Raw genomic sequence first — 70199 nt, forward strand, 5'->3', positions numbered from 1 at the left:
GACAATCAGTCATCACTACACACACTCATGTAGGGTAAGAGGTCCACACAAAGGTGAAAGCACAGTATGAAAAGCCCTGTGTGCCCATCACCAGCCCAAGAAACACAGCCTTGGCACAGCTTGTGCTAGATAGAGCCCGCTCAAACCAGCTAGCACCAGCTCACAAGGGGCCGTTGTTAAAGTTTTCTTAACCAGCTGGCATCGCAATGCTGTTTTAAAGTGAGCCACAGCAGTATTTATACAAACCGGCCGGTGCCGTTAAGTTGGGCTTCACCTTTAGCACCAACTGCCGGTGAGTTTCGCCCGTGTTCGTTTCCACGCCATCTGTCTGCTCACGCTAGGTGTGGTTGAACCAGAGTGAGGAAGCGGGGAGCACCCGGCTGGCTTGTTCAGTTAAGTGTCCTACTCTTGATTTCAGCTCAGGTCATGATCGCACGGTTCATGGGTTCAAGCCCCGCATGGATCTCTGCACTGACAGTGAGGAGCCTGCTTGGGATTCTCTGTCTCTCTGTCTCTCCACCACTCATGCTTTCTCTCTCAAAATAATAAACTTAAAGAAAGAGAGAGAGAGAGATCAGAAAGGCAAAGGGTTGGGTGGGGAAGGACACCAGAAAGTCTTTCCTCTCTTGAGGGTTGAGGGGTTGGGAAGCCAGGGTAGAGATTCAAGCAGGAGAATGACATTTTTTTTGACTTAAGTTGAAGGATCATTCTAGTTGTCACTGAGGACTTGAGTTTCAGGGTTGTTGGGGCAGAAACAGGGAGACCAGTGAGAGACTGACTGTAAAAATCCAGGCAGGACAGAGGATGGTGGCCTGGCCTAGGGAACAGGGCTGGGACCCTGCACAACCCTAGAGGCACCGTTGTGCAATATGGCAGCCCAGAGGGGTAATGATGAAGGAGGGCCCGAGGTGGCAGGCTGCTGGGAGTCTGTGTAAGCTAGAGCACACTGGATATGCTAATGAATGGATCTGGGGTGTAGGAGAGAGGAAGTAAGGTTCATTTCAAGGTTTTTGATCTGAAAATCTGGGAGGATGGAATTACTATTTCTCAAGAGAGAAGGTTCCAGAAAGACTGGGTTAAAGAAATCTTACCCCATGTGAGTCTTAAAGAAAATCTTTCACATAGTCTTCTAAAATACTTAATTTTGCTTTTCACATTGAAGTCTTTTAATCCACCTGGAATTGATTTCGGTTGTCAGTGAGAAGTAGGGATTTCTGTTTAATTCCTTCTTTATGTGGATTACCGACTCTCCCAATGCCTCTTACTGAGGAGTCCCACCTTCCCCCCAGTGACCCCCCCCAGGGGCACCACAGTGTTCACCAAACTTCCACATGTGCAGGGATCAGTTACCAGGCCCTCCGTTCTGCCCACTGTCTAATGTTATGCTTTCCATGACTAAGTGTCAGAGGGAGTCTGGTATCTGATCTGGACCCTCCAGCACCACCCCCCACATTAATGCCTTGGCTATTCTCGGTCCTTGATTCCTCCCCAGAGATTTCAGAAACAGCTTGTCAATTTCTACCAAAAACAAAACAAAAGCCCTGTTGAGATCTTAGCTGGAAATATGTTGAATCTAATTTGTCCATTAATTTAAATCTTTCAGCGTCTGTAAATAACAGTTTATAATTTTTTTCTATAAGGACTAGGTAGTTTTTTAGTTAGGTTTCTTTAGAATAACTTATTTTTTCTGCTGCTTTGTACATATGGAATCGTTTTTAAAATTACATTTTCTAACTTTGCTGCTGGTATCTACAGATGTGGCTTTTATTTCTGCATATTAGTCCTTTGTCCTGAAGTTTTGCTGAGCTCGCTTATTAATTCCAGTAATTTGTAGGTTCCTTGGGGCTTCTCTTTAATAATAATATCGGCTACATTTATGCACAACATACAACATGTGCCACCAGGGGCAGCTCTAAGTACTGTATATACATTTTTTTTTTTTACTTTTTTAACTTTTTAAAAATATTTATTTTTGAGAGAGAGAGCGTGGGCAGGGGAGGGGCAGAGAGAGAGGGAGACACAGAATCGGAAGCAGGCTCCAGGCTCCGAGCTGTCAGCACAGAGTCCAACGCAGGACCCGAACTCACAAGCCGCAAGATCAGGACCTGAGCTGAAGTCAGACGCTCAACCGAATGGGCCACCCAGGCGGCCCTTTATTAGCCTATATATTTTCTAATATTCAACCAAACGTGTCTTCCTGCATTTAAACAAGTGTAGATCTGCTCTCTTTTTGAATTGTGAAATCTACCATCCATGTAGAAGAGGGTGTGAAACCGAGGAGTGCGGTTTAAAGCGTAGTAATAAAAGCCCCTTCCCCTGACACCTGCCCCGTTCTGGTCGGTGCTTCTCCCCCTGCACTGCCTGCCTTTTGTTACGCGTCCCCCCTGCTTTCCTCTGTAGTGTCAGCCCCTGTGTGTGAAGCCCCCGGCCATGGTAGGTAGACTGGTCTGGGCAGAGCTTGCAGAGAAGGTGACGTTTGAGTGGACGACCTGGAGGAGGGGAGCAGGTCAGCCTGCAGATTCCCGGGGGGAGACCGATCAGGCCAAGGGACCCTGTGGGGACACTGGCCTTGTTACTGGAGCCACTGCAGGGTTTTGTACAGAGGAGTGACTTATGTTTCAAAGGACCCATCTGGCTGTTACGTTGAGTCTGGACAGAACACAGTGGGACGTGAAAAGACGCAGGGAGACCACGGAGGGAGATCAGGTGAGGACTGGATTTAATTTAAGTGGCACCAGTCTCGTTCTAATCCCTGTCCGCCCACCCCTGGGCCACAGAGCACCCTTGCTCTAGGCAGAAGGAAGGCTGGGCTGCACACCTCTCTGGCCTGCCATCTCAGGCCAGTGCCTTTTGCTCCCAGCTCTAGTACCCGCCCCCCGATTCCCCGGGCTACACATCGAGCTCCCAGGTGACCGCACTGCGGAACCTCTCATTAGATTTAACACGAGAGCCGGGCACTACCTTGGCTTTGGAGGTGAGGAGGGGTGACTCAACGCGTAGAAAGCCAAGGAACAAAGCATCCTGGCTAGTTTCCAAATCAGACCATTTCATACCTCGATGCCGGTACGTTCCCCTGACAGATCTTTCTTTTTATTTTTAAAAAAATACTTTATTTTTGAGAGAAAGAGAGAGAGAGAGAGAGAGAACTCATGAACCGTGAGATCATGACCTGAGCTGGTCAGACACTCAACCGACCCAGGCACCCAGGCGCCCCACTCTGGCGACTAGATGCCGACTAGAAAGTTCCATCCAGAGCAGTCTGCTTCCTTCACAGCTTGCTTTGATTTTGGATCTATCTTATCCTTAGATCTTCAGTTCAAATTAATTTTCCTTTCCTTTCCTTTCCTTTCTTTTCCTTTCCTTCCTTCCTTCCTTTCTTTCTTTCTTTCTTTCTTTCTTTCTTTCTTTCTCTCTCTCTCTCTCTCTCTCTCTTTATTTCTTTTTTTCTCTATCTTCCCTTCCTTTCTTCCTTCCTTTTTCTTTTTTCCTTCCTTCCTTTCATTCTTTCTTCCTTCCTTCCCTCCTTCCTTTCTTCTTTCTTCCTTTCTTTCCTTTACTCCCTCCCTTCTTTTTTAAGCTTTTATTTATTTTTTGTTTTTTAAATAGTTTATTGCCAAGTTGGTTTCCATATAACACCCAGTGCTCTTCCCCACGAGTGCTCTCCTCCATGCCTATCACCCCCGCTTCCCCTTTCCCCCTCCCTCTTCAGCCCTCAGTTTGTTTTCAGTATTCAAGAGACTCATGATTTGCCTCCCTCCCTCTCCCTAACTTCCCCCCTTCCCCTTCCCATAGTCCCCTGTAAGCTTTTATTTTTAAGTAATCTCTACACCCAACATGAGGCTCCAACTTGACAGCCCTGACATCAAGATTTGCATGCTCTACCCACTGAGCCAGCCAGGCACCCTTTCAGTCCAAATTTCTAACTTTATAACATTCTGTCATGTGAGCATTTAAAGCCACAAACACCAAAAGATGAAAACCGCTCTAAAACAGTGGCTTTCTGGCTGGATGGCGTTGTCACTAGTGAAGGTGGCCTGGCATGGTTTCTGTCCCTTGAAATTGTCATGACCTGCTTTATAGCCCAGTGGACAGTCAATTTTTGTAGGTGATCAATATGTGTTTGAAATAATCTCCTGGGTTCAGGCTTCTGTGTTTGTCTAATAGAGCAGTTTTGTTAAGTTTTTCCATACAAGTCTTCTGGTTTCTTCTTTATATTCTTGCTTGATCTATTAATTATAAAGATGTATCTTTAGATCTTTCCCTAGGACAGGAGATTTGGCAATTTCTCCCTGTAGCTCTGGCTACTTTGCTTTATCTATTTCGAGATTATTCTAATGCAGCAAGTTTAGAATGACGACATTGTCTGAGTGAATCACAGTGGTTTTTCATTGATCTCACATTTTGGCCTCACAATGCCTTTGCCTTACAGTCTGTCTAATATCACTATCATGCGACCAGATCGCTTTTGGTTAGTGCATGTTTGGTACATTGTTTTCTGTATTTCCATGTTTATCTTTTCTCTGTGCCTCCCCTTTTTTTTTAAAGTATGCTTTACATAATATATGTTTGGAACATATTTTTGTAGTCTGATTGTTTTCTAACCAATGGGACTTAATCTATTTATATTTGAAGCATTTAGGATTTTTCCCATGACCTTATTTTGTGTTTTCTGTTGGTGCTGCTTTTTTTCTCCTTCCTTTCTTGTTTTGCATTTGAGTGAGGTTTCTCTTTTTCCAATTTGTGTCTTTAATCTTCCTATTTTTTGTGGTTACTTTTGACACTTCTACATGTATAGCTAAGATATTAAAGTTAATCCAGGTATTTAGGCTTTCCTGAAAAATAGAAAGACATTAACAGGCTTCCATTTTATTCTGTCTGCCCCCATTTCTGCTTACATGTTGTTAGTTTACAGAATTTTAATTCTTCAGAAGCAAAGTAGTTTAGCTGAGAAATCTGGAGACACGGCATCTGGGTTTGGGCCCTAGGGATTTTACTGACCAGCTGTGTGACATTAGACAAGTGACTTAACCTTTCTGTGTTACTGTGACTTCAACAGTAAGGGGGGTGGGTAATAATGATACCTACTTCTCAGGGCTGCTGAGAAGATTCAGTGAGTAAGTTCTGTAAAGTTCTGAGAATTGTGTGCTTGGCTTGTAGTAAATCTTCAAAGAGGTTAAAGATCATCATCATTATTTTACCCCATAAATTATAACCCATGTATATTATGTGTAATTTAAATATCTGTATATGCATATATACTGATGTAAATATACATAAATTTATGGCTACTTAATATATATATATAAGTTTGTATATATATGTTCTAACATATATAAGTTTATTTATTATGAGAGAGGGCAAGTATGGGGGAGGGGCAGAGAAAGCGGGAACAAGAGAATCCCAAGCAGGCTTTGCACAGTCAGTGCAGAGTTGGATGTGGGGCTCGAACTCATGAACCATGAGATGAACCTCAGCTGAAATCAAGAATCTGTCACCACCCAGGTGCCCCAATTTATGGCTACTGATAAGATTTTTTTGTCTCTGGTATTTTAAGTCTTCTTTGGATGTACATAGCTAAAGAACTTTCTAATGTATGCTGATCAGGCTTGTGTGTGTGTGTGTGTGTGTGTGTGTGTGTGTGTGTGTGAAGTGGCCATAAACTGATGTTTATTTACATCAGTATATATGCATATACACATACATAAATTACACATATTATACGTGGGTTGTAATTTATGGGGTAAGATAATGACTGATTCTTGAATCTAAGGATTCATCTATTTCACCAGTTCTGGAAAACTTCTAGCTCTGATTATCTTTCCACATGTTGCCTCTCCCCATTATCTCCAGTTCTTCCTTCAGAACTCCAGTTAGACATGTATTAGGCTTTCTCGTTAAACCTTCGTCTTCACCGCCTTTTCATATTTCCCTCATCTTTTTCCCTCTCTGTGCTGTATTCTAGTTAATTTCCTTAGTTACATCGTCCCGTTGGCCATTTTTTCTTAGCTGCATCTAATCTACTACTTTCCCTATCCCCTGAATTTGCTTTAAAAAAATTTATTTTTTACCATCTACTTATTTTTTGAGAGCATGAATGGGGAAGGGGCAGAGAGAGAGGGAAAGAGACAGAATCGGAAGCAGGCTCCAGGTTCTGAGCTGTCATCACAGAGCCTGACGCTGGGCTCGAACCCACAAACCCTGAGAGCATGACCTGAGCTGAAGTTGGATGCTTAACGACTGAGCCACCCAGGTGCCCCGCCCTGAATTTGCTTTTAAATATTCTAATGCTAATTTTCAAGCTTAAAAGAAGAGAGAATAATTAAATGACTACATGTTGGTTGCACCCATAACCCAGTTTTGACAATTCTTATGGCCAATCTTGTTCCATCTTTTCTTCCACCCACCCATCTGCCTGCCCTGCATTATTTCAAAGACAATCCCAGACCTCTTTTCATCCATCGAACTTATTTTTCAATTATTAAATGTTTTATTTTCTGAGATCCCATTTGCTTCTTTTACTAATCTGTTCTTTCTGGGTAGTTTCTTTGTCTTTGCTTATACCTTTAGTATCTTGTGACTTGAAACATTAGATACATTTATTTACTATTTTGTAACTGATCATTTGAATCTTTGCTAGCTTTAGGGAGCTGGTCCTCCATTTGGGGTTGCTGCTATCTCTTGATCATGGTAACTTGTTTCTTTGTGTGTGTGTTTTAACTGTACACATAGAAATAAATTTTCTGAAAACAAAGGCATTAATTGCCCCATGCCAGGTACTCCAGTGAATCTCCAGTACTGTAATCTTCCCAGTCTGGCAAGAGAATGTTGTTCCTTTGGATAGATGAAGAGACCAAAGCTCTGAAAGGTTAAATACTTGTCTGAAGCCACACTGTCTATAAACGGCAGAGCTGGTGTTTGAACCCAGGCCCGCCTCCCCACACCCCTGCCCTCCCACAGTCCACCACCCATAGGGAAACTGACACCCAGGTATGGATCCTTGAGTGCCTGACCTCCATTGACTTGGGGCTTCTGGGGATTTCTTCATGGGGTTCCACAGGGGCCCCCAGGGAGACGCAGAGCCTCATGAAGGCCTCCTACACCCCAGAGGTGATTGAGAAATCAGTGAGGGACGTACAGCACTGGCATGGCAGGAAGACAGATGATCTGGGTATGAGCGGCGCTGGGGTGAGGGAGGTGGACGCTGGGGTGAGGGAAGTGGGCGCTGGGGTGAGGGAGGCGGGCGCTGCCCTACCTGGGCAGGGTGTGTTCGCCCCAAGGTTCGGAGAGAAACCACAGCAACAGGTAGAGCTCTGGGGCGGGCTTGGAAGAGGCATGGATCATGCTGGAGTCCCAGACACTCCAGAGATCCTCTGGGTGATCTGACCTGGTCCCTTCCCTGCTCTCTGCAGGACGGTGGCACCAGAAAAATGCTATGAATATGAACTTACAGAAAGCATTGGATGAGAAATACGGAGAGAAGAGCAAAAGCAGGGGCTCCAAATACTAGATACGACCGAGAAGAGGTGCCCTCCACGCCGAGAAATCGTTAACAATAAAGAAAGACACACATCTGAATGTTCTCTTTTTGATGCCTGCCCTTCATATTGGGGGGAGGGGCCAATGTGTGTGGTGCTGGACAGACCAGCTGAGGAAGGAGAGAAGCCCCGAGGGCTCAGAATCACCCCTGACCTTACCCCACTAAACACACCGCCCCTTCCCTCATAATTCCAGGTCAGGATGTGGGCGTGGAGCAGTACCTGGCTCCTCCCCCATACCCCGTGGGAGGGGCCTCACAGTGGACTCTGTGGGAACTTACTGTGCATGCCTTCCCTAGCTGAACCCCAATTATTTCCAGACACCCATCCCCCGCCCCCCCAGGTCATGGACTTAGGGAGAATCAGGCATGTCCTGCCTCTAATGCAGGGGTGGGTTTGATTGGTCTCAAGATACTTTTTACCCCGCCCCCCCAAACTGATTGGTTCAGAAATGGGCGTATGACTCGGTTTGGGCCAATGAGATGCAAGGAGAGATGTGAGTGTGTGGAGGCTTCTGGGAAATTCTTTTCTCAGCTGGGAGAGCTGGGGAGCATCCCTCTCTCTTGCTGTGTTGGGGGAGGAAGACCCAGGGCTGACTAGGCGCAGCTGGCAGACGGTCTGGGAGCGGAGGAATTGAAGACGCTGTGGCACAAGGTGGGTTGTCCGTGACCTCGCTGAGCTGCTCCATCCACCGGGCCGGAGGCCGCCACCTCTGGTCTTCATAACATTGGAGCCTGGGCAACTTTGCATTGTTTAAAGCCAAAGTCATCCTTAACCAGTCACGATCCCCGGAGGTCCTGGGAATTGGGCTCCCAGGGAAGAGCCCCCAGAGATGGGGTTTCAGGTTAGACAGTCATGTCTGCCGGCTTCTTTAAGATAGGATTGGAACAAGATGCAGAACAGGAAGTGAATTTGCCCTGATTTACTATGGACTGGGTACCTAATGATGTGCGACGTGCTGAGTTCAGCTCAATCACTTTCCTAATTTCTACAAGGCACTGCTCTCATGCTGGCAAACCAGACTTCGTTTTTATTGAGTACATACTATGCGCTCCTCCCATGTGATAACTGAAAAAAAAGAACCATCCCGAATGTTACAGCGATAGCAGACCCTCTACTAGTCTGATAAAGAGATTATAATATGCCAGGTGCATAGGATTATAGGTCAAATGCTTTACACACATGATCTTCTTTCATCCTGACACCAGCCCGCAGAGCTGTCATCTTTATGAAGTTGAGAAAAATGAGCCTTGGAGAGGCCACGTGAATTGCCTGAGCTCAAGAGGAAGCTGGGATCGGAAGTCCAGAAAGTTGTGGCCAATGCTGTCTTCTACTCCCCCGGATAATCCTACTGTCAGGCCAGCAAATACATACTGAGCATCACGAACTCTCTACCTCGTTAGACACAGTGAGGGACAGTGACCCAAATCTCTGTGAGGGACAGTGACACAAATCTAGTACAGTCCTTGTCCTCAAGGACCTTATAGTCTGCAGAGGACTGACGTGGAGAAGCTGGTTTGGGGGCTGCATCTGTCCACCTGACCATCATGTGCTGTGCATCTGCCCTCTGCCCAGCTTTGCCCAGTGGGCTGGGAGTTCACAGATGAGTAAGACATGGCACCTCTCCTCAAGGAGTCCAGAGTCTGGTGGAGAGAGAGACACATCGGTATATGGACAGTTTTACATGTGCAACGAGAAGTTCATACAGGGCAGAGGAAGCACAACGGAGAGCTTGGGATGGGATGGGGCTGGTGGTCACGGAGGGCTTCACAGAGGAGGTAGCTCTTGAGTCTTGGCACATGAATAGGTACGTTAAGGTGGACTGGAAGAGCCACAGCGTTCCAGACGGAGGGCATGACGTGACTGAAAACCCAGCATGGTGTAATTTGGTTGCCCACCCACCCCGGGTGTCTTGTTAGCCTTGGACAGTAGGGCTCCTACGGCCGGGCACAGAGGCCAGATGGGAAAGGCAGATGAAGAAATCTGGGCCTGGATGGGGTTGCGCCCTGGGGGAGGGTCTCAGAGGGGAGACCCAGCCCCTTCCTCCAGAAGCACACAGACTAGCCAGAACAGAAGGGTTAATGATGACTGAGGAAGCCAAACAGAAGAGTGGAGGAGATGCTCACTCTCCCCAGTGATCAGAGAGACGGACACTAAAAGTTCTTGGGTTGACAAATGGCAACAAGCAAGTGTAGGGGCGCCTGGGTGTCTCGGTTGGTTGAGTGACTGATGCTTGATTCTGGCTCAGGTCCTGATCTCAGGATTGTGGGCTTGAGCCCTGGATTGGGCTCCAAGCTGAGCATGGAGCCTGCTTAAGATTCTCTCTCTCTCTCTCTCTCTCTAGCTCGCTCTCTCCCTCTACCTCTGCTCTTGTCTCCTGCTTGCATGCTTTCTCTCTCTCTCTCATAAATACATACATACATAAAATAAAAAGTAAATGTAGGTGAGGAGGACCTCTCCTACACTCAATTAACTGAGTGCAGAACAGCAAGGAAGAATCTAGCAAGCCTGAAGTTCTATCTTATAACCTAGAAACTCCGTTTCTGTGCAGCCTGGAGAAACTTACGTGGACACAGGAAGCCCCGTGCAAAGACGCTCATTGCTGCGCTGAGCGCCCATGGACGTCCGTTAGCAGGAGAATGGACGGGAGAAGGGGGAATCTAGCAGAGGAAAGAAATGACCCCGGTCACCGTGCACCAGCGTGGAGAGATCTCTCGGAATGTCCCTGTGGGGTTTGGCAACGACAGTCTGCAGAACGAGCCCTTCAGGATGAAACGCACCATTTGTGCAACCTTCAAAAGGCATGCGCAGAACCGCTCTGTTGCTTATGGACGCAGTGAACAAAGAGCAAGGGAGGTGGGTCAGAAGGATGCTGCTGGTATTTATTCAGCTCTTTTCAGATGCTTCACTTTCTGGATAACTTAAAAACAATTTTTAAAAAAATTTACTTTTTAGTCATCTCGACACCTGAGATGGGGCTCAGACTCACGATCCTGAGATCAAGAGTTGTGTGCTCTTTCAACTGAGGTGGCCAGGCGCTCTGCTTTGCTTTCGGTGATCCCACGAGAGCTGCCAAATGCCCTTCAAGAGAAGCCACATGCTACCAAGCGTGAGTGAGTAACGGAAGGCTGGGAGCTGATTTAAAGGCAAGCTGGCAATTTCAGTTTCGACACAAGCGAGCCATTGTAGCAGATTTCAGGACTTTGCCTCAGTTAAAGAGTTCACCTCAGATCATTAAGACGAGCTCCTTTAAGTTAAACATGGAATATTCTGGAGACAGAGTAGCTGTAATACAGGCAAAATAAAACATGCATAGATTAAAATTTTTTTTTAATTTATTTTTTACTTTAGGCATTTATCCCACTGGTGCTGTTTCCAACACTGTTTTTTGCTCTCCGGGCCCCTGAGGTCCCTGGATGGTGGGATTCACAGTGATTCTTAAGATTCAAGGAGGTACAGGGAGCAGGTCTTAAGTAGCATTAATTCACATGGTGGAAAAGTTATCTATCCTCTAATCCGTGCCGTCTCATTTGCTCAGAGGGATTCAGACCATCTTCATAATTTCTGATCTATCCAAGCACAGCCTGAGGGAGAACCTAAAAAATCAACCTCTGATGCTCTCTACCCTTAGAGCCAGTCCATGACCTCACAGAGCTATTTGTCCAGCTCGCCCCCTGGTGGCAGTTTCTCTAAATTGCAAGCCGAGTACTTGGACTTCATACATCCAGGACCTAGAAATCCTTAAGTTCCATCTTTCTAACCATGCCTCGTGTGCCCCCACAGCTCCATTTACAGATGAGGAAACTGAGGCCCCATTGAGTGAATATATGTCTAATCTGAAAGTGAACCTTCTGTGTGGCCAGCTTTGCAGATCTGAACTGTCAGAGGTGATGCAGAGTGTCAGACAGAGCCTTTTCCCCTTCTCCTTCCGGGATTCACAGGCTTTGTGGTTAGGAGGAGCGAGCAGGGAATGCGGCAGATGCAGAGGAAAATCCAAATGCAGGTTTGTAGTCTGGAGGCGAGAAGAGACTTTGCAGCCGTAGGTGATTCTCACGCTGGGCTTAAGTCCCTGGGAAGAGCTTCCCATTGGCCAGAGCCTGGTATTCATGTGCAGCAGAGGTCCTTGTAAGGGACATGCACGCCCAGGACCTGGCCCAGTGCACAGCCCTCTTCTGGGTGTAATAAATGCTCATCCTTTTCTTTCCATCAGGTCTGGTTTCTGGGAACACAGCAATGCGTCCCTAGGTGTTATGTAAAAAGTCTCCCATTGTGAAATGAATTGGGGTTATGCTGGTTTAAATAACACAAAACAGGTTTCTTTCGTGTGAGACTTCTTAAGACCTGGAATGCACTAGAATTCATCATGTCGCTCCAAATTACTGCACGCAGGGCTCACTGTTCCCTGTTATGCGTGGCACAGACAGAGCAAGCCACAAATACTTGGGACAATAATAATGATTTTATTAAAATTGGAGGTTCTGAAGCCTGGGAAGTCAGCCCAGAAAGAAAAATCCTGTTTTTGGGGGGGTGGAGGTGGCAAATCAACCGATGTGTGAACCAAGATGCTCATTATCAAGGCTACTGGAGAACTATGGCACCAAAAGGCCTGGCCATGGGTTCCCTCTGGCCAACCTTACAGGCCTTTGACCCGGGGAGCAGATAGGCAATCAGAGTGAGCCTGTCCTCAGGACAAGAGCGCTGGGCTTTACAGCCAGTACTGCACAAGGCAGGCTGGGCGGGGGCTATCCCAGCCCCTTGCTCACTGCCCTGCAATGCTACCTTCCTTGCTTTACGAGCCAAAGGGTGCCCCCCCACCTCCCGCCCCAGGCGATGGCGAGGAGGCAGGCCTGGGCCTCTCCTATTCCAAATCTCCTTCCAGTGGGCTGGTATTTACTGAACACCTACTATCGGCTATGTGCTTGGCACCATGGGAGAAACAGGGATGAGTTGTCCTTCTGCTCGGGGGCTCCCAGGCCGAGGTGTGATAATTGGGGACCGAGATGAACCTATTAGCAGGGAAGGAGAGGGTCAGGGCAGGACAAGGGGAGAGGGAGCAGCACAGGCAGCTCCAGGCTGCAGGAGATTTAGGGTCAATGTCGCTGGAGCCCTGGAGGAGGCGCTCAGGGTCCTGGTGGGACAGAACATTCCAGATCTGAGGGAAGGGGATTTGTGACTGCTGGCTTTTTGGAGGTCAGAAGTGAAGAGCTCCATACCTGCTCCCATTAAAAAGAAAACCCCGGGCCCCAAATGGAGTCACTTAGGCCAAGTCACAAAGTCCGGGGTGGGGCGGGGCTTACTACTTCACTGAATGCAGCCTCAGCCTCCCTTGGGAGTTCTTTTGGTCAGCACCAATGAGGTCACCAGTCACAGGGCCTCTCCACCACCGCCCCTCCCCCCTTCCCGCCCAAGGAAGATGACATAATCTGCGCACCTGCTCTGCTCCCTCAGGGAAAGTGACCTTGTCTGAACTTTTCTTTCTTTTACACTAATTGCCTTGCCCTGTTTCTGCCTGTAGAATCCTTTCATTTTGCACAGCTAGTCAAAGGTCCCCTCTGCCAGGGAGGCCGCCTGATCTGTGAATAAAGCCAATGCGATCTTCAGATTTACTCCATTGAAGTTTGTTGTTTATTTATTTTTGAGAAATAGAGAGAGATAGAGAGAATGCAGGGGAAGGGCAGAGATAGAGGGAGACAGAGGATCTGAAGCAGGCTGTCTGCGCAGAGTCCGACATGGGGCTTGAACTCACGAATCATGAGATCGTGACCCCATCGGACGCTTAACTGACTGAGCCATCCAGGTGATCCTAATTCTGTGTTTTCACGGGGCCTCAGCTCATTCCCAGAGCTCCTTCCCTCTTGTTCTCCAGGCTCTCAAGCCCTTGTGATTATCAGTTTCTTCCTTCACTTCCTCTCCACCTCTGGCTCCTAAGGGATTTCCCCTCGGTTCTGTTTTGCCTTTCGGTTAGGTGTGTTTACCCCGGTACCCAGGGTACCTGTCCATTCCCCAGTCCCTTTGCAAACATCTACCACAGAGAAACGGAGTCACTGTGGAGACTGTAATCTCCCCAGACTGGAGACTCGCAGCACAGGGTGGCTCCATTCGAGATAGTAGCCAGCCCTGACGGCTTTCCATATAGTAACTCCGTCACGACACCCCTGCAACGTAGGTGCGTTGACCGTCCCCTTTTACAGATCCAGAAATCGAGGCACAGAGAGGTCCAGTGATTTGCCCAAGCTCACACAGCGAGTAAGTGCTAGAGCTGCGATTTGAATCCAGGTGGTCTAACTCTATAGTCGATGCCCTTAGCCACTAGGCTACAGTGTTCTGAGGAATGGTTAACAGTGGTTTTTCTCAGGAATTAGTATGGGCAGGGATGAGGCTTCCATAACGTTTGTATGAAGAATCCAGATAAGGAAGTTCACACAGCGATTTTCTGTATTTGCTGCTGGTCTCTAATTTCTTCCTGACAATGAAATGCCAGTGATCTCTTAAAGCCGGGGAAGGAGCAGGAAAAACTAAAGACCATTTGGTCTGAGCGAGCGCCAGCTCCCCCGGGGGGTGTTTAGAGGCGACCCAGGCGACCTCACTGTGAACCGGAAGTCTTTAGATCATGTGCTCCCTCTGTAAGGAAGAGCACAAAGCCTGGAGAGTGTTGATGGAGTCCGTACCTTCTTATTTAACACATGGGGAAACTGAGGCACACAGTAGCCAGGGAAGTGGTATCTCAGTGACCTTGTGACTCTTGCCCAGCAGCGCTGGGACCCCGGTCTCAGGAGTCTCCCTCCAGGTGCCGGCTCAGCCACGGACAGCTGTGGCCTGCAGGGCAAGCTACTCAAGCTGCTCCCAGCCGTGGGGGACAGAGAACGTTTCTCATGGGGTGGCAGTAAGGGCAGACGTGTCCCTGAGTGTGGGGCACTGCTCTAGTGCCTGGCACAGAGTAGGCACTTGATAAATGCTGTTGTCTTATGGCTCCCATGCCCTTGCTCCCCAGAAATCATTAAAAAAGAAAGAAGCAAAGAAATGAGAAAAGGAAGAAGCCCTTTTAGTTGGGAAGCAGAAAAGCTGAGAGAGGACACAAAGGATGTCCACAGGGTCAGAAACCGGACCCCCAGGGCCCCTTTTCCTGGAGTCTGAGCGAGGCTTTGCCTGCAGGAGACAAACACATTCCCCACTACCGGGCTGTCCTTGTCCATTGTCAGCTGGCTGAGCAGAGAGAAATTAAAAATAAACAAAAAACAACACAGAACATCTCAAGAACAGTGTCAGGGGGCAGGTCTGAGCCTGGTAGGCAGCCTCAGAGTTTGGAGTGAGGATCCTAGGAAGCCCCTTCCTGGGAGATGCTCGTAGGGAAGTAGGGAAGGGAGAGAGAAGGAAGCCGATGAATGAAATGTATATTACCTGGTAAATTACGGCTCCCACAGCTGGAAGGAACTCCATTCTCCCCAAGGAACCCCTGATGCCGTGTGGACCCTGGCCTTCAGAGTTGTCCCTCCAGAGGACGTGGGATGGGGGCTGCTCCCAGGGCGCCCACTCCCTGGCACATGCAGCTCTTGACAGGCTCTGCCCCAGCAGCCAGAGGGCACCCTCTCCACAGGCCCCTGGGAGGCCATACAGACCTGGGGGTGGAAGGCAGGTCAAGGGCCCCACATGGGAAAGAGGGCAGGGGTGTAAACAAAGCCAGACATCAGTTAAGGAGGAGAAAACATAGACTTTGAAAGGGAGAGTGAGGGGGTAGGGAGGAGGAGAAGCGGGAGCTCAAGTGACAAGTCACAAAGGGTCATTAGCGTGAAGGCCATCAGGCCAGGCTGTCTGCTGACGGGAGGTGATGGTGACAGTGAGTGGTCTCCGGTCCTCCCATAGAGACTGGAGACAGGCTTCTCCAGTCCGATGACTGCATTTCAAAGGAATGGCTTTCAGGTCCCGGAGAAAGTCACTCTTGGGTCATAGGAGATCCAGAGAGGTATGCAAGGGGTCACGGGAAGATCTGCAAGTCCAAGTTCTTTTTAGTGACTGCTCTGAGAAAAGGAGCGGAGGGTCCTATCATCGGGTGGAGACTCGAACACTAAATTCTGACCGCAGTGAGGTCGCTCGGGCTGGCATTTCAGTGGGAGCCTGGGCTCGTCCTGGGGACACAGACTTATGCTGCTGGAAGCCATGGAGAGCGTGGTCAGGTCTCCGGTGCAGGGGTTTGGACGCAGTGGTTATGTGCAGAAAGTTCTTTCAGTTCTAGAACATCTGTTAGAGGTCGTGTCATGGACATGATTTCCCAGCAGCCTCTGCTGGAGACCTGAGGCTCTCGTGACCCGAAAAACAAAATCTTGCTCTCTCTCTCTCTCTCTCTCTCTCTCTCTTGCTTACACACACAAACATGCAAACTCAGACACACCACACTCCAACATCCACAAAATCACCTGAGAAAACGCGCACTCACATCACACACACGCTCGTGCAGACAGGCGCCCATCCACACGACATGCACTGGTCGTGCGCACAGGCAAATGCACGGCATACGCACATGCTGCTAACAACGCACATCCAAATGCAAGCGTGCAAGCAGGGATGGCTTCCTGGGGACACAAGCTAGAATCTGAAGGGCCCCACCCCTGGTGTCGGGCTCCCCTGCTCTGGTTTTGAAACGCTTTTCTAATGCACACACAGGCCTTCCGTCTCGCCCCTCCTCCCATCTGGTCTTTTCACAGGAATTTCCCACAAAGTTCCATCCTCAGCCCTGAAACCTGTTGTCTTAAAATGAAACCTGAACCCTGCCCCACCGCTCTGGGTTGAGGTGATGTCTGCCATCGGCCGCAGGGTGGCAGCACCGAGCTGTCAGGAAGGAAGAGATGGGCGGGGGCGAGGAAGGGCGGCAAGGCAGCGAGCGTCACGGGGGACGCTCCCAGAATCTGGCCCTCTCCACAAAGCTCGGACGGTTCCTGAAGCAACCTGTATTTCCCTCCAATTCGTGTCTCTCTCTTCATTTTAAATATTGTTCTTTTCTTGTCTCTTAAACTTTTCTGATTACAAATGCAACACATTTTATTACAGAAAATAGCACATACACAAAAGTAAAAATCACGCCTACCCTGAGACCCTTTGGTTCTTCATGTTTTCAGTCTGTGAAAAAAAGGGATAGTGTCTCCTCCTGTCCAATAACTTGGCGCAGTGCCCTTCCAGACACTTTTCCTGCCTGAGAACCTGCCCGTGTTTCTTACGTCCATGTACAAACACGCATAGAAGTATTTTATTCTCCCCCTAAATAGACTTATATTCTGCACACATTCTTCAACCTAATTTTCATTTAATATGACGCCGCTGATGCATTGGATCCAATATATTCCTAAGTCTGACTTCAGCATAATGTAGGCGGCCGGTTGATTGAACAGTCTGCTCTCAGTGGGTGCACCCACAAGGCAGTTTTTAGAGTTTATTTATTTATTTTGAGAGAGAGAGAGAGAGAGAGAGAGAGAGAGCAAGCACAGGTGGGGTAGGGAGGCCCCGCACTGTCAGCACAGAGCCCAACGTGGGCTCTGAACTCATCAAGTGTGAGATCATGACCTGAGCCGAAGTCATGAGTCAGACGCTTAACCGACTGAGCCCCGCCAGCACCCCGTGGCGCAGTTTTATTTTCTCCCATTACGGCATCTTCACCATCATGGTGGACTGTCCCCTTCATATCCCTTAATGACACCTTGGGCAAATTCACCAGACCGAAGTCTGTTATTTAAAGGCCCACTTCTGCCCAGTCTCGTTCTTGCTCCCTGAAGGCTTGAGCCCTTGCAGAGAGAACCAGACAAAAAGCCTCTTGGTCCCCTGGCTCCCCTCACCCCTCTCCTCATGCTTCCGGCTTCTCTGACCTCTTAGGGTGCAAGGGGCTGGAGAAGCGTGTACCTCTTTACCGGTGCCTGTGTAGACGGACAGACGGATGGTCTCTGGGACTTGTGGCTGCTTCTCTGGCCGGCTCTGACTGGCTGTCGGGGCCCTCCCTCTTGGGGAGAAGGGGTGCATACTCCGTGGGTATATCTGCACGGAACAGGGTCCTGATGAGGGAGGTGCAAGGGACTCAGTGACTCCCCATCCCACCCTGGTCCTGTCCTTAGAACACCCCACGGCTTCTGCCAGCTGGAGGGGGGGTCCTCATCAGGGTGGGGGTCTGGAGCCTCGATACCTTCCCAGAGTCTGGGTGAACATTATCCATCAGATGAGGGGGGCACACAGCCCTGCTGCACCCACTGACCGCACCCACCACCGCCTTTGGTTTTCTTTCCTCCTTGTTGGCCGTTCAGAAGGCAGACCAGCAAGGGCCCCCCATGTAACTGGGGTGCAGAATGCCAGTCCGCCTTTCCTGCATGTGCCCCAAGCCTCGACTAGTGGCTGTACCGGAAGCATCCTCGCTCGGCTCGCGGTGGTGGGGAGCAAACCCCCTTCCCCACAGGGAGAGACGGGAAGAGCCCCAGCTTTCCCAAGTGGCCATGCACTCCCCCCTGTGACACCTTTCCCCTCTCCACCCAGGCTTCGGGGATGGGCGGCAGGGGTGGGGTGGGGGGAGTGCCAGGGTGTGTCACAGATGATTTGGGGTTGCAGAACCCAGAGAGGACATCCCACCCCCATCGCCTGTGATTCTTTTCAGACATAGGTTCCTTGGCACCTCTCTGTCTAAATTTGGAGGAAAATTGGATCATGGACAATAATCAACTTGAAACAGATTGAAGACTTAAGTGTAAGACCTGAAATTAGAAAACTGGAATAAAACATATGGGAAAAGCTCTTGACGTTGGTTTTGGCAATAATTTGGCAAAAATAACCAGAGACACAGGGAACAGAAGCGAAAACAGACAGATGGCGGCACCTGGGTGGCTCAGTTGGTTGAACACCTGACTCTTGATTTTGGCTTAGGTCATGATCTCATCCTGCTAATAGTGGAGCTTGCTTAAGATTCTCTCTCTCTATGCCTCTCTCCCTCTCTAAGATAAAATTTAAAAAATAAAATAAATAAAAATAAACAGGTGGGAACACCTCAAACTGAAAAGCTTCAGCACAGCAAAGGAAACCATCAACAAAATGAAAAAAAAACAACCTACAAATGGGAGAAAATGTTTGCAAATTTTACATCTGATAAGGGATTAATATCCAACATACATAAAGAACTGTTTCAACTCAGGAGCAAGATCAAACAAACAAACAAAACAAAACAACCCCCTGAAATAACCTACTAGAAATAACAAAAACCAATATATAGATTTTATTCCATATATATTCCAATAATTAATTATATATGTGAGTTTGTGTGTCCATAAATGTGTGTGTGTGTGTATATATGTATATAATGAAATATTATTCAACCATAAAAAGGAAATTCTGCCATTTTTGACAGCAAGGATCAACTAGGAGCACATTATGCTATGCGAAATAAGCCAGACACACAAAGACAAGGATTCTACGATCTAGCTTATGTATGAAATCTGCAAAAGCCCAGCTTATAGAACCAGAGGGTAGAGGGGTGGCCAGGAGCTGGGGGTGGGGAAAACGAGGAGAGGTACAAACTTAGCAAAGAGGCCAGACTTTCAGTTATAAGAAGAATGCGTTCTGGGGACCTAATGAGTAGCACGGTGATTGTAGTTAATAATACTCTCTTGTGGACTTGGAATTTGCCAAGAGAGTAAATCACAGTGTTCTCACCACACACACACACAGTAACTATATGAGGCCATGGACGTATTAACGCACTCGATCGTGGTGATCATTTCATAATTGGCACACATATTAAATCATACTTGCACACCTTAAAAATCACCCTATGCAACCTAATTATGTGCATTTCTTATCTGTCGGTCAGAGGTTGATAGCTGGGGAAGAAGACCTACGTTGGTGTGACAAGACGCGGCGAGGCTCACTGAGGACAGAGGGGCCCGGCTCCCTGCAGTCATCTGGGGGCACGGGCTGTACTGTGGATGTGCAGCTGCACAAGACGAAAATATTATCTAACGAGCACGCAGAGTGTGCTCGGAGTGGATCGTCGTTAGAACGAGTTCCTAACAGGACGTAATTTGTGATGATGTGCAAGGGCTTGGAAACTGACAGCACCAGCTGGATCTTTGGGGGGGGCCCTCCCCACCCCCACCCCTCCCGCAACTTCTGTGGAGACGGTCGGGGCAGGTGCAGGTCACCATTGGAGGACAGAAGCGACTAGACGCTTGGCATTAGCAGCCCCAGAACTCCGTTTTCTCCTTCGTCTGTCTCTGTCCTTTTCCATCAAACACACCACATGCTGCCGAGCCCTCTGGCAATGTCATTCCTGTTTCGGCGGTGACAGGGACCCCAGCCTCCTTGAAAGGCTCCGTAGTGGTTCTTCTTGGCAGACCAGGGGCGACAGGCGACAGTGGGAGATGCCACCTTCGAGATATGCTCCCTGCGTTCATTGGAGGGGGTGGAAGATGGGACTCAGGTGCAGTGGACTCTGAGAGAAAGAACTTGAACGGTGGCTGTGGTCAGCATGATGGGAAACAGAGACAAAGTAAAAACAGCACAGCATGGCCTCAGAGACCTTTAGCAGGAGTTAATGGGCCACAGTGCACTTCGGACTGATACATTTGGACGACTGCCAGAGGGCGGCTCCATCAGCTGAGTGTCTGACTTCAGCTCAGGTCATGATCTCACGGTTCGTGGGTTCGAGCCCCGCATTGGGCTCTGTGCTGCACAAGTGACAAAATTCTTAGTGGACAGAGTGGGGATGTGGGCCACCTCACTGGAGTGTCCTGCCGCCTTGACCAGTTCCTGGAAGCGAGCCAGCTCGCGGACTCAGAGCCCTTGCCTGAAGGGGAGGGCGGTCCTCTGGAGGAAGGACTGTGCTCCCTTGCCAACAACGTGGATGGTAAGTGCTCCTCCCTGCCTTCTCCGAAGACACTGCGAGCTCGGGAGAGGGAGGTTCCCAGACATCCTCAAGGTTCCTGCTCCAGAAACAAGGCTAAAGTTGGGGCTGCTCTTTCTTACTGGCCCCCTAGCAAATATTCTGTTCCTGTCTCTGCAACATCGGGCTTTGCTGGCTTAGAGATCAAAGTTCCCAAGAGAAGAGAGGTTCTAAAAGGAAATCAAATAGGGGTTCTGTCCTTCCAGAAGCTGAGACTGCCACCTGGCCACTCAGGGGTTCTCACACCCCTGAACCAACGGGCAAGAAGGCCAGCGCTGTCCTGTCCGAGTGATCGGTGGCGATGTTAAGGGGAAGAAGATGGTTATCACACAATGCAGTCGGGAAGAGCAGGGACCCAGGGTATTGTCCACCATGCCCCTTAGTATTATCTGTCCAGGGCGCGTGGGCGGCTCAGTCGGTTAAGCGTCCGACTTCGGCTCAGGTCAGGATCTCAGCTTCATAAGTTTGAGCCCCTTGTTGGCTCTGAGCCTGGAGCCCTGCTTCCCATTCTGTGTCTCTTTCTCTCTCTGCACCTCCCCTGTTCACACTCTGTCTCTCAAAAATAAGTAAAATGTAAAAGCAAAATATTACATGTCCAGTGGCAAAGGTTAGTTTAAAAATTACAGCAACTCAACAAAGGCAGAACCACCTTCAAGGCCGGCTTGGGTCACCTTGCTAGCTGAAGGCAAGGGAAACAGAATGAGTGATGGAAACAAACAAACGTTGTTAATTCTCACTGTGTTCACATGGCCGGCTGCAGACGGGGGGACCGTGCAGGCGTTCTTCAGCCCCCTTCCCTTTGTAACAAGAAAACGATACTTCATTTTATTGTTTTTGGAAATACTGAGTATGCTAAAACACTTGCATTCACAAATTCAAGTCAGTTTGATTGACATACATTTCTTTTTAAGGGTTTCCCCCGAGACATCTTCAGCTCGAAACACATTTGTCATTAAGTGCGAAGGGGCTCATAAAACACTGTTTCCTTGCTCTTCGCCGTTTTTTCTCTCTTTAAAAAAATCTTTCCTTTTTCCACTCCTCTCTGACACGAAGTATTATTGATCCTACGTGTATGTGATTGGATATTTAAGGGAGCTGTGACTGAGCTAAGGCAGGATCCGAGATAAATGGAGCATTGAAGAGAGATGCAGGTCTTTTGGGGAGAGAGTGAGCACAGCTCCGATGGGTTAAGGATAGTTGGTTCCTGGTACGCCGAAGCATGATGTCCTCACTGCCTGTTTTTGGGAGTGAAACACGGGGAAAGAAATGTGTGTGGACTCAAGTGGACCGTGCCCGGCTGTCTGACTCACCTTGGCGTGACCTCCAGTGCCACCGAGGTCTCTTGGACAGCATAGAGAAGTCAGGAACTACAACTCCCAGAATCCCTTTCTCTGGGGGGAGGGGTCCAGGATTAACATTTGCTAGTGAGGCATCTCATGAAATGGGGAGGGGCGATTGAAGACAAGCCCTTGTTCTTTGGAAGCAGGTGTGAGTCACAGTTTCTTGAAGAACTCTCTGGGGCCATCCCCTTGGTGTTTGAGGCTGGGATCTTTGGTTGTAGCCTCTCTGATCTTTGCTGTCTCTGTTCTTCCATAAAGTATAAAGGCCTCCAATTCTTGCATTTAATCCTTCATGCGCAAAACGCATTTCCCTTTTCCTGACTGAACCCCAAAAAGCTTGCTCACACTGAACACCTTCTGTAGCATAACTTCCGTGTGCATTTATGCTAAAGATAATCTTTAAAAACTTTTTTTTAACGTTTATTTATTTTTGAGACAGAGATAGAGCATGAGTGGGGGAGGGGCAGAGAGAGGGGGAGACACAGAATCCGAAGACAGGTTCCAGGCTCTGAGCTGTCAGCACAGAACTCGGCACGGGGCTCAAACTCAGGAACCTGAGATCATGACCTGAGCAGAAGTCAGAGGTTTATCCGACAGAGCCCCCCAGGCGCCCCCCAAAACTAAAGATATTCTCTGATTGGCTGCAAATCTTCTCCTCCCAAGCAGTGAGGTGGTCAAGGAAACAGGTGAGGCAGGGAAAAAAAAAACCTCTCAATCTGCTACGTCTTTACCAGCCATTTATATTTTCTTCTATAAGTTGTCTGCTTATCTATGGTCTTCTGGATTTTTGTCTTTTAAGAAGAAAAAAATTTATTTTTAAGTTTACAACCTTGAGATCAGGAGTCATTTGCTCCACTGACTGAGCCAGCGAGGCGTTCCTAGATTTTGTCCCTTTTATTTTTTATTTTTAGTGTATTAAATGTATTTTTATTCTTTTATTAAAACTTTTTTTAACCTTATTTATTTATTTTGAGAGAGACAGAGACAGAGAGACAGAGTCGCAAGCAGGCTCCACACTGTCCGTGAAGAGCCCAGTTGTGGGGCTCGAACTCGGAAACCGTGAGAAGAGTCAGAAGCTTAACCAGCGGAGCCACTCAGGCTCCCTGATTTTTTCCTTTTTAATTTTATATTCCTTCTTTATTTTCTTGAGGGAGTCTTTTGTATAACATAATTGTGATCGTTTGTGGGGCACATTTGTTGTGAGAAGAAGGAACCCTCACCTTCCCCCAGACACCTGCTCACACACACTCACAACTCTTCCATGTGCAGACACTCACACTCATTCATTCTCACATGCTCATTTGTACACACTCTCTCACACACTCACTCATACACACTTGCTCATGTTAACACACAGACTTGCACACTTGTGCACACTGACACCCTAACACCCACACTCATGCGCTCACATATGCACACTCTCAATCACACACACACTGACACTAATGCACAGACACACTCATAAGCATTTGTTCACACTCACTTGCACTTCACTTTCCCACACACGCTCATGCACACTTACACTTTGTCACACATACATCCATGCTCAAAACTGTTTAATACATTCACTCTCACAGACTCACAACCCCTCTCACACCCCTTGCACAATCTGTTTCACACACTCTCACATGCACTGACACATACCCACACACTCTCACACACTCACACTCACAGTCATATGCCCTCCCACTCCCACCCCTCACACTCACACACTCACTCTTACATTCACCCTCACACACTGTCAGTCTCACACACTCACACTCACACATACACGCTCCCTGATATCCATGGAGGAGAGGAATCCCAATCCCTCCCCCCATCTTCTCTCTCCATTCTCGCTCTCTTTTTCCCTGGGAAAGAAATGACACTGGGTTCAGGGGGCCCCACAGTGGCATCCAGTTCCCTGGGGACACCTGGAACCCCAGCTCCCCCGGGGGTCTGTTCGGATGGTACAGGTTCAGGTTCAGAAAAAGAGACAAATAGATCTTTTTTTATCAGAAGTTTTTCAGTTGGAGTTATTGACTAGTTTCCAGCCTTCACGAGGCTGACACTGTGCCCTCCGCTTATCTGGATTCTTCGTGCTTCCTTTGCTTTTTGGTTTTATTTTAACTTTCTTCTCAGTGTCCTCTGCCACATACAGTCGTATTTGGTCAAAACTGGCAGGTGTTTTCTATTAGGGTTTGGGGGTTTTAGTCCTTCAGCCATTTTTCAACAAGCATTATTTAAGCATTTGCAACATGTCAGACAGAATTTCTAGTCCTGGGATACAATCCTATAACAAAACCACACAGACTCCCTTCCCTTGTGAACTGGACACACCAGTCATGTTTAGAAGGATGTTTCCATCTGAGGTTATAAAAACAGTTGCCCAGGGGGTGCCTGGGTGGCTCAGTCGGTTAAGCATCTGACTTTAGCTCAGGTTATGATCTTGCAATTTGTGACTTCCAACCCTGCATCGGGCTCTGTGCTGACAGCTCATGCCTGGAGCCTGTTTTGGATTCTGTGTCTTCCTTTCTCCCTGCCCCTCCCCTGCTTGTGCTGTCTCTCTCTTTCTCTCTCAAAAAGATAAATAAATATTTAAAATTTTTAAATAAAAACAGTTGCCTGTATTTTCTTCCACTGTTTTCATGGTGTTCTATATTTAGATTTTTAGCCAGTTTGAAGATTATTTTTGTGAATGGTGAGTCAGAGAACCTAACTTCCAAATGCGAGTTGATGATCTCAACAGTATGTGTGTGTGTGTGTGTGTGTGTGTGTGTGTGTGTATAATCCATCTTTCCCTCTGATTTGAAATGACATCCATGGTCTTCCAGTCAATCCCCACACACACCTGGTTTTATTCCAGACTCTTGGGGGAGGCAGCTTTCTAAAATGGTGCCCAGAGATGTCTGCCCTTGTGTAACCCCCTGCCCTGGAGTGGGGGCTGGACCCAGGGACTTGCTTCCAACCCACAGACTACTGACGGGCAGTCCCTTCTGAGATTAGGTGATAAAGGTCTCAACTTCCTCCCACTGGCTCTCTCTTGAGGACTCAGGTGAGGCCGGCCGCCATGTTGTGAAGCACAGGATAGAATGGCCCATGTGTTGAGAAACCAAATGGTGGTTGGGTTGGTTGGGTTCTGGCCAATAGTCAGTAAGGAACGGGGGCTCTTGGTCCCACCAGCAATCACTGAGTGAGTCTGGAAGTAAATCGTGGCTCAGTTGAATCTTGAGGTGTACTGTGGCCCCAGCTGGAACTTGACCGTGACTTTGCCTGAGCTGGAGGGTCCAGCGGTACCACATCCAGTCTGACTCTGAGACCATGAGATAATACGTAGCACTATCGTAAGCCAGACGTCCCCAAACTGTTCCCAGCCTTCTGCTCATAGGTGGTGTTCTCCAATGTCTGGGACAGTCTTAGAGCCTGGCTTTGTACCCTTTTTCTTGGGACAGTGGTGGCACCCATGGGATGGGCCCAGGAGACCTCCTGGGACAGGCAGATGGAGCAGTTCCCAGGTCCCGTGTGACAGGCAATCACAAGTTCCTGTCAATCTACTTGGGATAATGACGTCAGCACTTTCCTTGACATTCCCCCTCCACTCTCAGTTTTAAGAAGAAATAATTGAGACACTTCACAGTTTAAGTTTAAGGTGAAGGACGTGATGGCTTGATTTACATATATTGTGAAACTATCGCCACGGTAATAGGGTCAGCTAACCTCCACCTTCTTATATAGACACAATAAAAAGAAAGAAGAAAAGACAAAGGGGGGGGGATTCTCCTTGTGATGAGAAGTCTTAGGATCTCTCCTAACTTTCTTATCCTGCTCACGTTTAGGAGAAGCGTGTACATATAGAAAGAGCGAGTAAGCGGAATGCCACCCACACAGAATCTCTTGCAAGATCATTTTGAGAGAACAACTTTGAGCAACTTGCAGACATGATGTAATTCCCTCTTATTGGAAATGAGCAAGCTTTTCCTGGAAGAACACAAAGCCCGTGGCATAGGCTGCTTAAGAAAAACAGACAACAGCTAGAGAAAGTAAAACAAAGGAAGGCAGGGAAGGGAAGGAGGGAAGGGAGGAAATAAGGGTTACAGAGCTCAGACAGAACTGCAGAAAGCCAATATCTGAGACACCTGTTTTGGAGAAAAGGAAGCTTTATCATCTGGAGGGCAGCCCAGTGAGAAGCTGCCTTGCCCTGTTGAACCTAGGGACAGCTTACATAGGTTTGGGAAGGGAGGTGAATACACAGGAGGGTTTCTTGAAACCTCTGGAGGGGGCGCTTGAAACAGTCTGAATGTCCACATTCTTCCAGTGAGGCGCTTTTTGAGACCCGCTACGATCAGATAGATCAAGACAAACCTCATTAGGTTTCTACCATCAGTGGGCAAACAGAAAGTAAGGGTAAAAAGGCAATGTTAATGATTGATCGTGCGTGAGGTTGAGTCCAGAACAAAACACAACATGGAGATGAGTTAATAATGCAACCAATGCAACCATGGTTCTGTTTCAAAATAGGTCTAGGAACCAACTGTCTGAACTTGGAAGGAAGAAAGATTCTCCTCTTCCCACCAGAAGAGCAAGGTCCTGATACTTTGGTATCATAAGGTCTTAGGTTCTTCGTAGAGAGTTTTCCTAGGAAAAACTGAAAATGATCCACAAGGTGGGATGTTCATGTGAATGAAGTCATACCAGGGATTCTTCCTGCTTCCAGCATAGACCACAGTTTGGGCCAAGGATATGAATGATTTCATGTCTTACATAAAGATTGTATCAATTTTATCCCGAGTGATTAGAAGCTTTCATGTTGACCTTGCCCATTTCACATTTTTAAAAGAGAAAACAACAGCGTCTAGTGTCCAAATGAGAAAAGTAGAGGCTGTCATGGAGAGAGAGAAAATTAATAGAATTATAAGAAATATTATGTGCAAATTTATGCCAATAGTTTGGAAAATCTCGCTGAAAGGCACAGCTATCATGTAAAATATACTGCAACGGGGGACCCCTGGGCAGCTCAGTCAGTTAAGCATCTGACTTCGGCTCAGGTCATGATCTCACAGACCATGGGTTCAAGCCCCGTGTTGGGCTCTGTGCTGACAGCTTGGAGCCTGGAGCCTGCTTCAGATTCTGTGTCTCCCTTCTTCTCTGTTCCTCCCCCACTTGTGCTCTGTTTTTCTCTGTATCAGAAATAAGCAAACATAAAAAAATTAAAAAAAATATATATATATACCACAACCAATTCAGGGAGAAGTAGAAATGCTAATGAAGTAGAGAAAAAATGAAAATTTTTCTGATGTTGTTTTTTATCAGATGCTTGAATTCATACTTGCCGCAGAAGACAGGCACAGCTTTTCTTTGGACACAGATGCTTGAGACGTGAATGCCAGGTGTCATGTAGGAAGAGAACATATTTTTGAGGCACCTGGGTGGCTCTATCAATTAAGCATCCAATTCTTATTTTTTTTAGATTTTTTTTTTAATGTTTACCTATTTACTTTTGAGAGAGAGAGAGAGCACAAGCAAGGGGGGGACAGACAGAGAGGGAGACCCAGAATCCGAAGCAGGCTCCAGGCTCTGAGCTGTCAGCACAGAGCCCAATGCGGGGCTTGAACTCACACATTGTGAGATCATGACCTGAGCTGAAGTTGGATACTTAACTGACTGAGTCACTCAGGTGCCTCTTGGATGCTCTTGATTTTGCTTCTGGTCATGACCTCAGGGTTGTGGGATCAAGTCCCTTGTTGGGCTCTTGTGCTGAGGGCGGAGCCTGCTTAAGATGCTCTCTCTCTCTCTCTCTCTCTCTCTCTCTCAAAAAAAATAACAGAAAGTATTAAAAAAAAACCAACATCTCCTTTTATATGGTAATGTACTAAAAACCAGAATAATGGTAGAAAAAAGTGGAAAAGCACCTTTAATAATGAACCACGTATAAACCCCTCAGGCCCAGACACTTCAACATTCAAGTTCATTGAGTTTTTAAGTTCTTTTAAGGCGAGTCACTTGTAAGCTATGGTTAATCCTTATATTAGTTAGCTGATCCTGGGGAAAGGGCAAAAGATGGAAGGAAAATGTCCCCAGTCACTCAGTACAACTCTCCCATTCCTGAAATGTGGGGAGAGACCATACAGCCCCGCTTGGGAAATCACACCTAGGAAGAGGGAAGATCTTCTTCACAATGGAGGTCTGTTAACCACTCATCAGGACCAGGCTTGTAGGCTAGGGTTCAAAACCAAGGGAAAAGCCTCAAAGCCCATGCAGGAACAAGGGTAACCTCTGAGCCTCATGACCACGTTCATGTGCTGCTTGTCCTTCATACGCAGACTCTCTGAATAATTTAGCTGTTTCTGATGCTGGTGAAACATTGCTCAGGCTAAATTCTATAATTCGTGAAAATTGATGATGATTCAAAAATTATGTTGCTGTGCATAGAGGATCCAGCAGCAAGCTCAGCAAATTTCTGAAAGAAGCATGAAATTCAGGGACTCTGGAGCCCCCATGGATGATTGCAGCATGAAGGCAGACAGCCCTCTGTTCTCTTTCCCTGCAAGAGAATTTATAATACGTGCTATTTGACAGCATTGAGTTTATACTGAAATCGAAGTGTTGAAGCCATGTTGTTCATTTCTATCTTTTAAAACTTTTTCTTCCATGTCCTCAAAATCTGATTGAGCCAGCACCAAAAGAGATCTGTAGGTCAAGCTCACATATACATGCGGACCCAAAATCATCAATAAGATATCGGCAGATCAAGTACAGAAATGTTTTAAAGGAGCATCTGACCGGGTAGAATTCATTCCAACAATGTAGTGACAGTGCTGATCAGAAACCAGTCGGCACAAACAATTAAAGCAGGGGCCCTACAAGTAAATCCTATGACATTAGACATCCTCCCCACAATCCAGGGCCATTGTCTTCCTGGGGTGTTTGGGGTTCTGAGGGACTGTCCCACACAGTGTGGCTTCCAAGTCACCAAGCTAGGAATTGTCCAAGTGAACATTATACCAGGCAAAGTTAAACAGACGAGGACGACTTGATTCAAGACTGTTGTAATAGGGAAGAGAGACTAACACTGAGTCAGAACTTGACTCTGCTGAACCAAGAGCAGTGGTGGTTGGGGGGCGAGGGGCTGTGTATTAGAGCTGGTGAGAAAGGGAGACCATGAGGCCATCTGTGCTTGCCAATTGGCTTTACCCAAAGGAAAAGCAGACTTTCTTCTATCTTTAAAATTTTTTTTAACATTTTATTAATGTTTGAGAGACAGAGAGAGACAGTATGATCAGGGGAGGGGCAGACAGAGAGAGGGAGACACAGAATCTGAAGCAGGCTCCAGGCTCTGAGCTGCAGAGACACAGGACTCGGACCCACGGACCGTGAGATCATGACCTGAGCCGAAGTCGGACGCCCAACCAACTGATGACAGGACGTGGTATCACAACTCAGAGCAAGGCGCCCACCCACGGTAGGCTCCTACCTCCAAGGGAGATGGGGAGAGTGAGACGCCATCTTTCTTGATGATTACCCTTTGAGGCATGGCTCCCAGGCCCCCAAGAAAGACAGTTCTGTTCTGCAAAACTGAGGTCTTTTTAAAAAGACTTACATATCTCTCAAAGGGGCAGAGAAAGAATTTCCAAGCTTTCTAGAGAAAACTCTCTAAGGAAAGGAAGGTGAGAGCCCGGAGTTACGAAGACGCTGGTCTAAGGTTTGGTCAAGATGAGGCAATGATGAAGAGATTTCTGATCTGGAAGAAGGAAGAGTCTCAGCCACGACTTGATCCACATGAGCGTGCCACCCCAGTGCGTCATTGGTCCCAAGAGAACCTGATAAGACTTCATGACACCAAAGTTTCAAGACTTTCTCTTCTGGTGGGAAAAGGGGAGTCTGTCTCCCTCTCTCCCTTCCTTTTTGGTCCTTCTGTCCTTTCAACTGTTGTTTCTTAAGCAGCCTGTGTCCAGGGCTCTGTGTCCTTTCAAAGAAAGGTTGCTCATCACTAATAAGGAGGGATTATATCATGTCTACAGGTTCTTTGTGCAAAGCTGCTTTCTCGAAATTATGTTAAAAACCCTCTGTGCTTGGAATCCCACATGCGTGCTGGTTAGATATGCATATGTGTCTCATAAGGATCAGAGAAGAGTGATTGCATCATTATCCCAAGCGAGACGAAGGCAACCTGTGATCGCCCACCACACGGGCCCTGGGAACGGCCCCATCTGGCTGTTGTGGGGGGTCTCCCGGGACACGGGCGAACCCCACGGTGCGGCCGCCATCCCAAGGAGAAGGGGTATTGAGCCAGACTTCCTCAGAGGTTGAAGAACCCCACTTTCGAGAGGAAGACTGGGAACAATGCCCGGGTGTTTGGATCGTGCCTGGCAACATAACGAAGGAGGAATGAAGAGGGACTTCTTTTGCCTGATCACCGTTTTCTGGTGTTGGGTAACTACGGCCAGTTCACGAGGATCACAAAGAATCAAAGTCCAGGGAGGATAGGGATCCCCAACCACAGCCAGCCCACGGCACCTGGGAGCAACAGAGGCTGTCCACCTTGGCCTCCAGCCCTCTCTGCAAAGGGATATCCTGGCCCAGGGGGTGTGCTCGCCTGCCTCTGGTCCCAGTGCAGCCAGCCCTTGTCCCCATCAGAGCCTGATGCCACCCCGCCTTTGGCTGCCCGGCCCCTCACGGTGTGGCTTGAGGTGGAATGACACCGGCCATTACTCAGTGGTCTCCCAGCAAGGTTTCTGTAGACTGTGGGCGAGCTGGAAGGTTCGGCTCAGCGCTCAGTCCAGTTTGCCTCTTGAATCGCTCATGACAAACTGACGCGTTTCTGTGTCTTCCATAAATTGGATCTGATTTCCTGGAGTCCAGGCAGCTTTGGGGTCCCTGGAAACAGGTGCTGTAGGCCCAGGGAGCGACAGGCCTGATGTGGATCACGCCCGAGAAGTCATCAAGATAAACACGACTCTGTAAGACCTCGCCGTAGTAACACCAGCAGGTTCCATTTGTAACGCTGGCCAGTGAGGGTCCCCATCTCTCAGGCAAGAACTGATGGGGTCAGGATACAGAATGCAGTGGCCATGGCAGGTTCCCAAAGTCATTGTAGCAACCGAGACTGGCCCAGGATGGCGTTTTCTGCTGTCCCTTGTTGGAATAAGAAACTGATGGAAAATGAGGAAATAAGAGGGCCACCTGCCTTTTTGTGGAAAGGGTCCGTCCCATTATCAGCGATGAGAAACATGTCTATTTCCTTTGTATTAAAATGGTCTTTTTAAAAATATAAAATGATGTTGAGGGTAAAAACTGCTCTTGATTTAAAGGAAAAAGTATTCTTCTTTTCCTGTTTTTATTTTCTTCCCCTTCACTCATCAATATTGATGAAAACTCAGTGTCTAGAAACCACAAACGCAGGGGATGGAGGCTAAGCCCTGAGCAGCAACAGAGGGAAGGATGTGTGTCCACTTGTGAATTGGGGGCACCGTGAGGAGGCCTCTGGTCGGAAGGGGTCCCACATCCAGCATGCAGGGTGTGGGACAGGAAGTACATTTGGGAGCTGGGAAGGGACAGAACAGGACAGGTCTATCTCTGGAGTTTTTTAGAACAAAGTTTCTGGCGTGGGGAAGAAGGCAGGAATTCAGCAGTCACGGGCTGACACAATGTGGCCCTGGCTCTCAGGAATAAGATAGGACCTCGAGATGAGAACAGAGGGTCACGAACATCGGGAACCACTGTGTCCCTGTGCACCCTCCCCGCCACACCTGCACCCCCCCCGCCCCCCCCCCTGCAGCCTTGGGCCAGGGCTGGTCCTGGATGGATCTCAGCCTTCAGTTTGGCAGTCGGGGAGGGACCCAGGTGTCTCAGTCAGGGAACAGGTGGCCCCAGGAGCAGGAGACAGACAGGTCATCTCTGAGCACAAGAAGGACCTGGACAGACAGACACTGTGAATGTAGCTCAAGGCACGGAGCTGCTTGTGATCCAGGGACGGTCGGGAGGGGGCCGACGGAGGAGGTAAGGGAGGTGGGTGTGGGGTGCCAGGCTCACAGAAGGTGGCCTGAGTTGGGGTTCTGCACAGCCGTGGGGAACCTGGGGCTGGCCCTGGTCTGGGGAGCTGGCGAAGGGGTGAGAGGAAGTCTGAGGCCACCGTGAGCTCCGCCCCATCCTGGGAATGCCCTCAAATCACCACTGAGGCACGCCCCAAGCATCCCAAGTTCCTAGTTTCAGACCTATAGACCTTGGGGGCCAACATGAGAATCCCCCTTTCCCTGGTCTGTGCTTAGTCCAGACTCTTTGACTGCTCCCTCTTCTTGGTGGAATTTGGTTCTTTTGAATTAGTAGTTTTGAATGAGGCCCAGGAAGTGGTAAGCATGTGCCCTGAGAGATTGGAGTGGAGGGTGCTTGGACCTCGGGGTTGCCACAGGGGCCTGGGGAGATAGGGGTTGGGAGCTGATGTGAACACGGGGGTGTCGAGTAGATCCAGGCTGTAGGGACCATCAGGTCCTGGTCTGCCCCATCACTACCATCAAAGCATCGAGCGTAACAGTCACCCCTGTTTCTTCCTGATGGAAGAGCCGATCTGACCAGCTGCCGGGTCTTCTCAAGGCTCCCCAAGGAGGGCAAACTCTGGGTTGAGGGTTGTGGCTGGTGTGATGGACCCTCACAGGGGTCAATGCCTATCACTGTGGTGCCTGGACCACTTCCCTGGGCGCGATCAACTTTGGAGACCTTTGCCTCAATGATGCAAATCACATCACCCTTTTTTTCTCTGTGTGGTCCTCCATTTAAAAAGTCCTCCTGTTTTCATCTTAAAAGAGGATCAAGGGGCGCCTGGGTGGCTCGGTCAGTTGGGTGTCCGACTTCAGCTCAGGTCATGATCTTGCGGTTCATAGGTTCAAGCCTTGTGTTGGGCTCTGTGCTGACAGCTCAGAGCCTGGAGCCTGTCTTCAGATTCTGTGTCTCCCTCTCTCTCTGACCCTCCCTTGCTCACACTGTCTCTCTCTCTATCTCTCAAAAATAAATAAAAAACATTTTTAAAAAATTAAAAAAAGAGGATCAAATCATGCAAGAAGAAAATGAACATATGGAAAAGATTTTATGTAATTCATTATCAATGAGGAAACCAAACAAACGTTATACTCAAGCCAAAGGAGAGTCCAAAGAACAGACATATTTACCCTAAAATTTTTTTTAATGTTTTATTGTTTATTTTTTGAAAGAGTGAGACAGCATGAGCAGGGGAGGGACAGAGACAGAGGGAGACCCAGAGTCCAAATCAGGCTCCAGGCTCTGAGCTGTCAGCACAGAGTCCAATGTGGGACTCAAACCCACAAACCGTGAGCTGCTGTGTGTCTGATCAGGACGCATACTTTGCCTCTTTTAACCTATATACGTACGTACCCACCTGCTTCTCTTTTCTCTCCTTGCAGTGTGTCTCCTTACCCACTTCTCATGCCGGAATTGAATCAGTCCGTGGAAGTATAAATATATATTCATTATCTTGAGAGCGAAATGCTTCAGTAACTAATGACGGCGAAAGCTATTAATCTTATGAAGAAAACCGTAATTAAGAGCTTTAAAAGTTAAAAAGGAACACAGACCTAGGGTTCGTACAAATACTAAGACGGCGTGTTTGCCTGATCATTTCAGGAGGACTATTACGGACTGAGCTTATTACACTGAAATAACAGGAAAAGGCAGAAAGTAGAGATTTCATATATTACAACTCGAATTGCTGTAGAAATTCAAGAGTATTAGCAATTCATCACACAGGACAGAATCTCTTTATGAATGCTGTTTCATTTTGAGTGGTTTAATTCCTTTAAGACCACAGATCCTTCTAGCAAAGAACCTGTTGGAGAACGGCTCACATCTGGCAAGAGCGAATTAGAGGCAAAATGTCATCTTTGGCCACGTCTAGAGTTCACGGAGAGCAAGGTTCAAAAGGCAGCACAGCACCCGTGATCGATCAGGTGTCTTTGAGGCAGATGTGAAGACGTGAAAAGGGGCAGAAGGGGGGTGGGGGGACTGAAGCTGGGATTGGAGGTTCCAGGCCCGGATGATTCTACCCCTCCAACCTCAACACAGCAGACTTGATGGGGATCCCTCAGGATGCTACTCCTCGTAGTTTCAAGTCTTTGGAGGCTGACACTGGAACAAAAGGCCTGTGGAAACCACGGCTCTGGAGCGCCGACCGGAAGTTGGGCAGGTGAGGTTATCAGGACACAGCTAAGTCATTGATCCTGAGTATGGAGCTCCTTCTAGAAACACATCACTGGGATCTTTGGCCTGACCTGTGTTCTACTGCGCCCTGGAAGGTCAGGGGTAACATCCAAACGGCTGGTCCAACAGGGATCTCCGTTAAGGATCCCGGGGAGTCGGAGAGGACCCCCAGGAGTGACCTGCATCAGCAGTGCTGAGGGCTTGTTATTAGTACCCAGCATTTAAAGCTTGGAGACTCACATGTTTAATAATAAACTTGTAGTGATGTTTGGTTTCTGGTGAGTGACGTTTCAGTTTCTTCTTGGATCCCAGAAACTTGCTCTAGGACGGTGATGCTTGGCTTGGACCCTGGCTGTCCTCAGGACTTTGGGCTGTGCCTGTGGGGACATCAGCAGAGCAGCAAGGGTAGGAGGGAACCCCGGGCCCATGGGAGCCAGGCTCAGAGCACAGACTGGCAGATGCCACATGGTTCGCACATTTCACAGCCTGGGAGGCTTCAAATCGAGGCTGAAAGACAGCAGGTGGAACCCCGAGGTGGCCCAGCCAGGTGGAGGCCCGGTGAGGGCGGGAGGTCTTGAGCTCGGCTCTGGTCACAGTGGGGGCTTCCTGGGGGCCGGGGGGCCACTCGGCCACCCAAGTTCACACCCCAGTTTTGGGGCCCAGCGAACAGATCGCAGCCCCTTCCTGAGACACATCGGGTGCTGTTTCCAACCATCGTTCTTCCGGCTCAGCATTTATTGTGCGCTCATTATGTGTGAATCCTGCACTACCTCCCCGCACCCACCCGACTACAAGGAGACCCCAAGCTGGCTTTCCCGCGTGGCGTTTCGCTCCGTTTCAGTGTCCCACACAGGTGTTCCAACCCAGTCCTTTCCCCACCCCCTTCCTTCCGGTTCCCCTTCCTGACATTTCATGTTCTGATAGGAGGCAGCTCCCCTTCTGACTCCAGATCCCGCGGACACTGTGGACTACAGTTTCTCAGAAAGAAACCGAGAGAAGCATCGAAGGTCAACAAGGCAGATGGGAGGGGGATGAAGTTGGGCTGGAGAGTCACCCACTCGCGAGCGGGAATGGCTCCCACCCTGAGCCCACCTCACAGAGTTTATTAGGGTAAGTAGCCAGGAGGGGTCTCCCCTGTGGGCAGAGTCGCAGCAATTCTGGGGACAGGAGGTCCTGGCTTGGAGCCCAGCTCCCTCCAGGGTCTGGGGGGAACCACACGTCCCAGGAGCCCCACCTTGCTGGCCCCGCATTCCTGGTCTGTGTACGCTGTCCCCAGACTCACTGTGGTGTCTCAGAGGCCCAGGCACCTTCCGTTTCACAGAATTTACCCTCATTAATGCAATTGTGGTTTCAAATCGCGCCCCCTCCCCTTCCCCGCAACATTCCAACACATACACAAGTGAAGGGTTTTGGTTTCAGTTTACCATGAAAATATTTTATTGTGATTTTTGTTTTCCGCTAACAATATCTAAGCATCTCAAACTTCCCATCTTGGACTTCTTTCTCATCCATGTAGGACGGACTGCTGTATTCCTCGGTAAAACAGGATTCTACCTTAGAATATTCTGAAGTGCTGTGATTAATTTCACTATTAGTGGATTATATACATTGTTGAGAATACCTTTTCCCCTGACCACAAACACTGATGTAACGAACAGGGATTTGGGAACAAAAGTAGCAAGAACATTGGGTTGGCCGCTTGTTAAAAAAAAAAAAACAACAACAGTATAAAGCTAGAACATTCAGAACAGTGGGATGCCATTCAGACAACAATGGGAGATAAGAACCTTGAAAGTCTAGAAACCCATGAAGAGTATCAGGGGCTTTCTAGATTGTAAAAGTGGCATTTCGCTCGCTCGGAGGGACGGAGAATGGGTGTGGCAGCAAATGATGAAGAAACACCCTGGCCACTCTTACGGCGAAAACAAACAGGCCTTAGGCACATCCCTTCCAAACTCATTACGATTTGACACACCAAGCTTGAAGCACAAGAAGTACTAGTGAAACTCTAAATGAGGATGAATGTGGTTTCCAAGTGGGGAAGCCCTTTGTAAATCTGACGTGGAAAGCAGAGCTGGGAAATCTACCCGAAATGTAAAAAAGTCGAGGAACCTCATACATGAAGTGAAAAGCCACACTACAAACTAGGGGGCGGGGAATGTGCACCATCCGTGAGCGAGCCTGTGTAAACAGTTTTAAAAAACTTAATCAGAAAAAAGATGAACATCCAACAGAAGGAGGTCCTTAAAGGGCTTTAGCCCAGTAAAAGAAAAAAAAAAAAAAAGAATGCCCAAGAAAGATGAAAACACGTGCAACCAGACAGTTACCGAATAATGCCAATATAAGTGATCTAATGACTTTTTTTTTTTTTGCATATCAGAAAGGCAAGGATTTTAAGAAACCACAATCCCCCGTGGAGGCCCAGACATAGATCAAAAGCCCCTTGTTCATGGCCGGCAGGGAGGGGGCTGTAAGGTCGTTCTGGAGGGAGGGGGGAGGGCCACGTCGACTGCTAGCCCCAAAGTGCACAGGCCTTTGACCAGTTTCCTATTTTCCTTTGCCGAGCCGTTCTTTCCAACATTTCTAGAGTGCATGTGGGTTTGGGAGTCCCCTCTGCTTCCGAATTTCTGCCCACCAGCCGGTGTAGAAGGGACGCCCGTGCTGCAGGCACACTGCTCACTCAGGCTCGGGTGGCCTGCAGTCCCGACCTTCCTGGTCACAGCGGGGGGACCGGCAGGGGCTCCGCAGGCTCAGAGCAGCTGCTCTCCTGCCCCATTGCTTGGAGTGACCCTCGTCGTTGTCAATGGTAATTTGCCCTAGTGCCTGGGCTGCCCTGCTCTTCCAAGCCTTCACCCCTCCCCCAGCACCCTCCCCAGGGGTCTCTTCCCTCCCCATGCATTCGCCCCTGCCAGGACCAGGCTGCAGACCCAAGCCCTTAACACCACCGGACCGGACATGTCCGAGTCAGAACAGGCTCTGACCGAGATGTGTCCTCTCCGGACGGGCAAAGCCTGGACCTCAAACTCCCTCGAATGATAAGTCACTGGAAAGAGAAGGAAGACAGGGACAAAAGCAAGGAAATCTGGTTAAAAAAAAAAAAGTGGGCAAATGGAATGAGTATACAGAAAGCGCCAATACTTTGGAGCTTAACATGAAATTCACATGACAGAAGAATGTGCATGTGTGTGTGTCTGTGAGAGAGATCGGGAGACGGCGGGGAAAGGAGAATTAATTGGCCGAAGGCCAAGTGAGAAGGTAGGAGGTTGACTAAGTTCCGAGTTTCCACCTGCTCCAACATGGAGGTGACTCTGGGAGGGGCGGGGGGTGGGCAGGTGGACTTCCTGGGGACCCCCGGGACCTGAAGGGGCTCAGCACACCTCCCCAGGCCTGCCGATATCCCAGGGAGGCAGCGACAGGTAGTCCTGCTGCTTTAAGGCTTTGAAATGCCGGACGGCTGGCATCTGGGGAATGGCTGGGCACAGGGCCTTCTTGGGCTGGAAGACGTGGTTGTGGTCCCTGGTCTCAGAACAGGGACCTGGGGAAGAGGGCTTCGTCTGGGGTGAGAGAGGGCCAGGTCCCAGGCCAGGCAGGAAGCAGTAGTCGCCCACCTGTTGCAGGACCAGGAGCCCCTCAGGGTGCGGGGAGACAGGGGCCACCTCCACTCTGGGCTCCCCTGGGCTCAGGGTGGGGCTGCTGGCTGCAGGAGGGGCAGGACTGCCCAGAGGGGACTTGGGAGACTGGCCTGGGGTTGGAGGGATGTCCACATAGGCCTCGATTTCTGGCCTCATGGGGGCTGGGATGCCACAGGGCCCACCAGCTGGTCCAAGACTGAGGTTGGGGCTCTGGTTGGAGGGCAGGCCCAGAGGGTGGACCTTGCAGACAGATGGCAGCCCTGTGGGCAAGGGAAGAGCCAGGTCTACGGTGGTGACATAACCAGAGGCCGTAACCCCATCCTTGGGCCCCCCCGAGCCCATGGGCAGAGCTGTGAGGGCCCTGTCCTTTGGGTCTTGACCGCCCACCATTGACCTGTGAGCAGCAGAGGCAAGGCCAGCCCCGGACTCCAGGGAAGGGTTCTCTTCAGCCCCCGGGCTGAGGGTCCTCTCCAAATCCTTGGCCCGGTCCTGTTCCATCACCTGAGCCAGTGGGACCAACTGGACCTGTCCTCCCGCGGGAAGACACAGGTACTCCAGGGACCCTGGGGGCTGTGGCTTCTGGCCCCCGCCTCTCTTCGGGGACTCCAGCGGGCCCGCCACGTCAGGCAGGGAGCGGCTGCGGGGTAGCCCCAGGTAGGGGCCATTGAAGTCAAAGCCAGAGACCTGGCTCTCGGGCCTGCTCGCGGGGGCTGATGGGCCTGGCTGGGGGCTGGGGGGCTGCTCCGTGCACAGGTCCAAAGTGGCCGGAGCTGTGTCAGGCTCACATGGTGATTCATGCCCATCCTTCGGGTCCTCTGTGGTGAGAGGTGACACCTCGCTGTGCCTGGAGTCTGCAGAAAACACCCTGTGGGGACATCGGGGGCAGAGGTGTTGGGGCCCCCTGGGCAGCCACTTCAGCTCATGCTGGGGGTAGAGGCAGAGGGGGCCAGGAGGGAGGAGGGGAAGGCCTGGCCCCACCCAGAGCTCAGGGAGCAGGGCAAGGTCGGGGAAGGCCCAGAGAGGACACCAGATGGCCCTCGTGGGTCTTGCTCACTAGCCTCCATGTTCTTGTTCAAGGTCTTCCTCTGCCAGGTGTGGCTCCTCTCACCCCATGCTCCTTGATATCCACCCAACTTCGGGGACCCAGGCCAGGCCCATGCCCAGTCATGCCCTTGTCCCTTCACCCCCCCTCCCACCGTGCCATCAGCACCCCAGTGTGGGGTCTCCCGGGCCAGCAGGGCAGAGAGAGGTCATCTGTTCCAGTCTTCTGCCTCTGGTCAAGTCTAAGGTATGGCCCTCCCTAACCTGGGAATCCGGAAGGTTTTCCTGACGTCTGATACATATGCCACTGACCTCCACGGATGTCTTCGTACAAAGCCACAGCCAGAGGCCACCTCCCCTCAGCCTCCAGCGTGCACGATGGGGCCACCCTCCCAACTCCCAAGGACCCTGTGCCCCGACACTCACCCCTCCAGCTCGGGGACGTAGCAGCCTCTTGGCCCCTTGTGCAGGGAGCTCCTGATGGTCAGTGCCCGGATACTTCCTGGGAGCCTGAGCCCAGCACTCCCGTTCTGGAAAGAGAAAGGCACTCCCGTAGCCTTGTGGGAGCTCCAGAAGCTGAAGGTGGGGGGCAGGGGTGGGGAGGCCAGGGCATGGCAGGGGGTACAGTGAGCCCCCAGACACAGAAGGAGTCTCAGCAAGGTCAGGACCAGCCTCGGCCCCCAGAAACCAGGAAGGAGAGGCCCAGAGAGGGGCTGGGACTTCCCGTGGACCCTTGAGCATCCGAGGATGGGACCTTCTCTTTGCAAGTCCACGAATCCTCAGCTTTGCTGTCCCGTCCTCAGGGAAGCCATTCTGCCTCCTGCCAGCCCACCTGCCCTGGCAGAACTGAGCCCCTTGCTGAGCCCACCCTGACTCCCGGCTCCGTCTCCTGCTCCGAGGGGGGGCCCCGCACACTGGGCCAGCCCTGGGCGCCCGAAGGTGCCCAGAGCACAGCAGAGCTGAACTTGCCGGGGACTGGCCTGCCTCTTAGAGCTTCCTGGCACCTTCCCGGGCTGCCTACGCTCCACACTCAAAGCCCAGGGAGGCGGCGAAGACACGGGCACGGGGACAAGGGTGAAGGAGTGAGGAGCCCCTACTGCCCCAGCCGCCTTCCCGCTCAGGTCTTACCTGGAACAGGTGGCTCTTGCTGGGGTTGGGGATTTTCTCCTCCCACTTCCGGTTCAGCCTGGAAAGACACCAGGGAGGTGACAGCTGTCAGAGACCTCAGGGAGGCTGTCCCAGGCTCATGTACAGAGAAGAAACTGAGGCCCAGGAGAAGATGGGGTTTGGCCCAGGCTCACAGGGAGTGGGTAGCAGAAAAGGGCCTAGAGGGAGCCACTTGTGGGGTCCCCTGGCACCCCTGGGGTCCTGAGTACCCACCCCCAATCACAGAGTCCTCTTACCTGTACCCATAGATTCCACAAAAGCGCAGGACAGGGAGCAAGGCCAGCGTGGTGAAGACCAGGATGAGAGCCAAGACCCACACGGGCAGCACTTCCGGGCGGCAGGGAAGAAAAGGAACATTAGCGTCGGGGGAGGGACAGAGCTGGAGGCTTAGGAGGTGGGAAGAGGGGAGGCCAGGTCAGTGCCCCCAGGCCCTGCACCTTGGGGTGCAGAGTAAGAGGGGAGGCCAGACATAGGCAGAGAAGAGTGCATTGGGGGTGCCTGGGTGGCGCAGTCGGTTGAGCGTCAGACTTCAGCACAGGTCATGATCTTGCTGTTACTGAGTTCAAGTCCCACATCAGGCTTGCTGTTATTGCCCGGGCAGCGCCCAGCCCACTTAGGATCCTCTGTCGCCCCCTCCTCTGCCGTGCCCCACTCATGCTCCTCTTTCTCAAAAAGTAAAACATTAAAAAAAAAAAAAGAAGAGGGCATTGGTCTGACCTCTCCCACCCCCCTGTTTAAGTGCTGGGAAGGACAGAGAGGGTTAGATTCTTTCCAGTAGCAGAAGGAGTTATGGGGTTGGGGATTGGGGCAATGACTCTAGCCAATGCAATCACGGGGAGCTTCCTGTAGGAGGCAGCATACAAGCTTGAGCATCAAGGCACAGGGAGGTTTGGAGAGGCAGAAGTGGGGAAATGGAGCCCCAGCTTCCTGCCGGGCAGCCTTGAGCCCCTCACAGGACTCCCTTGGTCTCTTCCCTTAGGCCTGGTGTCCAGCCCTCCTTTCTGCTTGATTGTGGTGCTGGGACTCCTTCCCTGCAAGGCTGGCTGGGGCCGGGGTCCTTCCTGCTAATACCTCCTTGGTCCTCTCTCTGCCACTCCCTCCTGGACCTAGTCGGGCACTTGTCTCCTGGTGGCCACTATGGCCAACGGTGAGGGACATTGAAAGCAGCCAAGTGCAGGGAAATGAGGGAGACCAGGAAATCAGACCAATTCCTTCCAATCCCGAGCCTCAGTCCATAGCTCCTAATGTTTGCTGCCATGGTAACCGTAAACTCATGCTGAGTGGTCATGAGGTGATGGCTGTCCCAAAGGCTAATGAAACCACGGGCCATATTAACAGAGGGCTAAGGTCCAATCTGAGGGAGGACCACTCTTCCCTGCGATCAGGACCTCACCGGCAGTCTCTGTGGCACACCAGGCATCGCTTTGCAGTGACTGGTGACATATGGGAGAAAGGACACTCCGGGGGGGTGGGGTCACAGCTGGGCTGTACTGGAGGGGAGTGGGGCTGGGACACCTACCCCATTCAGTGTCCCAGGAGCACTCCTCACTCCACTCGCTCCAGACCCCGTTGTAGCCGCGAGGGGTGGGCCTGACCCTCACTCTCGCCTTGTACTTGGTGACAGGCTCCAGAGGTGGCAGTGGCATGACGTGGGCGTTCTCAAGGGTCACCGTCTTGCTCTCCTGTGGGTGCAGGCGAGTGAGCAGGTATGCTGAGGCTGAGGCCACTTGCCTAGTGTGTGGGGGGCCCGGTCGCAAGTCCCTTCCGTCTCAGCGTCCCAGCTTTTCTGCCCCGTCAGGCCCCAGCTGCAGCCCATCACCAGGTCGGAGTCCTCCCGCCCCTCATGGAGGGCGCACAGAGGCAGAGCCCTCGGATGGGACTGGGGACCGCACTCCTGTGACACAGGACAACACGGAGGCCCAAACATCCTGAGGACACAGGACCCCCACTCTCACCCCCTGGGGCCCCCCAACCTCTGAGCTCCTCAGGGGACAGCCGGGACCCTAGTTATGGCCCGCCCCCAGCTCCACCGCTGACCACGCCCCTCCTGGCTTCGGCTTCCCCACTGCCAGTCTCAAGGTCTGGGACTGGCTCTGAGGTTGCTGACTGCACACACAGCCCTGGGGTCGTCTGGGACGTGGGGGCTGGAGATGGAACCCTGGACCCGGGCCCTGCCTGCTTTACCAGAGCAATTCCGCTCTTTAGCAGCTGCCCATCTGCATTCCAGGTAAGGTTTCTCGGAAGAAAAGTCTGAGAGCCTTCCCTCAGCTGCCACTCCGCCCTCTGAGCCCTGATGTCCACATCCCCTTGACCAGTCAGGGTCCCACCGTTAACCTTGGCCATGTCACATCACCTCTGTGAACTTTAGTACCTTCGCCAAGTGTCACGACAATGACTGACTGGCCACACAGGGTCATGACTACGAAGTGGCGGCAGCGTCCTCTGACCGGCCGTCTGCTGGGAGCCAGGCACCTGGCCGGCCGGCACCGTCCTGCGTATGTTCTCCCTCTCCCACTCCCACTCCCACTCCCCGGGCACGGGCTCTCACCTCCCATAAGTCTGCGTCTTTCTTGTACTGGATCTGGAACGTGTGACCTATGTGTTTGTAGAACATCTCCTCTTCTACCCAGCCCAGGGTGTAGCCGTCGCTGCTCTTGGTCACGTTGAGTGTTGGGGGGGGCATCTGGACTGGAGGGAGGGAAACCTTTAGGGAATATTGTTCCTAGCCTTCCTCCAATGGAAGGTTCTTCTCATTCCACGGTGGTCATGGCGCTCTCTCTTCTGGTCCACCCCTTCTCCGGGTCCTTGCGCCTCCCTTTCCATACTATCCACTTTGATCCGAGCGGCCCTTCTCTCGGGAAGTGCTGAGCTATGCTCATTTTGCAGGGAGCCAGGGCATGGGTCACTCCCAGCATTTATGTAGCACGTGAAACCCTGCTAATGGGTCCCATTCTAGCGTATTAACTATGCCAGAGGCTCCATCTGCATGAATCCCTCTCTCAATTCTAACAGCAACCCAACATGGTAGGAACCAACTTGTCACATTTCACAGATGGGGAAACTAAGTCCCAGAACGATTCAGAAACTTGCCAAGCTCAGGCAGCTACAAGTGGTAGTGAAAAAGATGGCAATCTGACCCTCGGAGTGAGTGGTGGATTCCAACCCGGGGGGTTAAGACAGACTGGCCGTGGCCTCCTGGACACTCTGAAGACTGGGCAGAAGACCCTCCTGAAAGCAAACACAGGAGGCCCCTTTGCATGGGGTCCTTGCTACATAAGAGGAGAGGGGGATTCTGACCTGCAAGGATCTACATTTATATGCACATATTTTAGCCCCCGACTGAATAAGTAACGCACAGATTGATTCTTTTGAAGACTGAAAATACCGTCTGTGGAGGACTTTGGAAATCTGAGAGCAAAAAACCCAATCAGGGAATGAAAGGGAAAGTTTGGGGGGAGGAGCAGGTGGGCAGGAAAGTGGAGCTAAAGGAATAGGAGACAACAGGCTTTAAAGATGTGTCCCCAGGGGGAATATTGACAGAACCTTCCTTCGTGTTATTTGCTGATGTCATCGTGGTATTTTCCTGCTTCTTGAGAACTTCAGGAAGAGATCAGAATGCCATTCGCTCGTTTTGCTCACTAGGCTGTGTTTTGTTGAAAGGGACCAGTGTGAAGACTAGGCCACAGGGAGTCCCCGGCTTATGCAGGTTACACACCGAGACAGGACTATTGCAAGGGCACTGGCACACAAGCCTGGGGGTGAACTCACTGTGGTCTGAGCTCTTTATAAACTTCTCTTCCTCCTTTGGCCGAACAGAGATGGTGTACCGGCTGTGGTTCCTGGGGTCAGGCACGGGGATCTGGCACCGGTGCTGGACCAAGAGGCTGCTGAGCGGTTCCTTCAGCACCGGGGAGCACTCCTCCTCCCTGAGGAGCACGGTGCAGGTGAGGGCAGAGGGAGGCAGGGGCCACGGAGGGAGGCAACCTCAGGAGGAGCCGTGGCTTCCACTGGGGCCTCCTGGAGTCCGGAGGAGGTTTGGAGGAGACAAGGTGGTGAGGAGGGTACGGGAGTGGGGAGAGGACGCTCACCTTGCACTGGGGCTGGGCTTGTAGAAGAGGGTGAAGGAGACTGAGCTGGCCACCTGAGACCACACTTCCCAGGAGCAGCTGAGCATGGCGGCCCCGTCGAACAAGCACTGGAGGTTCTGGGGCTGGGCCTTGTCCCCTGGGAGAGCAGACAGTCCCTTCATTCCTGCCCTCCTCTATTCATTCCTTTGCTCGCAGCGGGGCCTACCGCAAGCCTCATCTCAGAGAGATCGTGGAGTTTGGAGACCAGAGAAACTAGGGCTTGGAGTTAGCCTGAGCCTGCCAGTGGTGTGACCACAGGTCAGAGAGTGAATTCTGTGAAGCTTCTCACCCCCTTGCGCACTGCGGGGAGAGCGTCTGGCTTCAGTGTTGGGGGGTCTCAACACTAACATTGGCTCGTCCACACACAGCATAGCGCTCATGGGAATGCAGCTGCTCAGAATGCGCACTTATCAGTGTAATGTGTGCACAGAAAGGGTGCAGAGGCTGGAGCCCAGCCCCGGGTGGGGTGCAGCCACTGTGTCTGTGGAGTCACCAGAGGGATGGAGTCCCCTCCCCAAGTATTGATTCTGAACACACGACAGAAGATTTGTGGGGTATCCCACAGAATGGACCCTTGGACTCTTTCTTTCTGTCCAGGAGCCGAATGAGTCACACCACCCCTCAGGAGGGCATTGCCCCAATTTTGACTTTGTTACCTGTCTGGGAGTCCCAGCGAACCTCCAGGCTCCACTGGCTGGGCCGCCCTGAGAGCCGTGAGCTGGGGGCCAGGCGGGTGCGCACTCGGGCCACATAGGTGCTGCTGGGAATGAGGTGCTCTGGCCCCAGGACAGCCTGGGAGGAGTTGCAGTAGAGGGTGGGAGCATCCTACGGGGAGAGAAGGGTTAATGGAGCAGGCGCTGGCTGGGCCAAGTTTCTTGGCTTAGCGTGGAGCTGGCCATGGTCCTACCTCCCAGGAGTCCTGAAGCCGCTTGTAGACAACCTCAAACTCCAGGTTTGAGAGCCAGTGGCTCTGGGAACCGGGAGGGGCCACACTCCAGGTCAGCAGGAAACGGTCCCCGGTAGGAGTGATCTGCAGGTCCTTGGGTGCAGGGGCCTGGACTAGAGAAAGGGGAGGTCAAGGGCTCATTAGGGGCTGGATGACTCTAGGGCAGCATGTTTCGTGGGGGCAGACTTGGGCCCCAGGCTGAGTGCCGTCCTACCCGCTGGGTAGCCTTGGACAAGACCCCTTTCCTCTGTGGGCCTCAGGCCCTTCATCTGCAAAAGGTGGGGGTCGGGGTTCACTGTGAACAGGAATGAAGGCTGTGCAGATATCCCCTAAGATCTGTGAAAGGTGCTGGTTTCTGAATGGAGCCTCCTGTCCCCACTGCCCACCTTGCAGCCCCTTCCCAGCAGAGGGCGCTGTGGTTCATGTTACTCCCCATCACACTGTTCACCCTCCCCTTTCCACCTGCCCAGGGTCCTGCACCTCTCAGAGCTAGGCATAAATGTCTCCTCTTCCAGAACTTTCTTGGATTCCCCCCTCCCTGCTTGAGCAGAATCCCTTGCCCCTTTTCCTGTCCCACCATAGCCCATTGTATGGGCCTTAGAGCCCTGGTGCATTTAGGTGTCTCCATTTCTGCTTTTCCACCTAGTCAGGAGCACAGGGGTGGCAGGTTTGGGTCTCCACCCCCTTCCCTATCCGCATGGCCTGAGATTTAGTGGTCTCTGAATTTGGGGCATAAAGTGAATGAAGGATGAATGAATACATGAATAGATACACGTAGGCAGCCTTCACAGCCTTCACAGACTTTTCAAGAAGGCATGCCATCACCGATAGCAAGTGTGCGTCTGTTGGGTGAGCATATTCATTAATGGGCGGTAAGGCTCCTGCTTTCCTGTCGCTTCTGTGTCTGAATGCTGAGGGGCGACTTTCAAACACAAACACGAACAGTCCAGTGAGTCCGAGTGGGACGTGGCATGTGAGAGCACATCAGAGCTGGAGCCTCCAGAAAATCTTAAGCTCCAAGTGGCAGATACGGGGTGCCCCTGTCTTCGGTGTCCCCACTGCCGCAGCCCTAGCAGACATCGCTCATCAGTCACTGCACTCCTGGGCCCTGAGCCCCTCAGGGGGTGGGGATCCCTTTCAGCATGGAGCTCTCGAAGCTGCTATTAACTGACTTGGAGCCTGAGTGAACCTGTTCATCCAACCTGAGAGATCGTAGCCCACTAGCTCATTTCACAGATGGAGAAACGGACAGAAGAAGTGAAATACCCCAGACCTCCACACGTGGGCGCCTCAGAGCAGGCCCGATGCATACACCTGTCCTTCCTCAGCTCCAGAAGCTTCCCCGATCCATTGCCAAAATGGTGTGGGCTGGAACTGACCTCCCTGCTGAACATAGGCTCCAGGAGGCAAACATCACACGCCCTTCCCCATTTCTAAGGTGTCCCCATGTCCACCATTGTCACCTTCCCTGTGGCCAGGCTTGTTCACCGCTGTGCTGGTGGATGTGGGTGCCCAGAGAGGGAAGAGCTTTATGAATGAAGTGCACGTGTGTCCTATGATTCATGTGCCCACCCCATCACCGACTCCCATGCCCTGGCCACGTTTCAGTTGAATGCTCATCATTTCCCTGTGGGATGAGTGCCTTAGGTTGCATTCTGGGCCCCAGCCTCCTGCCCCCTCCTGCCCCCTGCCATCTACCCTGTGTGTCACCCACCTCCAGCCTCCTCACATCTGACCAAGCCATGTCCCTTCGATGGCTCTCCGTCACATAGATGTTGGCCTCTACACCCTTTTGCAGGGCACGCTTCAGTGTCTTCAGATCCAGCCCCTGCCTACACCCTTCTCTCCTTCTTCCTTGTGCTGTCCAGCCCTTTTGATGCTGAATCTCCTGGGTTACAATTACTGGCGATTCTCCCAACCTGCCTCGTCCTCCCCAGTCTCCCAGCCTTGACCCATGTTGTTTCCACTAGGAATGTTCTTCCTGCTCTGTCCTCTGACCCACCCTTCAGCTCTCCCTGCAAAGCTCTTTCCCCCGGGAAGCCTGTCCTGACCACCCGCCTCCCTGAGGCTCCTTGCCCACTGCCTCTCAGCACTTGGCACGTGGCATCCACCTTTGGTTCAACTTCTGCTGTGTCCTGACCTCTCAGCCTGGCCCCTCAGCCTGGCCTCGCCAAGATGGGGCCCTTTCTCATCCATCAAACACATTTAGAGATGTTTGAAATGAATTCATCATTTCATGGTGGGGCCTAACCCATCCCCTCCTCTGGGCACTGGCTTTGTGCTGTGGTGATGGGAAGAGGCAGGAAGCGAAGGCAGGAGCCCCCTCTCCATCGGATGCCGGCATCTGCAGCGGGGCTGCCCTGCGTTTGGGACCCGGGATGCTGAAGTCACACACGTGCCATCTGGGTGGCCTTGGGCAAGTTCCTGTTCTCTGAACCTCAGTGTCAATATCAGTGAAACGGGGTTAAAACCAAAAAGTAGGGCATGACACCACATGTCACTGCAATGATTAAATACTATCGGCAGGTTCCCGCAGGGCCAGCCATCTGTAGCATTTCTGCCATGTCCATTTCACTTGAAAAGGTGATCCGCCTCGAACATCTCTATTTTAGGTTCATTGTGAGCACAGATACAATTGAATTAATGAGATTGAAGTGCTAGTTGTGTTTCTGTGTAATACACAGTCAAACGAAGCCCCGCTGTTCCTATAAAATGATCATTGACACCCACCCAGGACCACTGACTTTTTGGGGTCACTGTGGACACACAGCACACTCACTGGAGGCCACTCAGGGAGGACAGTGAGGTGATGACCTCCATCTGCAGTGCAGGGAGCCCTGGGCAAGGCTGACCCATCACTGACTTGACTGCTCAGGGGTGGCCCTTTGGAAAAGTCACATTACCTCTCTGGGCTTTAATTGCCTCATCTATAAAATGGGCTGTTGCAGATATTGGATGAGACTTACTTTGGTGATGAGTGTTTTCAAGCTGTAAAGTTTCTACCCGAATAGGATGGATGGTTCTCCCAGAAGCCTTCAGGGCTGGAAGGCACTATCTTGGCAGGTGGTGGAGCCTTCAGGGCCCAAGGAGGTGCCATTGGCAGGTCCTGCTCCCATTGTACCTGCTCCAATGCCTCCATGGTCAGGAGGCCACACCCTCCTTCTCTCTCAAGAGACCAGACCCACCCCCCAGCCAGCATCTCCGCCCCTTGAAGACTCACTTCCTGGCCCTTCTGCAGTCTGGCCGCCCCTTGGGGGTTAACTGTCCTCCCAGCGACCACCCCCTTCCGGGGACGCCAGGTCTTACCATTCTGGTCCAGAGTAACGGTGAGCTGGGTGCCCAGAGGCCTGTCTGGTCGGAATGAGAAGTAGTCTTGGTCTGCGATAACAAAAATGTTGTAGGGAATGACGCATCTTCTGGGCACGCAGCCCGGGCAGGTGCCGCTCAACGAGTTCGCGTCCTTGCTGGGGTCGCAGGACACCGGCTTCGGAGGGTCCCTGCCACGAGAGAACATGGTTGGCCCAGGGTGAAGGAACATCACTCATTCAACAAAGGTCACTGAGTGTTACCACGTGAGAGGCTCTGTCCAGGCCAGGGTGCTGCCATCCTGGTGGAGGGGGATGCACATAAAACAACTGAATAAAATATGTCATGTGTCCAATGGAGCAAACCTTACAGGACGAATACAGCAGGGAAAGAAGATCTGGAAGCCAGAGGAGTGGGGTGGGGGGTACCTGAAATAGGGGAGACAGGGAAGGCCTCGTGGCAAAGGTGACTTTGGGGCAGAAACTTGAAGGAAGTGAGGGAGGGACCCATGTAAATTCTATTCAGGTAAAGGGAACAGCAGGTGCAAAGGCCCTGGGGCGGGCACAGGCTTGGAGTGTTGCACAGCTAGGCAGTCACCAGTGTGCATGGAGTGGCGTCTGTGAGGGTGGGAGGCGAGGGAGACCAGTAGCGTGAGGTGACAGGCAGCAGCGCTGAAAAGATAACTGAGGAATTTGGATGTCACTGAGAGTGGAGAAAATTGAGAGTTATGAGCAAAGGAGTGACATATTGTGACTTAGGTTGTGAAGGGCTTCCTCTGTCCACTGGGTCGTGGTAGATTGGGGTGAATGGGGGTGGTAGAAATAGTTCACAGCAGGGTGGGGGTGTTAGCCTGGGCCTGATTCACGTCCTAGGTGAAGATGAAGTCTGCAGCATTCGCTGCTGGGTTAGAGGCACTGATGGGGAAGGAAAGGTGGTAAAGGATGTAAAATGACAATGAACCTCCCAGTTGTTCCGCTGGCCCCTGGAGGAGCTTGCGTTTAGTGAGGCGGGATGTGCGTGGTGAGCGGAAGCGGTGTGTTGGGGCAGGGCGCCAACTGGGTTTAGAACATCGGGGGTGGAAGGCACCTTTCTCTCCAGGCCATGTGGAGAGGCAAGCGCTCCTGCCGTCCTGGAGCTTAGGGGACACGGGGCTGGAGAGCATGTGAGCGTCACCAGTACACCGCCCAAGCTGGGTCTCCCCGGATCGAGTATAAAAGACTGGAGATCCCAGGATGAACCCCAGGGCAGCTCGCCCTTCAGGTTAGAGACAACAGAAGGGAGCAGACCTAGAAGATGAGCTGGGGAGACCAGGACAGGGGTGAGTGCGGCGGCCAGGAGACACAGGTGCTTCACGAGGATGCTGCAGTCAGTCTGTGTCAGGTGCTGCCCACGGTCAAGGAGGCAGGAGGCTGAGACCAAGCATTGGGCTTAACAGCAGAGAGGGCTTGGCTGCCCTGAGCCAGAGCCGTCTGGGCGGCCTGGTGGGGCCGGCGGAGGCTCAGAATAACTGGAAAGACCTTAGATGCTGTGGGTCCAGACAACTCTTTGGAGGTGGGTCGCCTCAAAGGGAAGCAGAGGGCAGGCCCCGCTGGAGGAGATGAGGGTCAGGAGGCACCCTGGGGCTTCAGCCCTTGCTAGTGGCGTCTGTAAGTAAGTGGGGGTCAGGGCACAAGTGCTCAGGGATTGGGAACAATCCCATGATTCCATGGCAGGGGGAGACAGGCACTGTAGTGGCAGTGCTGTCCTGGAGCAGCAAGGCCAGGCACGATCCCGGGGGCGCCTTAGACGAACCGGGGCAGGAAAGGACTGAAGGGAGCCTCCCGGGAGGTGGCAGAGATGGGGCAGGCAGTGTGTGCATGGAAGGGGCGGGAACCTCTCGTCCGGGGTGTGATTCAGTGCAGGAGGAATAGGGCCACAGTTGAGGGTGGGAAGTGGGGGTTGGTGAGGAGGGGGGAAGCAGGAAGAAGGGGGCTCCCAGGAGAGCAGGAGAGAGCGTTGAAGGGAGCTGCTCCTCCCGAGGGCCACCCTCCTGGGACGTCTCACTGCACCTGTGATGCTGGCCATTTAATTATTTCTATTATGGTGAGTCAGACTGTCACCAGACCCAAGAACTCTGCGGAATCTTCCCAAATAGCACATGCCATGGAGGCCATGTGAGGGGCACAGAGAAAACTCACACTCTGGAGGCAGCAGCCAGCGCCTTGGGGAGACGTAGAGCCCAGCCCCGCATGCCAGACCCGGGCCCCTGGTTCCCGTTCGGCCACACAGCTGCCCCGTGGACCTTGCCCTCCACAGCCTGGGTCTGCTCATCTGTGAACTGGGCCTGCCCCCTCGCAGTGAGGATAATCTAAAATGGACTTTTGCAGGGCGATTCTGTTTTTTATTTTTTAGTGTTTATTTCTGAGAGAGACAGAGCATGAGTCAGGAGGGGCAGTGAGAGAGGGAGACACAGAATCTGAAGCAGGCTCCAGGCTCTGAGCTGTCAGTACAGATCCTGACACGGGGCTCAAACCCACGAGCCGTGAGATCATGACCTGAGCCAAAGTCAGACGCCTAGCAGACTGAGCCACCCAGGCGGGCCAGGGCGATTCTGGGGAACTGTGATGAAGTACGTTATCACCACCACTGCCATCAACAGCCATGTTCACGTAGCAGCCTTTTCCCCAAAATCCCGACATCAGACATCAGACCTGGCAGGCCGCCCGATGGCGTGGGAGCTCCTGAGCGGGCCTCCCCCTCCCTGCCCTCTGCCAGCCCCCCTGCCTGGCCCAGCCCCACACAGTAGCACCCCTATGGTGAGCCCTGGTATCACTTACTCATTCAGACGTCGGAAGAGGGTCAGGTTGACGAGCTGCTGGGCCTCGAGAGTGTCCGCCCACCTGCAGGTGATGTGGCTCTTGTAGTCATTATAGCAGCTCAGAGTCTGCAGCGGGATGGTCTCTGCCGGGGAGAGGCAGAAAGGGGGTCACAGCTAGATACCTCTTGTCACTGCCCCCCTCCCAGCCCCTCTGGGGTGCCCAGAGCTGAGGAGGGGTTTTCCAGAGTCCTGTAGTGGCTCCTGGCTGCTAGACAGAGCTCCCTAGGGGCCCTGGGCAGGCGGGGAGAACAGGGGTTCTGCGAGTGTGAGGGCCCTAGCTGTGGGCCCTGCAGTCTGGATAGAAACACAATATTCTAGAAGAGACACAAGCACGTTTCCTGAGCCCCTGCTGTGCCCTTGAGCCTGGCACAGGGTCTCCCTCCCACCCCAGGAGGGATGCTTGCATTGGGCACGGGGGGAGCAGCCTGGGAGGAGGGCAGCATAGCAGAACCCTCTGGGACCTCCCTGCCCTGGTCTCTTGGTCAGCTGCAGGGCCTGATGGTTAGCAAAGAGAATGTGGTTCTCGGGGTTATCAGAGAAGCTATGTTCCCTTGGAGCCCTTGGGGGAGGGGGTTCGTGGGCCTTAGGAGCCCGAGGAATATCCCAGCAGGGCCTTCTGAGCAGGAGGAGGGTGCTGGGGCCAAAACAGGGAGAGACCACCGGTCTGAGGGGCTCCAGGAACAAAGGCACAGAGAAGGGAATTGGTCAAGGCCATCCGAGGAGCAGAGTATCTGAGTGGTCGGAAGAGATAAGGCTGCAATGGCCAGCCTGGAATGCCACGCTGAGAAGGTGGGCAGAGAGGCCACACCAGCAGAGACGGACTTTCAGGACGGTGGAGAAGAATGAGAATCCAGGAGGGGGAGCGGAGTGCCAGAGAGGATAAGGAGGGGGCACGTGAGGGAGGGCATGAGGGGTCTTGGGGCTTCCTGGGCACATATGGAGGTTGCCTTGCTCAAGGACCAGCTGTGAGGAAGGTCACGGGGAAGGGGAGAGAACAACGGAACTCACCTTGGGCTCCCACCCTGCCAGGCCCCCAGAAGGGACCCAGCAGGGCAATGGGGAGCAGCACCATGGTCAGCACCATCTCTGGGTCAGCTCTGGGCCAGCGGATGGGCAGCTCAGGTGGGTCCGGGTCTGGGCAGGGGCAGGGGTCCTCACTGCCCTGGAGTCGTGTGTTCTCGCTCAGCTGGAGGCCAGGCCGGACCCATGTCCCCGGCTCCTGTGAATCCTCTCGCCGGGACTCTGCCTGCGGAAGAGACATCAGCTGAGAGCGGCCCACTCCCGTCCTGCATTCCCTGGACTTGATCCACATTGCGGGGTGAACCCAGGAGTGACGCATGGGCTCGGGTGCCCCCGCCACCTCATCCTGGCACCCAGGACAGGCCTTTCCCCGTAGCCTCAATGACTGGGATATGACGTTGAGGGGGATGCGTTGAATGGCTTCTGAAGAAGTGAGTCCCCACCCTGGTGCGTCAGGAGCCCCTGTGCAGTGGAAAACCCTCACAGGGACCCTGGTATTTGGCTCGCTCTGCGCTCCCTGCGGGCCACTGACCTGACCAGCGTTAGAGGGGCCGCAGGGTGTGAGGGCCACTGTGTCCTTCCCTGGATGTGATCACAGGCATGCTCACTCACACTGCGCGCACACACACTCGATTTACTGTCATCCCTCCCACACCACCCTCAGAAGGCCTGTTCCCTTTTCTCCCCAGAGGCGGGGATTTCCTCTTTTCATTTTGTCTGGCCCTGGGAAGTACCCAGGAGAGCGAACAGGGGACGTGGTTCCTTTTCTCCCCATTAGATTGCCTGAAACTTCACTCAAGATGCTCATACGCACACACACAAGGCAGCAACTTTCTTACTGGGAAAAGCAGGTCTCTGGACTCGGAGGACCTGCCCTTCAGCGCAGGCTCTGCCCCTCCCTGCAGCAGCCTATGCTGACCCACCAGTGCTCCCTGACCTTGTTCTCTGCATCGGTAACGGGGGCACAAGTACACCCATCTCACGTGAGAAGACCCCAACGCGGTGATGTTTATAGAGAGAGGTTCCTCTGATAAAGGCTCTGGAAAGAGGAGCAGGCTTGTTTGGAGCTGGGGGGCGTCTGTGTCCGCTGCAGCTTCTGCAGCCGTAGGCCGTGCCCTGGGGGAAGGGCATGGGTCCATGTGGCTGTGGGGCTTTTCTTCCCTACCTGGGACTAGCCTAAAAGTCCAGAGCTTGTATTTGGGTCTAACCACAAGTAGAAATACTACATGTGCAAAGAGAGCAGTTCATCCTGAGATAACTTACAGGTTTAACACGATTCCAAACAAAATGTAAAAACATGTTTGTTTTTTTTTGTAAGAACTCAGAAAAAAAATAGCCATGAGGACAGTAAATGAGATTTCTAGCAATCAGGAGGCCCTCCCCGGTGGCAAAATTTATTGTAAAGATCTGATAACAAAGCAGGTGTGTTGCACACACACCCGTAAAATACATCCATGGATGTCCCGACCAGGCAACTCTATTCTACCCTAATGTCCTACCTGATGAAGGAGGGGTCCTGAATCAAAGTGAAGGGATGGGTAATAAAAAGGCTAAGTTACAATGAATCACATGGTAAAACGTGTCCACCTAAATCTCTGTCCCACCCCATCCCCAAATATGAGGCTCATTAAAAGTTTAAATATAAGAAGTTAAATCATATTAAACTTTCAAACCATGGGGCAGGCAGTGTCTGAGCTGTCCTCCTGCTCCCTGGGAAACAAAAGCTCAGGCTTCCGCTGGGCTTGGTGCGACACAGAAGAAATGATTCTATTTCCTACACTCTCCTAGTACTAGGTGTGGCCATGTCACTACGTTGTCCAAGGGGACGTGAGTGGAAGCATTGGGTGCACCTTCCAATGAAAGGGTTCTTAAAGGGAGTTGGCTAGGGTAGGAAGGGCCCATTTCCTCCTTCTTCCAGCCTACAACTTGGAAGTGATGGCTGGAGCTCTAGAAGCCATTTTGGACCTTGTGGATGGAGCTTCGTACAACAGAAAGAGGGAAACCTGGGTCTTTCTAGTCACTCTGAATCAACCAATACCAGCCTGAGAGCGCCTACCTCTGGACATCTTTTATGTGAGAACAAAAATAAACCTCCATATGGTGAAGCCACTGTTTTTGGGGGGATCTTCCATGTAACCAAACAGATACAATTAGAAATAGAAGAAAACGTCACAGGGCTTAAAGAAGACATCAGTTCGCTGAAGCGAAGGACAAACTTAATTTTTAATAGTGCCACACTCAGTCACATGGTGGTAAATTCTCAGTCACCCAAGAATAAAAGGATGTTCCCAAAAGGTTCCAGTAGGAGACAAACATCATTTTTGATGGAACAAGGGTCAGGTTGGCCAGATTTTCTCACAAGTGACCCCGAACTCTAAATAGACATCTTGAAAATGCTGAGGGAAAATATGTTTAAACCTAGAATCATTAAAAGTCAAGCTTACTGTGACGCACAAGGGCAGGAGCATGCAACATTTGGAAAATGTAAAGACAAAGAAAAATTTCAGATCTTTTCTGAGAAACACAGTTTACTCTGGGATGTATTTCAGGAAAAAATATAGTTCAAGAAAGATAGCGTAGGATATTGGAATTAGCGGTGAGAAAAGAAACCAGTAAACTGATACTTAGTAGAAAAGAATTGTTACTTATAAGGGGAAAGTAAGTAAACATAGGTAACAATGGAGATGATTTTAAGGTGGGAGTTGGCTGTGAGGTTAGGAGTAGAAAGCAGAGGAGAACAGAAAGCTTGTTTAGGATGCGTCTGTTTGTTTTGGAGGAACATATGTGTGTTAATTACGCCCAAATGTTGACAGAAAATACATTACGTACACGTGTTCAAAAGGTAAGGGTTCAAAAGCCACTAAGAGCAAAGGGTAAGCCTGGGAACAAATGGCAGACAGGGAGAGGGAAAGAAGGAGGAAGAGGGGAAAAAAGAGAAGAGAAAAACCAAACACTTTTTCACTTGAGACAAACATGCACACCAAAATTCCCAAGCTCATGAAGAAATGGAATGGCAGGAATAAAAACTGGAAATGAAAAAACAAATAAAACATAAATTCATTCCAGACAAAAAGAATGTCCTAGGACAATCTGACAAAGACTTTAAAATGAAGACTGCATCATGGCCACATGGGGATTATTCCAGAAACAGAGAAAGAGCCATTAAGGAACCTCTTCATGATTAAAAGAAACAGACCAACAGATTAAGGGGGCTGGGGAAGGATCAACTTATCTTGACAGATGCTTTTCAATATTCGATAATACAAAAGCCATTCCCGATGAAACACACGAACAGGTGACCCTTGACAAATGAGGCGTTGAAGGGAACACTGGTGTATCTGGGCATCTACTAGAAATCCGTAGTGACATCAGAGTCCAAGGACAATGTCTGTGTCCTCCCGTCAAGGGCACAGCAGGGGAAGGCTGCCCACTATTGCCGTCTCTAGTGGTCAGTCCTCCCCCAAATAATCTCTAAATTCAATGCAATCCAAGTCAAAACTCCAAAAGGATTTTTAACAGCCTTGACAAACCAATTCTAGATTATAATAAGCTGAACAGGAGAGACGGGTTCTATTAGCCAGAAAAATGATGAGGAGTATAATTGTAGACAGACGGAATAGAAAACAATAAGGAAAATCACCAACTAGGAACTTGGGATGTCAGAGTGGCATTTCTAATCACAGAGGAAAGATGGGCCGCATACTCATAATTATATGTGGAGACAATGAGCTGATAATGTTTTTAAGCTAGATTATTATTTTATGTATTACCTGCGCCTCCAAATTCTAGGTGGATTAACGATCTAAAAGTCAAAACTAAAATAATAAAAAGCATTACAGGTACTTCAACCTTAGGGGTTGAACAAGACACCAAACCCAAAAAGCATAGAGCCCATTATGGGGCTGGAACCCATGAACTGTGAGATCATGACCTGAGCTGAAGTTGGACACTTAACCGACTGAGCCACCCAGGCGCCCCGAGCAATATGTCTATTATACTCCCATTTATGTACAAAGGAAAACTATATACTTGCAGCATGCTTAGAAAATGTCTTGAAGGGACACGCGGTGCAGAGTAGAACGTGAGGCCAGTGGATATGGAATAGCTGCACCTTGTCTTTTATGCTGCATAATTCTGGATCATTCTAACAGTTGACAAAGCAGATACCCGCATATTCACTTAGTACGAAACACGCTCATCAGACAACTGAGGAACTATTCTGCTGTATGGGCGTGGAATGGCAGGACTGAGTAAACCGGTGAATGAAACAGGAGTGACCAAAAGCTAACGGGAAAGGTTCCACGCATTATAAAACTTTCAGAGAGCACGAAAGCGAGAAGTAGAGAAAATCAGAACCTGGCGATACAGAATCGCAACGGGAGCTTTGAGGACTAAAAACTACACATTTGCAACTTGTCACCGGGACCTGTCTGGTGGGACCCCACAGCCTCCAACCCCGGTGGGGACCTTGGAAACACCCGCGATCCCATCCGCAGGGCAAATGCGCGCACCTGGCACACACTCTGAGACAGAAACCCGCTTCGACGCAACCTCCCCATCCCCCACCAGCTCACACGCTTGCTTGCGGAACACACACCTGGGCCTGAACCCGACTGAGCAACGGAGGCTCAGGGTGGAGTGTGATACTAACACATTCTTCGAGGGGGAAAACTAGGTCCCTGTGCGAGGGACCGAGCCCTTTCTCGTCTTCCAAAGTGAGCTTCCAAAGCCACACCAAGTTCTGAGCTGGAGCTTGACAAAGTTCCGGGTTACCTGCTCTCCCCCCAGTCTCTCTGTACCCCTGCACCCCCATGAACACCCATGTAAGCACACACACACCCTTGCTCTCCAGCTCTCCTTTTCTAAACCAGAATGTCGTGGAGGGGACGCCTGCGTGGCTCAGTCGGTCAAGCATCTGACTCCAGCTCAGGTCATGATTTCGCCGTAAGTGGGTTCCAGCCCTGAATCGGGCTCTGTGTGGACAGCTCGGAGTCCGAGGCCAGCTTCGGATTCCGTGTCTCCCTCTCTCTGCCCCTTCTCCCTCATCAAAAATAAATAAACATCAAAACAAATTAAACCAGGATATCAGGGACCCTTGGTGCTCTTCCTGCTCCAGAGACAAGGAGGCAGAAGCCGGTCACTGGCGCCAACTCCTTAGCGACACGTTAGTGGCAAAGCGAAGACAGACCCTCCACAGGTGTCTGACTGCCACCTCCCGAGGCGTCCTCCCTACCAGGACAGCTGGATCCCGGACGGGAGACCCCCTGGCCTCAAAGCCCTACACACAACACTCAAGGAGGTAGCCGCCCCTGGCTCTCTGCTCAGCCGCTGGGTGCCCAAGGAGCCTGGCCGATCTTCCCAAGAGACCAAGCCAGCCCTGACCCCAAGTCCCTGAGCACGCCCGCCCACTCCTCACGCCCAGCCTCTCCCTGTTCTCCGTCCGCAGCCTGGGGCTCCCCCACCGCTCCCCAGCCCACCCCCGAAAGCCAGGCCGTACCTCTTCGTGGCGGGACAGATAAGCCTGTTGCCGGAGTGTCCAGGCGACAGGGAGTCTGTCACGCTTCCTATTTATGCTGACGTCGCCGCTAGGAAACAGAGAAGCAGAAAGAGGAAGCGACACCGGCCAGGCCTGTTTCTGTGCAAGTGACTCCTCACAAGATTGCCCAGCTTTGTAGGACTGTGGACACTGAGATATCGATTTTTTTTTCTGGGCCTTCCTGGCTTGGTCAGTGCTGTTCCTCGTGTCAGTAGCGCCTGCCCTGGACACTCCTACGCAGCCTCTGTCAGCTCAATGCCAAGTTGCTTTCTGCAGCCTGCTCTGCCGCCCCAGGGGACGCAGGGGGAAGGGGGACAACCAGAGGAGGTGACAGCTCAGAGCCAGACGGAGCTGGGCCGGCTCCCACCTGTACCACTGCACAGAGCGTGACTGTAAGCAAGTGACCGGCATGGGACTTCGCCAGGTCTCAGGACGCCCACCTGTTGCTCGCTTGTAAGCATCCACAAACACTCAAGGGCTGGGGAGAGGATCAAATGAGATGCTGTGGATGAGCCCCCGAGTGTTAGCCCTCATTGTGCTTGTTCCCCGGTGACCCCACACTGTCCCACAGTCAGTCCTCAGTGCGCCTGGCTGTCTCTCCCCTCCCACAATCCTGTGTGTGGCCCGCGTCTCTCTCCCCGTCACCCGGCTCACACCCTGGCCCGAGGAGGCTTGTAGTGACTGTCTGTGAGATAGACTCCCAAACACAGCGGAGTTGGGGTTATAGCAAAGCGAGCAAGGCACACTCTTGGGTGTAGACCTTAAGGGGGCACCCACGTGCTCAGCAACTAAGATAAATAATATTTCAGCACAACATTGTAAAAAAATAGCACCAAAAATCCGCAACAAAGTATGACATTTTATTTTATTTTATTTATATGAGAGAGAGCTGGGGAGAGGGGCAGAGAGAGAGAATCTTAAGCAAGTTCCACGCTCAGCACAGAGAGCTGAAGTCAAGACCAGATGCTCAACTGACGGAGCCACCCAGGCGCCCCCGGAGTATGACATTTTAAATAAAGATAGACTCAGTAACGTTGCTGCATGAATCATAATGGAGTCTGAGGCAGACTGAAAAAGCAGAGCCATTTCTCCAGAGCCGAGACAGAGGGAGGGAGGAGGATGGGAGTGGGGGCCGGGAACCTTCCATAGAACCACTGGAGTCCTGGCCAGAGGAAGGCGTGGGTCCTGGCCTCCCGGGGCTCCTGCTGCTGGTGGAGATGGGCCATGCAGGGGGTGTCTGTCCAGGGACGGAGAGGAGGGGGCTGAAGCAGTGTTCCGGGGCCTTTCTTCCCTGAGGCCTGGTCACCGGGTGCCTAGCTGGGAGGAGAGAGGCCCTCTCTCTCCTCCACGTGGGAGCGCTGAGGCCAGAGGAGGCCCGCATGGGTGCTGGGCTCTGCAGGCATCAGGGGATTTCTTGGGTCGGATCCCCCACTGCCGGCAGGACACCCACACTGGCGAGGAACCGGGCTCCTGGGTAACAAGCTGGGTGTGACTTGTAAGCCTGGCCGTGGGCAATTAGGAAGCCCTCCCTGGCAGGCCTGTGGGGAAGGCCACCATCCCACACCCAGACTCGGGGTTCACTGTGTCTTCTCTGAGGGGGCCTCTGAGGGAGTTGTGGTCAAGGACTCAGGGCCCCTGGCAGGTCATGATCTTTCGTATATTTGCATCGGAGGCCTCAGGGAGCACCTGGAGGACACTCTTCCCCACTTTGACTCAGCACCCTGCTCTTTCCACTCTGAGCCCTCCCCCACCCCCACCCCTCCCCCAACCCCAGGCTCAGTAAAATGGCTTCATCAACTGTGAGAGAGGATCCACACACTCTCCACTCCATCCGATGGGGCAAATGAAAAAGCCACTTTCTGAGGGCGTAAAGTCTCCAGTCTTCCATCCATAAATGGTTAAGGTTTAACCCTTTCCCTGAAGCTGGTGGCTGTAGTTGGCTACTCTGGCCCTGCCACTGTGCCCCCTGTCCCAGTTCAGCCGAGCTCCTGACAGCAAGCAGGTCAGACCCCTCCTCAGGTGGCCCAAGTGTCCCCCAGCCTCTAGGCTCCCCGTGTGACCAAGCACTGATGGGGGAGGGAGCGTGTGACCAGGATTCAGCAGTGAGGTGCCCTGAATACATCATAATTCAACAGCCTGTGACTTTTAATTTCTTTTAATGTTCATTTATTTTTGAGAGAGAGAGAGAGAAGCAGAGCACAAGTAGGGCAGTGGCAGAGAGAGAGAGAGAGAGAGAGAGAGAGAGAGAGAGAGAGAGAGAGGCAGAGATGTCTTAACCGATGCCAGGTGCCGGCGCCCTCGTCCCCGGCGTTCAGCGGTACCTGTTTCATCCGCCCCAACCAGCAGGGCAGAGAATCGTCTCGGGTTCTTTTCCTGAGGGAGGCAGAGAAAGGGCAGGAAGGGGGACGCACAGAGAGTGAAGACACAACTCACGGTTTCCGATCAGGCAAGAAAGAGAGAGCGCTTTATTCAGAAAACTGTCTCTTATAAAGGTTTCAAGGCGGGAAAACAAGGCAGCTGGCCCAGGTCAGTTGCTAGGAAACAGGGTCTAGGGATTAAGACTGGAGTAAAAGGGGAACCAGACCAAAGTGTTCTAGCACAGCGCCTGAGGGGCTGAAGCTACCCTGCCTGCAGGCGGTTGATCTTTGATCTTCTGGCTTCTCCTCTGGCAGGGAGTGGCATTCCCCTGCCTGTTTTGCAGCTCCCCTCAGGGAGTGACATATCGGGCTAGCAAATGGCCAAGGAGCTGAATCTTTGCCGCTCCCCACACAGAGAGAGGGAGAGAGACCGAAGTAGGCTCCAGGCTTCAAGCTGTCAACACAGAGCCGGATGTGGGGCTCAAACTCATGAATCGCGAGATCATGACCTGAGCCAAAGTCAAATGCTTAACCATCTGAGCCTCCCAGGCGCCCCAACAGTCTGCAGCTTTTAAAATAAAGTTGCCAATGATATGAAAACAAGCAACACAACAGGATAAGGAAATAGAACAAGAAAAGCTTGATCATATCCTTGAGGGGCGCCTCTGATGTAGGGGAGGGATCCCACTCATGTGGGCGTGCGGTTGCTCAGCAAGATTCTGAGAAGAGGGGCGGATAATGAACGGATCCCACCTAGTTCCCTGGAAACTTGCTTTTCCTTGGACGGCTGCCTGGCTCCTCTCTGCCAGGGACTTCTAAAGTTTCGCTTGATTATTAAAAAAAAAATCCTCTATTGTTTTTGCATTTACTTTTTTTAAACTTTTAATGAAATTTTTTTTTTTTTTGAGATGGAGAGAAACAGGTATGAGTGGGAGAGGGGCAGAGAGAGAGGAAGACACAGAATCCGAAGCAGGCTCCAGGCTCTGAGCTGTCAGCACAGAGCCTGACGTGGGGCTCGAACCCACGAACCGTGAGATTATGATCTGAGCTCTAGTCAGATGATTAAGCGACGGAGCCACCCAGGCATCCTGTGACTTTACATTTAAAATATTTTCAAGTTCCATAGTCTAAAGTGAACCAATCCTAAGTGTCCGTAATGGATATTTATATGTCTATATACTCATATAACCACCAGATCAACAATAGAACATTCCGAGAACGCAGAAGGCCCCTCTGCGCCCTTTCCTCATCACCCCCTCTCAAAGATAACCATTACTCAGATTTCTCTCACTGTAAATTAGCAGGGTCTATTTTTTTTAGTTTACAATTGTGGTAAAATATACCGAACATAAAATCTGCCATCTTTATCACTTTGAAGTGCACAGCTCAGTGGTGGGACGTAGGCTCACGTTGCTGGGCCAATTGGGTGAGTTCACATTGACCGTTGTCCATCTCCAGAACGTGTTCATCATCTCAAACCGGAAGTCCGTGCCATCAAACAGTAACTCCCCACTGCCCCTCCTCCTAGCCCCTGGCGACCATCATTCCACTTTCTGACTTTGTGGCTATGACCGCTCTGGGGGCTCTGTGTCATCCTGCGAGATGCATCCTGTGACGACTGGCTTATTTCACTTACCATCATGTCTTCATGATTCATTCACACCGTCGTGTGAGTCAGAATTTCCTTCTTTTAAAGGTTGAATAATATTCCACGGTATGCGTAACCACATTTTGTTTATCCATTCGTCTGCTGATGGCCATTTGGGGGCTCAGCTATTGAGAAGAAAGCTGCTGTGAGGGTGAGTGGCTCAGTGGGTTAAGCTCAGGACATGATCTCGAGGTTCATGAATTCGAGCCCCACGTTGGGTTCTGTGCCGACAGCTCAGAGCCTGGAGCCTGCTTTGGATTCTGTGTCTCCCTCTCTCTCTCTCTGCCCTTTCCCATCTTGCGATGTCTCTCTTGCTCTCAAAAATAAATAAAAACATTAAAAAAAGAGAATGTATCCAGAAGTAGAAGTGCTAATCATATGGTACTTCTGTTTAAACAGGTAGAACTGTTGAATCATTACACTGTACGCCTAAAACTAATATAACACTGTATGCTAATTATACTGGAATAAAAAAAATTGAACAGCTCTTTCAATACATATTAAACACTCTACATGGGAATAATCACTTTGTCAGCTTAACTGGGTATATTTTTAATTTCCTGCTGGCGTACAAAACAAGAATACATCTTACAATTGGTGACATCTTAAAGTCTATGAAATTTGGGACAATGCCGACAAGAACATGACACTAATAATGATCCCGGGCTGAGCCTTTTCACAATGTGGCCAGGCAGTGGATCCCAGGTCACTCATAGGATTTCTTCTATTCCTGACAATATCCTTTACGTGGCCATTATTATTTTCTAAGGCAGAAAAAGTGAAATAATATGTCAAAGGTCACATGGCTAGTCGATAGTAACACTGTAGTTTCCATGGTAATTTTTTTTCCTTTTTCCTTTATTTTGTGGAGAGATATTTTGAGACTGTGTGAAATCGTCATCCCCCTCCTTCAACCCGTTGATTTAGCAAGCTGTGCTGCTCCTTAACTAAATTACACACTACCGTATTGGTTGTCCCTTTTGAGGGCATTGTTCCTTCTATGTTAGTTGGCACTAACTAACTAAAGAAACTACACTAACTAAACTAACTAAAGAAAGAGCTTCATTTTCTTCCCATGTTTTTATCTCCTTATTTGATCACTGTAAACTTATGGATTCCTATTTTATTAAATGGATACCATCAATCACTATGATTGTTTGTTTGGGTGTTTTGATCATCCCAGGCTTGGCCAGTACTAGCTCCTTCAAAGTGGCTCCTATGGGGGCGCCTGGGTGGTTCAATTGGTTAAGCATCTGACTTCAGCTCAGGTCATGATCTCATGGTTTGTGGATTCCAGCCCCACGTCGCTCTGTGCTGACAGCTCAGAGCCTGGAGCCTGTCTTCAGATTCTGTCTCTCCCTCTCTCTCTGACCCTCCCCTGCTCATGATGTCTCACTGTCTCAAAAATAAATAAAACATTAAAAAAATTAAAAAAAAACCCAAAGTGGCTCCTCTGGCCTTCCGACATGTCCCCATTACTCCTCGAGCCCTCGCTCATGGTCCGCACCTTAAGATACGCCCATCTTATCTTGAACTTCTCCTGCTTCAGCCTTAGGCTCAGGCATTTCTCCCAGGAATTCTAGTTTTTTTTTTCTTTGTTGTTGTGTTGTGTTCTGTTTTGTTTCGTTAGTGGACAATGGTATTTGGGGCTCACTGCCGCTTGGGCCCTCTCGGTGGACAGAGCCAGGAAGTGGATGAATGAACGCACGCATGCATGAACCGTGTTTTTACAGCTCTCGTTCCTTCTAGATCTATCATTTTTTGAGAACCTTACGTTCACATTGACACTCCTTTCCAAAGCAACAACACAGAGTCCGTTCCAGCCTGCACCTCTCCTCTTGGCCGTGAGAAGCCACGCTGCTGTCCTCAGTATGTTTACTGGGTTCCTTACCCACCTGCATGTAGCCCCCTTCCCCGCTGGGCTGTTTCCTGCTCTGATACCCAAATGGCGTCGCCTTCCCCAGAAAAGATATGTTGATGTCCTAACCCCCCATACTATGGAGTGTGACTTTACTGGGAAATAGTCTTTACAGAGATAACTAAGTTAAAATGAGGTCACAAGGGTGGACCCTAATCCAATATGAGTAATGTCCTTATAGAAATGAAATTTGGATAGAGAGACATGCACAGATGGAAGAAGATGTGTAGACACACAGGGAACGGTACACATACAAGCCAAGGAGACCAAGGAGCACCAAACATTGGGGGCCAACACCAGAAGCTAGAAGGAGCAAGCAAGAATTCTCCCCTAGAGCCGTCAGAGGGAGAGCATGGCTCTACTGACAGCTTGACCTTGGATTTCTAGTCTCCTAAACTGTGAGACAATACACATCTGTTGTTTTGAATGCTCTGTTCTGCATGTTCCGGCAACCCTAGGAAAGGGATGCACCCCCCCTTGTAGGAGTTCTGGCATCTTCCTGCCCTTATCAGGCCACCCAAGTGACTGACTGAAAAGGAAGGAAGGGAGAGGAAGGAGTCTGGAATCAGAATTAGAATATAGGCCCAGCCATCTCCAGAGGCTGTGTTCTTACTCAGTTTACTCTTTTCATAGAATAATGGGAGACACCAGAATAAGCCTATGAGCAAGCAGATCTAAATAAGTTCTGTGACAGTTGCTGGGACACGCTGGCCAAATCTAGATTACAGCCTGTTTTTGTTCAGCACATGGGCTAAAAATGGCTTTACATTTCCTAAGTGGTTGGGGAAAAAGTCAACAGAAAAATAATATTTTGTGACATATGGAAATTACATGAAATTCAAATTTTGGGGTCCATAAATAGCCATACTGGGACACAGCCATGCTCCTGCACTCATGTGTTGTCCCTGGCTGCTCTGTGTTTTACCATGATAGTTGAGAAAGAAACTTGTAGCCTACAAAGCCATATTTACTATCTGGTCCTTTATAGAAAATGGTTGCCAGCTACTGTTTTGTAGGAGATATTCAGAGCCTTTGATGACAGTATGAGGGAAGAGGGTGACTTTTACCCAGGGTGGCAAGGAAAGGCTTCCAGGGGCAGTGACCTTGGCTCTGGGTGGTGAAGGAGGACATACAATTTTGACATTCAACCATTTATTTATCCATTCGAGAAGCATCGGGCACCTGCCATGGGCAAGGTAACGGAACATGAGGAAGAGTAAAACCCAGTGCCTGGCCACGTGGAATTCACAATCTAGGGAGGGTGATATGCAAACATCTCCCTCTTAAACACTGAGACCGCCTTCCCTGCCACCACAACCACAGTGGGTGCGTCTCCTGGGAGGTCAGAGGAGGCTCCACAGTGGAGGCTCTCCCAGAGCTGGATCTTAGAGTTTATAGAGAATTTGCCAGACAGAGGAAATGGGATATCTGGGCAGCCTTCTTGGAGGTGAGGGCTTTTGCACAGAACTCATCATCCCTGGGCTCTACTCATTGACATAGCTAGCTAAGGAAGGCACCAGGCAGTCAAGAGGGCCTCCACATAGGACTAGACCCACACCCCCACTTCTAAGCTCAGAGGTACTGAGGGGCACCGCAAGGTCATAGCCAGTTAGTGGCTGAGTTGAGTCCAATGCTACCTCTTGGGCTTTGAGGGCAAAGGATCCTAGGAGCAAATGTGAGTTCCTGTGCTTCCTGTACCCTTTCTTGCCCCTGAGCATCCCAGCTCCTGGGGTTTGGGGAAGAAAAATGACCAATGAAACCTCAACTGTGCCTCATCTCCATAGGAAACTCAGAGAGATACGGAGCCTTAACCCTCCCAAATGTCTGCCTCTGGCCTCCCTCAGTCCCCTGCGGAAACTTCAGTGTAACGTCTTCCGCATTCTGTTGTAGTTGCTTCTCTCCGTCCCTTTTTAGCCTGACAGCCAGTCAGCCATTTATTTCTTATTTCTGATGCTGGGAAGTTATAGATGTTCAACTAATGTCTGTTGAATGGAATGAACTGCAGTTGAATTGAACAGAGTGGACAGTGGACACAGGATGCTACAGGATCCCCTGGCACTAATGATGACCTCAGTATCAGTAGGACACAGGCGGCCTCCCTGCCTCAATCTCAAGTCACAGGCTCTTCCAATCACCTCCTTTTTAGGAGTATGTATTGAACCCCTTTCATGGGTCTTATCTGGCAATTTATCTATAATCATTCTTAAAAAATTGATGATATCTAACTGGACTTCCTTCTTCTTTCTTGAGTAACTGCAACTACCCAAACCTCAGGTCATTATCTTCCCAGCACAGCCGTCCCATCCTGAAGATCTTTCCATAAACAACGTACGTTTAGTCCTTCTCATCCTCTTACTTTCCAACCTGCTCTTAGGGCTGGATTTGTGTGAATGCTGCTCAGACAGATATTCCAGCTTCTGTGACTTTTGACCCAACCCTTGTGCCGCTCCCTCGTCAGGCCTTATGTGTCTCTAAGAGCTTCCCATGAGACCATCCTGCCTTGCACCCTTCTCAGTGCTGGCCTTTTCTCAGGGGACTGCCATGTTGCACAACTTCCCAGGACACCATTCATGTGGTGTGCTCTACGGGGTTGTGAGTGATGTCTCCTGAGCCGTGCACCACAGTGACCGTGAGTGGTCCACAGTGATCCGTCACCCCTTTGTTCAAAAAGACCTTCGATTCTGGGGTTTCCAGCTGACAGATCAGCCTGGCAGATTTGCTTAAGTCACTCAATGAACCTACCCCCACCAGCATCACAACTTCCCCGAACCAGATCATTATCTCCAAGTGTTCTCTGAAATTTATCACTTCCAAGACCTTGAGACATAAATTCCCATTACTCTCTTTTGTGTTTTCAAACTGGAGAGTTTCCCTAAGCCATATACACAACCAGGCTGCTGCCAGCGTTAAGCACAAAACCCTCCTTGCCTGGGCTCTCTTCTCAATCCCATCTTTAGCCTCATTCATTTGTTCATTCAACCAATATTTTTTGAACACCTGTTGGGTGCCAACCCTTTGTCCTAGGCACTTAGGATTTATCGGTGAATAAAACAGACAAGAGTTCTGCTTTCAGGAATCTTACAGTCTTGCAAGGGTGATACACACTCAACAAGGAACATAACAAATTAGCAAAGGATAGGATGCATATAGTATTTTAGAAGAAGGTGAGTGCTATGGAAGAAAAAAAAGTAGATCTCGTCAAGGAATTGGGTGGGTGAGCAGAGAGCAGGTCGCATTACTAAATGGGGTGATCAGGGGACGTCTGCTTGGACAGAGGTGATACTCACCACTTATAGTCTTGTCTCACTGTCACCACTTTTTATCTCCCACTTACTCCTTAGCCCAGAGAAATCTGCTCCCTAAACCCTGTTTCTGACAAGGTCAGTAAGGTCTTCCATATTGCCGGAGCTGGGGTCACTTTCCGGCACTGTGAAAGCACAGCTTGATGGCATTGACCATTCTATGCTTGACACATGTCTGTACCTTGGCTTCCAGGACACACACTTCTCTGTGCTCTTCTATTTCTCCTTGATCACCTCTTCTTTCTCTGCCCATCCCTTAAGTGATGGGGTTTCCAAGGCCCATCTGTATCCTTGGCTCATCCCAAGCTGTGTTTCCCCTAGAGAGATTCATTCACACACATGCTATGAAGCCCAAATCTGTTTCAGCCCTGACCTCTGGAGAGATCCACAGGCCCCTTTTTGTTCATGAAAGGTGAGACCCTTACCCTCCTAGCAGAAACTTGCTAACTTTCAGGAATCTGGAGGGTCTCCGGGCATAGAAGGAACAAGGCAGTGGAGAGTTTGGGTTAGGGCTCAAGGTCTGGGGTGAAAGAAGAAACAGAAGGCTTGTGGTGGACGCAGAGACCCTGGAAATATAGTCACAAGCCCAAAGAGAGAGACACCACCAGTGAGAGCTCCTTGGGCTGGGAATGGCCATTTTTGATAATGCTGGCCTCTTCTGTGTGGACCCAACCTTGGAATTGTGGCAAAGGCAGGATGCCTAGATTGCCTTGAGCCCCCACACAGGATGTTAGGAGAAAGAACACCTTTCTCTGCCTATCTTGGGTTCCTGCCTTCCATGATTTCCCTTAGGCAGCCATCTGGTAGAGGGAGCACATGCTATGTGGAACAGCTTGACTTACTACAAACACCAACATGACCAGACATCAGGGGGCACAACAACCCCAAGTGTCTCTCAGGCACCAAGCTCTAGTTAAATGTTTGTAGAAAACACCATTGTCTTTTGCCAAATCATGTTGATTTTTCACATATCCTTCCATACCCAAGCCCATAGCTAATTATCACCTAATTCATAAGGAAACATGCCTCCATGAGAGAAAGCAAACAGAAACAACAAATAGCCATAGACCCCGAAGAAGCAAAGATAGTGGATCAGTCAGATCTTGGATAGAAGATCCATTCCTGTCCCCAGTCCTGAGAAGGCAGAACTTGATTAGCTTAAGCTACTCATGATCATTCTCCTCCTGCCTGCCAGTGGTAGGCTTAGAAAGGGGCATGTGTACTTAGTCTGGCTTGTGGGTAAACCTTTCCTTGTGGGAAAAATATCATTCTTGCTTCTGGACATGCCCCCAGTTCTCTGCTAGAGACAGCTGGAGCCACCCTGGCCATCATCACCCACATTTCTGAGCTGTTAGGGCAGGAGGAGGGGAAGCACATGGATTCATGATGAGGTTGAGACCCTGAGACCCGTTGAGATTCACAACCTCCAGGCTCTTCATCTTACAGCTTAGCTACTTTCAGTGCTATTTTTGGTTGCTGGAAGCTGACAGGGCCTCACAGCACCCCCTTTACATACTATATATCTTTCCCCTTTGTGACATCTTTGTTTGCTCCACAAACCCCCCTCAGATCTTCTCCTAGGGTGATGCCATCCAGGCCCTTTCTATTCAAAGTGTGGTCCTTGGACTACTACCAGTAGCAGCATCTGGCGTTTGGTCAGAAAAGCAGAATCACGGGGCCTCACTGCAGACCCAGTGAACCAGAATCTGTATTCCAGCGAGATCCCTGGGTGATGTGTGAGCATGTGAAAACTCAAGGAGCAATGACTGATGCCACAGATGGCCTCCCCTTGACAACTGTCTCTCTCATCTCTACTTGACTTTTCTCTCTACAACGCCATTACCACAGGGCAGCCAGAGTGGAGCATGTGCAGGGTGGCCCTGAGCAAGTCCGTTGATTCTACTTGGCCAGACTGAAGCTCTGCTCCAGGGCCCCTCACTCCCCAAGGTAGGAGACTGTGAGCCAATCCTCAGTTATTGCCTTGTTTCCTGGCCTCACTGTGTCTTTTTCTCCATGTGAGGTCCTCCTGCAGAGCCAGGGCCTGCCTTAAACTCCTATACTTAACCTACTTAAATTAAAATCCTGAATTTACTGTTTAACTCCTTGATGTTTTCCTTCCCTGCCTATCATAGATTGCTCCTTCTGACCAATATCCCCAAACTTCCTGGGCATTTCAAGGTTTCCTGCTCAGATGCAAGCCTCAGACGTCCAGTAGCTCTACCCACCACACAGCCTTGTGCAAAGGGTACCATGGGGTACTACTGCTGGCCCCTGTCCATCCAAGGGACATCATTTTAACTTCCTCAAATTCTGCGTATTCCTTTTATAATCCTGAGATTCTAGTATCTGAAGTTTTTCATGCATTTCAGCTACCTGGCATGATGTCCGAATTGACCAATAATAAAGGTTACAATGAAGAAGTAGCTACACTCATAGCCACCTTCCATTCTAAAAACAACGGAACGTTATGTGCTGTACAGGAAGCTATGAAGTTATCAGGAAGCAACCATCCTTCTGAAAGGAATTGGACCTCTTCTCCTTGATTGATCAATGTATCCAGCCAAGACCCTGGACAGGACTTCACAAGGTGGGCAGCATTGTAAGCCTTCCATTTACTTTGACATGATCCCAGATATCCACTTTTCTCCAGTCCCACTTTCCCCCAAAGACAGAGCACTGGGTTGCAAATTGGTCTTTCCCACCTTGGAAGCCAGCACAGCCTGTGGCCGGTGTCATGGAGGCACAGACTGAAGTCATAGATTTCCATGTCCCCCCAAAGCAAATGTGAAACAAACTCTCTCTCTCAAATCCATTTCAAACTCATTTCACTTCCTTGATTCCCCATCCAGATATCTTTTCCCATCATTAACCTTCACAGAAACGTATAAGATGTGGATGTTGGGAATAATATGTTGACATCTGCCCTACATTGTGCTCTGCCTTGGAGGTCTCAGATTTGGAAAGTTGCACACCAGTAACTTTCCCCACCCCATATCTCCCCAAAGTGTTACAATGACCAGTGAGGGGATGTCAACATCTGTGTGGAGGGGTAGGGCCAGGTAAAAACATTTTCTTTCTTTCTTTCTTTTTTTTTTAACATTTATTTATTCTTGAGAGACAGAAACAGATCATGAGCAGGGGAGGGTCAGAAAGAGAGGGGTACACAGAATCGGAAACAAGCTCCAGGTTCTGAGCTGTCAGCACAGAGCCTGATGTGGGGCTCGAAACACCAACCATGAGATCATGACCTGAGCTGAAGTCGGATGCTCAACCGACTGAGCCACCCAGGCGCCCTGGTAAGAATATTTTCTTCCTTCCTTCCTTCTTTCCTTCCTTCCTTCCTTCCTTCCTTCCTTCCTTCCTTCCTTCCTTCCTTCCTTCCT

The 70199-nt window shown here is 50.6% G+C and overlaps 1 protein-coding gene across 2 annotated transcripts; it reads right to left on the reverse strand.

Annotated features, from left to right (window-relative positions):
* Nucleotides 1-35366: 35366 nt before the first annotated feature.
* Nucleotides 35367-57660, reverse strand: CSF2RB (colony stimulating factor 2 receptor beta common subunit). Of its 2 annotated transcripts, none has more exons than XM_029953576.1 (14): nt 57553-57660; nt 52044-52281; nt 50995-51118; nt 48179-48369; nt 44834-44985; nt 44583-44751; nt 43888-44023; nt 43568-43725; nt 42348-42487; nt 41319-41481; nt 40036-40126; nt 39761-39818; nt 39059-39162; nt 35367-38456 (listed from the first exon to the last, which is right to left on the reverse strand). In XM_029953576.1, the coding sequence occupies exons 2-14, from the start codon at nt 52117-52119 to the stop codon at nt 37328-37330; spliced, it is 2691 nt and encodes an 896-aa protein (XP_029809436.1). In that variant the 5' UTR covers nt 52120-52281; nt 57553-57660; the 3' UTR covers nt 35367-37327. The 2 variants fall into 2 exon arrangements, with proteins under 2 accessions (XP_029809436.1, XP_029809437.1); XM_029953577.1 differs by lacking the exon at nt 57553-57660 and adding an exon at nt 56895-57005.
* Between the last annotated feature and the right edge of the window lie 12539 nt (nt 57661-70199).

Source organism: Suricata suricatta, chromosome 10 (assembly GCF_006229205.1).
Source record: "Suricata suricatta isolate VVHF042 chromosome 10, meerkat_22Aug2017_6uvM2_HiC, whole genome shotgun sequence".
NCBI lineage: Eukaryota > Metazoa > Chordata > Mammalia > Carnivora > Herpestidae > Suricata > Suricata suricatta.

Coding starts and splice junctions, on each gene's coding strand:
- CSF2RB (XM_029953576.1), bottom strand. CDS start 52,119: ATGGTGCTGACCATGGTGCTGCTCCCCATTGCCCTGCTGGGTCCCTTC. Junction 43,726..43,887: donor AAGCCCAGCCCCAGTGCAAG/GTGAGCGTCCTC, acceptor CGTGCTCCTCAG/GGAGGAGGAGTGCTCCCCGG. Junction 42,488..43,567: donor TATAAAGAGCTCAGACCACA/GTGAGTTCACCC, acceptor CCCTCCCTCCAG/TCCAGATGCCCCCCCCAACA.